The sequence below is a fragment of the Podarcis pityusensis genome, assembly GCF_964106645.2.
Source record: "Podarcis pityusensis genome assembly, chromosome: 9".
Classification (NCBI taxonomy): domain Eukaryota; kingdom Metazoa; phylum Chordata; class Lepidosauria; order Squamata; family Lacertidae; genus Podarcis; species Podarcis pityusensis.
In genome coordinates this window covers 23,802,654-23,873,949 of record NC_138034.1, presented here as the reverse complement: position 1 = coordinate 23,873,949, position 71,296 = coordinate 23,802,654, and the positions used below count along the sequence as shown (strand labels likewise).

Sequence of the window (71,296 nt, the reverse complement as noted above, 5' to 3'; positions counted from 1 at the left end):
AGCAGCAGCAGCGCGGCATTTCTGGGGGCGATCGGCTTCTCTCGTGGGCGCGCAGCCGCCACCAGGCGAGCGCGGATCAGCGGCGCTGGTTTCCAGCAGCTGGGACAGGCGCGATCTCAATCCCCCCGCTTTCCTTCCTCCTCCTCCTCCTCTTCCTCCTCCTCCGCCTCCTTCCCCCGCAGCGGGTGCTGTTGCGTCTCTTCCCTTCTCTCCATTGCAACGCAGCGCCCGGCGGTCAACTTTGACAGCGGCCGGGGAAGGGGAGGTCAGGGCCGGGTGAGTGGCGTCGCCACCAGCCAACCGTCCCGGGAAGGGGGCGCGCCCAGCAGCCAATGCCAGAGAGGCGGGAGGCGGGTTCCGCCAGCTACGGGTCAAAGGGGCACCAAGGCGTTGGGTTTTTCTCGCATCCCCACATTCAAAGAGTCAGGGATCTCGCCTCTTTTTTTCTCTTTTTTCCACGTTTCAGGACGCCAGGGCAAGATTGGGCCGGTGCCGGCTTCAGATCCTGCAGGAGCTGCACTCAGAAGGGCGACACTGGAAAACACGCGTGCATCAAGTGTTAGGGAACACTTGATGCACGCGCGCGTGGGGAAACGTCGCCGTTTCGAGGGCTGGGAGAGGAGATTTCCTCTCCGCTGGAAGCTGCGCAACCCTCGCGCCGCCTCGGATGCAACTGCTTTCCAGGCGAATCAGTTCTCACATCCTTGGTGCAGCCAGTCAACTGTGCAGTGATCAAGTGCAGAGAGCGACCCAGTGAGGCATGTATGCATGTCTTGTAAAGCAGACGTTTGCTTCTGGAGAAAGAAACATCATCTCCCTAGCTGACAAGGACAAGGGGGAAATGTTACTGATCCTGCTCTTCCACCACCAGTATCAAGAGACATATATAATCAAGGCCACGCAGGAGGAGAGGTGCCCAGTGTGTTTTTAAAAATGCAAGAGATCTGTGGCCTGCTGGTTCTGGGGCAGCATTCTGCTCCCAGAACCCACAAGCAAGACATGAGTGAAATAGCACCCTCCTTCTTAAAGAATGGTATATAAAATGTCATGTTTGCAGCCTGAGAGTTGAATCTTACCTAGTGCTCTTTGGGGGGGGGGGGGAGGGTGTTACTGAAGGGTTCACAGGACCAGCCCCTTTCCTCCCTCCAAATGTTAAAAAGTACAGTGGTACCTCGGGTTAAGTACTTAATTCGTTCCGGAGGTCCATACTTAACCTGAAACTGTTCTTAACCTGAAGCACCACTTTAGCTAATGGGGCCTCCCACTGCCGCCGTGCCACTGGAGCATGATTTCTGTTCTCATCCTGAAGCAAAGTTCTTAACCTGAGGTAATATTTCAGTGGTACTTCGGGTTACATTCGCTTCAGGTTACAGACGCTGCTAACCCAGAAATATTACTTCGGGTTAAGAACTTTGCTTCAGGATGAAAACAGAAATCGTGCTCCGGCGGCAGCGAGAGGCCCCAAGAGCTAAAGTTAAGGTTAAGAACCATTTCAGGTTAAGAACGGACCTCCGGAACGAATTAAGTACTTAACCCGAGGTACCACTGTATAACACTTACTGTAAGACAGGCATCCCCAAACTCAGCCCTCCAGATGTTTTTGGCCTACAACTCCCACGATCCCTAGCTAGCAGGACCAGTGGTCAGGGATGCTGAGAATTGTAGTCTCAAAACATCTGAAGGGCCGAGGTTGAGGAAGCCTGTTGTAGAGCATCACCGTGGTGTGAGTTTCTGACTATGTTCTGCTTCTCTCTCACCAAACTCCCTACTCCACCCATTCTGCTCCCCTAGCCAGCATAAGGATCCACCACTCATTGCAAACTAGCATCGGTAATCTGCTGTACATCCAGCATATTTTGTTTGTGTTCCAGCATAGGGCAGTTTTACTAGTGATCCATTCCTGCCCAACAGGCATAACTGGAGGCTAGTTTAAAATATTAGTTCACGTTAATAAAATTAGAATTGATTTTATTTCGTCGTGCAGTGGTATATACTTGCCCTTCAACAAAATAACATTATTTTTTTAAAGATTCAGAAACTAGTAGAAGAGCATTTCAGTCTCTCAGAACACTCTGTTGCTGACCTTCAAGGGGTAATTCTCAAACAAAGGAAATTCAAAAGGATATATCAGCATGAAACCACTAAATCAAAACTTATCAAGATAAAAATCCAATCCGATCACTTGGGGGGTTAATAAAGACAACAGGTTTCTTTTATTCCAATACAGTGGTACCTTGGGTTACATACGCTTCAGGTTACATATGCTTCAGTTTACAGACTCTGCTAACCCAAAAATATTACCTCAGGTTAAGAACTTTGCTTCAGGATGAGAACAGAAATCGTGCTCCGGCAGCGCGGCGGCAGCAGGAGGCCCCATTAGCTAAAGTGGTGCTTCAGGTTAAGAACAGTTTCAGGTTGCTCAATGCTCAATGGTGGCATGTCTTCTTTCATGTTTTCTTGAGGAACTAACTGTAAACTCTGGTTTAACTACCACTGATGCTAAGCTGTTTTGTTTTTTAAAAGCGGAGGCTTGGGGGGGGGGGCTCAACTCACACCACAGTAAGTTTGTTGGTCTTTTAAGATGCTGTGAGATTGTGTCAAATACAGCTGCCCCTCTGAAAACTAGTAGCAAATAAGCGCAATGTTGGCAGGGTGCATATCACAAAGACATATTTTCTTTTTTAATGGTTGACAAATGCTGGGAAAGCAAGAAATTTTATTCTTCAAAATAGTATCGGGAGGATAAGAACACTGAGCAATTGTTCTCATTGTATCCCTTCATAACAAACAAAACAGCCTTGTGTTTCCTTTCTCTGGTAAGACAAAACGAACTATTTATAACACAACTGTTCTTATATAATTTTTATTGAAAGGTCAAAAGAACACTCACCCTTGCATTTCCTTTTCACAGCCTGCTGCTCATTTGCCTCCAAATACTCCCAACCAAAATGTTATCAGAAAATATCCATTTTGCTGTGGGTGGTTGTAGTAAGAGCCTCAAGGCCACACAACTACCTGGACTAGCTAACGTTGCTTGGCCTTATCTACATTTCAAGCTCATGCATAGAATTGGAGCTCAAAATTCATGGGCCACAGACTTCCTCATCCCTCCAAAAGCACACAGAATGAACCCAAGAGTGAAGAGCCTGAGCAACAGACAGTATGAGCACACTGACCCCATCAGCTCACCCTGTTCCCTGGCAGGTCTACTAGCCTGGCTAATGTTGGGCTGTAACAGAACTGGTGGGAAGAGTGATGGGGTGTGTGCCTTGCTGCCAATTGTTAAGACATCCATGGAATCATAGAATTGTAGAGTTGGAAGAGACCACAAGGGTCATCTAGCAATGCAGGAATCTTTTGCCCAGTGTAGTGCTCAGACCATGACTCTTGAGATTAAGCGTCTCATGCAGGTCATCTGAAACAAGAACAACCAGATGCTGATGGTAGGGCATAACAAGTTTATCACTGCCTTTGCTTGTTGTTTCATGCTGCTGCTATTTGTGGGGGATGGATGGTGGTTCTCAGTGAGACTGTGGAGTCCCAAGGGGAGTAGGTGTAACATTTATTCCAATCTCTCGGTGAGAGCTTGAGTCTGGGGGACAGCAGCCTGAGTGGAAACAAGCCTGCTGGCCATGAATGCACATGTACTTGACTGAGGTCAGAAAACTGGGTGCTTGTTGCAGTCTGGTTCTGTAGCAGCTGCTTCTATTGAATCAGGACCCTTTTGTATGCTAAGTAAAGTGCATGATTATTGAGCTGGAGTGGTGGCAGCGGCAATGTATGCAACAATGTTTAGCATCTGTCTTATTATTGTTGTTGTTATATATTATAAATTATTTATAATTGTTTTTATATTATGCATTTGCTAATGATATTACATAACTTGTGTTCTAACGATGATATTCTATTATGTCCCTGCTTTTGTTGCTTATTGTGTGTAAGCCACTTTGGCATTCATCTGAATGGAAAGTGACAAAGAAGTACAATCAGCCAAGAAAACCAACTTAATTGGGAGTCTTTGTTGTTGTTGTGGCTTTTGTGAAACCATTGGGAATCAAAAACCCTTGTTGATTTACTGACAGCTATATGTAGTAGTATACCATTATACTTTCTGCCCACACCTATAAAATAGTTTTGTTTGTCACATGAATGAAATATGGGCTGATGGACAATGACACTGGCAAGCCTTAACTCTATCACACTCTTTTCCTTTTCTTTTAGAAATTAAGTATTGCCCTCATGAATTTGGACAGCATCATGAGTACATGTCCTTTTCCTTTTTTAAGCTCGTCACTTTGATGGTACTGCATTCCTGTCCATGCCCACTCAAGTTCACCTCTGACCATTCATAAAGGTCCACAGTGGTCCTCTTAGTCATAAACAAAGAGGGTAGAAACCAGTGGTTTTTTCTATAGTGAGAAGGGAACGGCAGAAGGATTTGTTTTCTGTTTAAGAATTAGACAGTAGGCAGCCTCACACCGACCTAACAAATTCATAAACCAGAACAAGACATCACCAAATGCATAAAGCAGGTTAACACTTTGTGCTAATAGCAAGTTAGGGGCTTTAATTCCTATCAACCTTTATTTAAGACAGCTTTTTGCAGTTGGTCCGATTCTCCATAAATACCCCTGGAATATGATTATTTTATACTATAGCCATTCCTTCCCCTACCTTGCAACTTAATTACATTTCATAAAGTTGTATTCCCCGTGCAAATTAGTGCCTTTCTAGAGAGAGTCCCAATGAGACTAACCTTCTTTGTGTACATAATATTTGTCTTTATTGCAGCTGCTGGTTGGTTCAAAAAATTTCCTGCCTTCTGTGGTGTAAAAGCTTGAATAAGGTTGCAGCTGTGACCTAATAATAATTTGGTAACCCGTTCAGTGAAGAAGTCATAAATTATACTAGCACTGGAGTCATTTAAAATAGGGAAATGCTACAGAAAATATTAATCCTTCCCAGGAACATATGATTCCCCCACCTTTCCTGGAAAATTGATAAAACATAAATTAACCATAGGAGAGACATATTGCTGTTCTGTTTTTGTTTTTTCAAGTACACTAGAAAAAGGGGCATGGACAAATTCAGGGCAATTAAACCGATAGCAAATTAAATTGATAGCAAATTAAAATCTCACATGTTCAGAAGTGATATTCCACTCAATATCATTTTTAGTTGCATGTTTCTCTTTCATGGGGGTTGGGGAACAAAAAAAAAATTCTCCTAGAGGGATTTGAACTAATGATTCTAAGGACATGCTTATACATTTGCGTTTGCCTTAGCAGATAATACAACAGAGGTCTCTTGAATATTCCTATGACACTTTGCCTGGTTGTCTGTGCTTTCCCACCTCACTGTGCTGGGGGTGTAGAGCCAGGAAAAGGTCCCAGGACCATCTGTACCATTCCTGATTGGTAGGTTTTAGTAATATTTCCAGGGACTGTGACGGGGGTGCAGTCTGCCCTATGCACAGTGTTCTGGGATGTTTCTAGCCATGTGTTTCCCTCCTTGGGATTAGCATTGGATACAATGGCAGTTCCTTTGGCACAGTGATGTATCTACCCCTGGGTATAGGATTGCTCTTCTGCACCCCTCATTTGGGGAAGAGGAGGAGTGTAATAACATTTTGAAAGTGGCCTTTAAGAAACAAAAATAGCACATTATCATTGAAGGGTTGACAAGAAGTGCAAAACGGTTCTTCTGCCTTTGTAAAATACATACTGCTTCTATGTGCTCTTTTCCCATCCAGTATTTGTGTATGGCAATCTAGAAATGTTAATTGCAGGGCATATGCATAGTGGAAGTCAAATAGTGGGGTGCACTGACAGTATGTGGGCTGAAGACATACTACGAGCTATTTTCAGTATCGTATAAGAAGACCAACATGTATAGGGTAAGCATAAATCCATGCAATAGCAGCAGCCAGGGACTCCAAATTGAAATTGCAGCTTGACTAGCTTTTATTTATGGCTTGTATTCTTCATAAAAGTTCATGTGGTAATTTTGAACGAAGGATAGAAGTGTGTTCATGTTTATTATTGCAATGCTCTCTGGGCCTTGCCAGGCCTTGTGCACAAATATCTAGAATGATTTTTAAAGTTGCTTTAAAAAAAAAACAAAAAAACTGGCATGTTTGCTGCGTTGCCGGTGGAGACAGAGCCTGGCCCAGTTGCAAGATGGCACTTGTGCTTCCAGAACCTTCCCTTCACATTCATGGAAGTGATTCACGGCAAGTGCAAACGTCTCGCTGTTGGTGTCCTGCTTACTCTGGCCACAACTAGACAGCAGGGCTTTGCATCTGGCACTTGTTCTCCCTTAGATTCCCACGCCTCTCAAATAGGACGGTTGTGCCCTTGAAAACGTAGCTGGCAAAGTCTGTGGCCCACATTACCGATCCAGACTCAACAACAAATGTCAGTGGCAAGACCAACAATTCACATTTTTATAAAAAATAGTAATTAATTTACTATAAATAGCGTGGTGCTGATAATGCCAAGGTCACAGGTTCAATTCCCATATAGGATATCTGCATATTCCTGCATTGGAATAGATGGTCCTCAGGGTCTGAAATATACTCGGAGTTGAGTGTGGATTTCATGCTCTTTATTCAGCTCATAGTAGTGAGGAATGCAATTTCCCCCCTAAATGTCTGCTTTATATACATTATTTACACAATGGGCCCCACGTGATTGGCTAATTCTGGGATTCTCCTGTAGGCCAATCAGGTTGTGGATTCACTTCCACCCAGAGTTGGATTGGGTGGCTCTTGCGGACCAAACAGACTGCTGCATTTTGGATCCTATTCAACTCAGTACATAACAGGGTCCCTTCCAACTCTCTGTGATCTAGAAAGGGAGAACTGGATTAAGAAGGAAATACTGTACTAGCAAGGCTGCTTGATCCAGCCTTTGCTGAAACCAGATACACAACAGAGAGAAATAGGCGGAAGCCCAACTCTCCCGCAGCTCTAAACTGCAACTAGAAATGGCGGCGCTTGTAACAAAGTAACACCTTGTACTGTTACGCTGCAGTTCCACTTATTTCGTGGGCCAAACCTGCGCATCAAATAGCACAATGCAAAGCGATGGCGAACTGCAACCCCCACCTCCCCAATGCCACGAGGGGGAAACCAGTCGCGGGCTACACGGCAGGGCGACTGCAAGCCACCGTCTCTTAATATTTATCCTCCTGCAATGCGCAGAGAATGGACAGCATCTCCCTTCCCTCTTCAAGCAAGAAGCGCCTGCTCCCTTTTCCATTTCCACAGAGGTTGGATGGCCACCTGTCCTGTTTGACCGAGTTCCCTGCATTAAAAGGGGGTTGGACTGGATGACCCTCAGGGACCCCTTCCAACCTCTCCCATTCTACATAGCTGTCAACTCTTCCCTTTTTTTAAGGGAAATTCCCTTATTCCGAATAGGATTCCTCGCAAGAAAGGGGTAAAGTTGACAGCTATGCATTCTAGCATTCTATGCCTATTGCTCTTAGCCCACCTCCCTCGCCAATCCCGCCTTCTCTTTCAGATAAGTCACGTGCCTTCTCCTCTCCACCAATCAGCGACGCAGCCAGAAGAGGCGCTTGCCTGGAGTGGACGAATTCTCTCTCTTCCCACCCCACCCCCCACCGCTCGCGCCGTTCTCATCCATTGCGCGCGCCCTGGGCCCTAAGTCTCGCGCGATCGGCTTTGCCCGCTCGCTATATAAACCCGCTGAAGGCGCACTTGCCCCCTTTGCGCCCTTTCCGCTGCTGGGCTGGTTGATCGGGGTGGTTTGGCGCTGCTGGGCCTACCGAGGTTGGAGGTAAGCATGGCCGCGTGCGAGGTGGAGCTGGCCTTGAAACTGGACTTTTCCCCGCGGAGCCCCTTAAACATTGCGCACCACAAGCGTCCCGTGCTTGAGGTGGTCAACACAGGGGGGCAGAGGATCCCTCTCACTGAAACCCGGGGCAGGGCTGCCGCCCTCTGCTTCCGGATCCTGTCGTGAGAGACACGTGCTGGAGCTCCTGCTTGGCCCGGGAAGGGCCATTTCGGTGTGCAACTGTCTGTGGCGCTGGATTGACGCCCGTGGTTTGGAGGGGTGGGTGGGTGGGTGGGTGGCAGGCTTCGCATGAGGAGCTCATCTACCCAAAAATAGATGCCCCGAACCCCCTTAAGTTTCCCAGCTTCATTCAAGAAAGAGCACTTAATAATAAAAAAAGCGTGTCGTTGAACCCATGCATTCAGTCACCGGCCTAAATTGTAGAGTTGGAAGGGATCCCCAAAGCTCATCTAGTCCAGCCCCCCCCAATGCAGGATTTCATAGCCTGTGAAATACAGGCGAAAGAGGATGAAACATATTAAGGGCTAACTAGTATCCACGTTTGAATGGCTTGTCTTTCACTGCTCAGCAAGAGTTAATTTTGCTGTGCAAATAAGTTAAGAGTTGGGCATGAAAGCCTGGCAATGTCCCCTTGTATTTTATGCTTGGGCTGCATATGTACTGTACTTTAAAAGCACACTCAAGGGGTTTTGAGCGTTGTGGTTTACCCCTTACAGAATTGTAATTCCCAGCAGCCCTTAAAAAGCTGCAGTACCCAAAATTATTTGAGGGAGGAAATGTGCTTTAGATGCACAGTGCACACACAGCCTTATACCCTGCTTTGCCCCAAAAAACGTTCAGAGTGAAATAAGATTGGGAAGGTATATAAAAAGGCAGTATTAAATTTAGGAAATGCATAACTAAAATTTAATTATGGATGATTGGCAGATAAGCTGAAGGAAGTCCATAATATAAAATTTGTGATAAACTTTTGGTATGGTATCATATGTATAATGTAGAAAACTAATAAAAACTTTTATTTAAAAAAAAAAAAACGTTCAGAGTGGCCTTTATATACGGCCAGGCCTGCTTACAGCTGCTGGAACTACATCAGGTACCTTCAGACAGTTTTTCTGGGCATTGAAAAAGAAACGCTTATTTTTTTTTAAAAAAAAATGGCAAATTTTGTTGCCATAAAAATATTTTGAGTTCTTTCCCCCTCACATAGAATCATGTCTTCTCTCTCTTACGTTTTGTTAACCCTATAAACATCCATCACACTGGACCAATAGAAATAATAAATATTCTTCATTCATTCCCAACCCTTCACCCTAATGTTCCAGGGCAGGTTACAGCATTAAAACACAGTTTCCAATCATAAAAAACAGGATGCGTCCTAAAAATATGTTGTGAGAGGATATTGGGGAACAAGGAACCATCTGCGGCATCTTCCCACAATGTTCACTCGGCAGTATGAGTATTAAGAGTAGAACTTGAGGGTCAGGATAGTGCTCTGGAACTACAAAAACTGACAGAAAATGCTGCTTGAATGCTACAGGAATTCAAGTTTAAAACACACACCTGCCCAGAACCTTTTGGTTGCTAGCATCGGGAAGAAAGCAATAAATCTCGATTGAATTAGTAGTATTCCCATTGTGCATTCCCCCTAATTTGGTCTGCAAGCAGTGACATGATGAAAAACCAGTGTTGCAATTCTTCAGATTAGTGGGCTTTTGATACATGTTATGACAAAATTTGGTACAGTTGCCTTGACTTTACAAGGTTGAAACATTTGCTGCTAGCTTTGTATTCTTCAAAAGCCATAGTAACAAAAGTAGCCAGTTAACTAATTCTTCTGTTGCAGGTATGTTCCAGTAAAAGCAAAAGCCTTGTCATCTTACCCACAAGGCCTTCCACAAAGTGTTCGGTAACTGAACAAGCTGGAAGCAATATTCCTTTAGGTAGAAGGTAAGAATTAATGACAATCCTTTCTTTAGATCATTTGAATCTGTCTCTTGGCCCCAGAGCTTGCAGTGAGCCCCTTACACTAACTTTTCATTCTATTTTGCATCCATCCCAAGTGCCTTACTTAAAACTCAGTGGCCTTGCCCCAGTCTACTTTTTGCCCTCATTTTCCATTACAACACTGCCTGTGATTCTTTCCCCTCCAGTGCTGTCTTACAAAGCTCTCTTCTAAACAATTCTACCTATGTTTCCTTGCTATCCCTGATGTCTGTAACTTATCCAAGGATGCCTGCATGATGTTACTTCAAATCCTTCCTCTGTACCACCCATTTTTCCAATAAGTCATTGGCCCCTAACCCCTTGCTGCGTATTGCATATACATGTACGCATCTCTGGCCTCTCAAAATACTGCCTACCAGCAACCTGTTTTTTGCAGTTCTCTTAAGGCTGTCATGTAATTTGATGGTGCTAGATAATCATTGCTTGAGACTACTTGCTTATGGCCAGTAACTTGTACCAGTGTTGCACAAAATGCTAAGTGAGATAAAGTGCAGCAAGGTAAAGGTAAAGGGACCCTTGACCATTAGGTCCAGTTGTGACCAACTGGGGTTGTGGCGCTCATCTCGCTTTATTGGCCAAGGGAGCCAGCGTACAGCTTCCGGGTCATGTGGCCAGCATGACTAAGCCGCTTCTGGCAAACCAGAGCAGTGCACAGAAATGCGGTACCTATTTGTCTACTTGCACTTTGACATGCTTTCGAACTGCTAGGTTGGCAGGAGCAGGGACCGAGCAAGTGGAGCTCGCCACCTCATGGGGATTAGAACCACCAACCTTCTGACTGGCAAGTTCTAGGCTCTGTGGTTTAACCCACAGCACCATCCGCATCCCTCCAGATTTGTGAGTAGGAAGGATTTAAAGGAAAAGGGCCTAATACAGCAACTGATGAATCTGAAAAGCATTGTGCTTAAATGGTTCGGTCTGTTTCTTGATTTGGCATGAATGTTTGCAGATCAGTGGATTTAGTAGTTGCCAAGTGATAAACATCCATGTGTGAACTAAGTATTTGGAGTCAAAGTCTTTGGAGTTGCAGGCACTAGATTTTCCCCTTTTTAGCTTTGCCCTCTTAAGGCTGGTGGTGCTTTAAGTGGCCAACACAAAGGGGTAGAGTAATTCTCTCTTAAACCCAGAGGCAAGAACGCAACTTTCCTCTGGATCCTGTCGGGAGGAACAAACATAAGAAAATACTTGTTAAATGTCTACTGCGATACAATTATCTATCTTGCTCTAGAATTGCTGTGACTGGTGTCAGTGGCATTTTAAACATCGGCCCATGGATTTTGTACTTTCTTGATAGTTAGGTACATGTAAAACTTTTTAGGATGTAAAAGTTAAGATGGATATATTCTTTTAGCAGATGCCTGGGCGGTTATCCAGAGCTTTGAGCATCCCTGACAACTAGGAAGACCAAGCATCTGGGTGAGTACTATGAACAGCTGCAGATGAATGGATTATAGATGGTTCTGTAGAAACTGCAGGTGTGGCAAGGGAAGATTCATTCCTCTGGCTGACATTTCATTACCAAGTAAAGAAGAGGCACAATGCAGTAGCCTGTAAGAACAATGATTTCTGTTTGTGCAGTGGAACTTTCCCCTCCCTGTTCATGCCCCACACTAGAGAAATTTTGAAACCATGTGAGAAAACAAAAAATATTGGGTTGGTTTTGGGGTTTGTTTGTTTTTGGTTGTTTTTTTTTTTTTCTTTTTGAAAAATACATAGTCCTTCTGCCCACCCCATCACCCTTTACAAATCAAAAGTTACTTTGTTACTTGAGACACAAAAGTTTTATTTTACAGTGGTAGCTCGGGTTACGAACTTAATTCATTCCAGAGGTCTGCTCTTAACCTGAGGTACCACTTTAGCTAATGGGGCCTCCTGCTGCTGCCACGCCACCAGCAAATGATTTCTGTTCCCATCCTGGGACAAAGTTCTTAAGCCAAGGTACTACTTCCAAGTTAGCGGCGTCTGTAACCCAAACAGCCAAGGGACCATTATATAAATTTGTTTGCCATAGCATTACCATGTTTGGTATTTTAAAAGTAGTTTATTCAGATGATAATTACAAATTGAATTTACTTGTTATTTTGTTACATGTAGAACCACAACACAAGCCTTTGATCAATTTCAGATTCTTTTTGTTCCTCTGTACTTTCTCCTACGAGAGGACAGAAAGCGACCCACCAACCTTGCTAACAAAGGGAAGCCCACAAAGAAGGCACTGAATCTTCCTTTTGTGTTAATGGCAGTGCCTCCTAGTGGCCAAAATGCATCTGGCTCTTGTCTTCAGTGTACAAGAAACGCAATAATCAGGGGTTCTCAACCTGTGGCTCGCGACCCCTTTGGGGGTTGAACAACCTGTTCACAGGGGTCGGCAAGCTTTTTGGGGGGTGAGCTCCTCCTCTAACAGCCTCTGCCACTCGCAAGGGCAAGCACAGGAGCCGCGTTTAGCAGAGCGGCGGTGGCACAGGCGGCAGCAGCAAACCTCGGCCACACGCAGCCGCCACTCGCCCATTGGCCAAAATGGATAACAATACAAAAAATAAAGCTGTAAAATCAAGGCAGGTGTCAACACTGATGACATTCACTTATGCCCATATGTATAGCCAACTGATGTCTGTTTTAGCCTAACATTTCCTCCTGTGCTACTTTTTTCTGCTTCCAGAGTTTCTTGCACCCGGGTCCCACGCTTAAATTCAAACAGCAATATGGAAAGATTCTTTAGTTTGGCAAGTACTAGTAAAAAGCAAGACCTTGTTGAGGATGACAAAGAAGAAGTTGATGAAGAAAGGAGCCGCAAATACAGAAAACAAGATGAAAGTTATTTTTATTTTGGTTTCATTAGTGTGAACAATGAAGAGCACCCACAGTGTGTTTTGTGTTTGAAAATACTCCCTATTGAATGCATGTTGCCTTGCAAAATGAAACACCACTTAGAAAGTGTTTATAAGAATGATGTGGGTAAACCAATGGAATATTTCTCTAGAAAACTAAGTCAGGTGAAAGAATCAGTATTTAATAAACAGGTTACCGTCCTTGAGTAAAGCTCGTTTAGCATGCTATAAAGTAATCTAGGTAAAGGGACCCCTAACCATTAGGTCCAGTCGTGACCGACTCTGGGGTTGCGGCGCTCATCTCGCTTTATTGGCCGAGAGAGCCGGCGTACAGCTTCTGGGTCATATGGCCAGCATGACTAAGCCACTTCTGGCGAACCAGAGCAGCGCCCAGAAACGCCGTTTACCTTCCCGCCGGAGCGGTACCTATTTATCTACTTGCACTTTGATGTGCTTTCGAACTGCTAGGTTGGCAGGAGCAGGGACTGAGCAATGGGAGCTCACCCCATCATGGGGATTTGAACCGCCAACCTTCTGATTGGCAAGTCCTAGACTCTGTGGTTTAACCCACAGCACCACCCGCATCCCATAAAGTAATCTACCGGGTTGCAAAATGTAAGAAACCAATACAGTAGCAGAAGAACACTATTGTGTCGACTATGGTTGGAGTGTCCTCTGACAATGCAATCGGCCACCAAATTCAAGATTTAGGAGAGGGTCTTAATGAGCAGCTTTTAGAAAAAATGAGGAGGAAGGACTTTGGTTTGCAGTTTGATGTGTCCATTGATAGCAATAGAGATGCTCATCTAACCTGTTATGTGTGGTTTGATGATCAACTAAATGAAATGGTGGAAGATATTTCTTTGTAAGGACATAAATGTAGGAGTAGCAGGCAAAGATTTGTTTGGAATTGTGGAGAACTTCATGGCTGTAAATAAAATAATCTGGGCTCATTGTGTCGGTGTGCGCACTGATGGTGCTCATTCCATGGCAGGCAGTTACAATGGCTTAAAAGCACTCATTCTCAGCAGAGCCCCTGATGCAGTTTATACACATCATACTACCCATAAGGAAGAACTTGCTTCTCAGCATTTGAGTGCTGATTTGAACAAAGTCCTGCAAACAGTGCTAGATGTGGTTAACGTCATCCAAACTCAACCTCAGAAAGGTAGATTTGTCTATAAAATGTGTTGAGATGGGCACTGACCATACGGCTCTTCTATTTTACAGTCGTACTTGATGGCTTTCCTGAGGAAATGTATTAACTGTTGTTCTTGAACTTACTCAAGAACTCTATTCTTACCTTGACCAAGAAAACCATGCCAGTGCTAAGTGTTTTCTGGAGGCGGACTTATTGCTAAAAGTTGCCTATCTCTCTGATATTTTCAAAAAGCTGAACTTGTTCAATAAGTCTTCATAAGGGAGCGAAACTCATTTGCTTAGACTCACTTGTAAAGTTTCGGCCTTTGAAAATAAACTACTTCTTTGGAAGAGAAAAGCTGAAGGAGGAGGAATGGACTGCTTCCCAGTTCTACAGCAAGAGAGATACTATTTCACTAATTAGTGAACATTTAGCTCATCTCAGTGCCCATTTTGATAAGTACTTTTTTGAAAATGGTGACAGGTTTCAGTGGATTCAAGATCCCTTTGGTACTGTTCCTCCTACATATTTAATACTGTAGAAGAGGAGGAACTGATACAACTTTCATCAGATGCTTCACTAAAAGCAAAGCTTATAGACACGCTAGTGCCAAAATTTTGGACTTCAGTAAAACAGGAGTTCCCAACATTGAGTAGCAAAGCACTGAAGATAATGATTAATTTTGCAACATCCCATCTATGCAAGTCTGGGTTTCCAGCCATGGCTGTCATAAAAAGCAAATACAGCTCAGGATTGGATGTGGAGAAAGAAATAAGGGTAGCAGTAAATATTGGTGCCAATATTTGAAAAGCTGTGCAACAATAAGCAAACTCAAGTTTCTTGCTAATAAAAAAGACTGACATTTCATGTGCCTTATGTTTTTACTGAACCTTTTTTGAAAAATGAAGAATAAATGATTTATTGTATTATATCTGCTTCAAAATGCAACTTTGTATCTTTTCCCCATTGGTATATTCAGATTTTCTTAAATTATTTTCTATTTAAATTTGTTTTCAGTTTTCCCCAGCTTACAAAAAAAATAATTAGCAGGGCAATGAATGACTCATGATTTTTAAAAAAGCTTTTTCAAAGTTCTACTGCCTAAATGTTAAGCCTTAAAAATGATAGTTAAAACTGCTAAATGATGAAACAACACAAGTTTTAACCAGGTACAGGGGAATCTCCACATGCACACAATCTACATGTGCATTCCCGTGTGCACACATTCTGAAAAGGGGTGGGGGGGTAGAATGGAGCTGAGACACAGTGGGGGAATATTTTTATAGTTTCAGGCGAAAGGTTCAGTGACTATTTTTAATGATGCCAAAAGTAATGTAAGGGAGAGCTGCATGAGATATTGGGAGTATTTATTATGCTTTGCTCATTGGCGAGTTCGTTCCAAGACATTCTTTTTTCCTCTGCTATACCATATTGATCTTTTCAAGGTAAACTAGTAACCAATAGCCAGCCCTAAGTGTTTGCCATTTTGATAACGATTACATCCAAGCACAGCCAGTTTAGCTCTAAACAAGAGTGGTGTAGATCTTGAAGATACAAAGTTGCAGTGCTTGAACTTTAATTGAAAGCCAATTTATTAGTTTAATGTCACACATTTCCTCCCGCTTGGCGCTGTCCAACAATATAAACTCCACATAAAGCCAACTTGAAATACAGCCAAAAATCCCTGGTTAAGAATGATGTTGCTTCCTAAAGGCTAAAAGATAATGTGAATTACTGAATAAAGAACACCCCACAGTCTTTTTGGGGGGGAGAGCATCACAGAAAAGTCACTGCACCATATACATGCTGCCTTTGCTTAAGGGGGAAAGCCCCCCTCCCTTGCTTTATCTAAGAAGCTGAGGAACTACAAATGCAATCAGGCATTGATATACAGCAGGGGTGGCCAACTCCCAAGAGACACTTATCTACTCAAAGAGTTAAAAACTGGCAGTGATCTACCCACTTTTGGGGGGTTCAGGCCAAAGTAGTTGAGCTTTTTAAAGGGAGGAGGAAAGCCCCATTTTTGGGGGTGCAGGGCAAAAATGTTGAGCTTTTTTAGAGGAGCCAAAGTTGTTGAGCTGCTTTAGGGGGAGCCAGTGATCTATCACAGACGTGTCAGGAGCTCAGCCTACATTCAATAGGACCCTGGCAGAGACACATGCCCGACTGGCATGTTCTCTCCCTCCTGGTCATTTGGGAGCTTCAAAAGCTTTCTTCTGCCTGAACATCACAGCGACTGATGCCAACCGACACCGGCACACTTAGGGATCTGCAGAGTTTGCGCAGTTGCATAACAGACCTCAGCAACTCAGCATTTTGGCTAATCTACTTTATTTACATATAAACACACACAGAGCACTGCAGCTTGGCTCCCTGTCTAGCATCAGACAGCAAAGAGAAAAAGAACAAAGGACAATAATCCCATTTCACGAAACACAGTAACACAAACATCCTGTCTCCGTCACTTCCCACTTTGTGGAGTCAAAACATACCACGTCATGTGAAAGACAACAATCCCATGACTGCAATCATGGAGCAGGAATTCTAACATTAGAGCCGTTTCATACACACAATGCCAAACTGGTTTGGTGTTGCATCTGAGCCCACCTCATCCTCTATAAAAGGCTCGAGATCAAAGTCATTATCTTCATTTTTTTCCATTTGTGGTTGGGATGAAAGCAGTAGAAAAAGGTATGGCAGAAAGCTTTTGTTGAAGTATCAACAGTCCTGAAACTGGTTGTCTACAGATGCAAAATTAACCCTTATTTGACAGTACACAAAGAACTTGTCATATTCTCATTTGTGGAACCTTGATGAGAAGTAGCCAAAACTTTACAAAACACAGACTATCTCACCATTGAATTTTGGTACCAAATGCGTGGCACATAGAAAAGTTAACACATCAGCTCAGGACTTCCCAACAAATTGCTTTTATATACCTTAGTCGTCCTTACTCAATTTGTTACAACCTTCTCAAACCTCAAATAAGTGCACTTCATTCTACATTTGGCATTTCTGTTGAACTACGTTTTACTTTAATTGCCTTGATTGGAGGTTGTCATTGTGACTAGTCTTTTGGTACCCATTTCCTTTTGAATAAGTTTTTAATGTGGAAAAATAAGGAGTGGGGCAGTGGAATCCACTTGAATTTACTCCTTAGTGTGTCATTCAGCACTCCCTGGAGAAAAAGCAGTAAGTAATAAATAGATTTTCTTGGCGAGGAAAGTGTCCTTACTTCACAAATGGTTGCTTTGTTGGAGGCTGCTTCCCTTGCTTTGTTTTCCTTACATAATCTTTTGGACTCTCTGTCAAGATAGCAGTCTAAGTCAACTATGGAAAGATGCCCTGTATATAAAGAACAGAGGTTATTATTGATCGTTTGTCTCTGTACAGTCAAGGCAGCACACAAAAACAAGTGCCTTCGGCTTTAGAATTTATTTACATAATTTACATAGGATGCACAGACAGCCAAGTCAAGGTTGTTTATATATCTGTTTGGTGTAAGACATGACCTTAACTTGCATCAATACAGCATTTTCTGAAAAGTGCACATAACTTTCTAAAGCTTGTTGAGAGCAGACGTCATCAAGCACAGTGGAATAAAACCTGCTTTTGCTGAAAAACAAGCAGAGGGAAATTCCATATAAATTCCAGATAAAGTGAGACTTGAAGACTTTAGTATGTTTACCTACATCAGATCAGTTGACTCCCCCCCCCCCCCAATTATTCCTCTTTCATCAAACTTTGCAAACGCCAAACATGGAAAAGTTATGAACTGCTCCATTATGCTGGCATGCAGTAAAAAGGTAAAGGGACCCTGACTGTTAGGTCCAGTTGCAGATGACTCTGGGGTTGCGGCACTCATCTTGCTTTATTGGCCGAGGGAGCCGGCGTACAGCTTCCGGGTCATGTGGCCAGCATGACTAAGCTGCTTCTGGCGAACTAGAGCAGCACACGGAAATGGCGTTCACCTTTCCGCCGGAGCGGTACCTATTTATCTACTTGCACTTCGTGCTTTTGAACTGCTAGGTTGGCAGGAGCTGGGACCGAGCAATTGGAGCTCACTCCGTCATGGGGATTTGAACCGCCAACCTTCTGATCGGCAAGCCCTAGGCTCTGTGGTTTAACCCACAGTGCCATCCGTGTCCCACACAGTACATGCAGTACCCATGTATTATTCCTATTTGTCAGAATCATGGTGGAAAAGGGCTCAGTGTTTGAGCCTGACCTGCTAAAAACTATCAGCACCTTCCCATAAACCTTTCAGAGAACAATTATTATGCAGTCCAACAACAGTGAGATGCAAATGGAAAGACAATGGTTTGAAAGAAGCAAAAAGCCGCCAATAAGTAAGATATACCAAACATTCCACTTTGTCTGCATTTGACATGGAGAAAATGGCTCCATCACTTTCAAGCTACCAACTCAAGTTCCAGCTTTCAAATGGAGACAAGGAAATAAAATAAGCTACTCAGCGCCCCTACAAATCTGAGCTTCAGACGTTGGATTTGTATGCTCACTGTGTTCCATTCATGCTTCCAAGGCTCTGTATAATCATGCTGAATATTATCAACATCCTTGAGCCCTTGTCATTGGTTATTTACAGCGTCTCTGCATTTTTCATTGAGTTCATCTTTAGCGCATTATCCCCTCCCCAACGCTATTCATAGACTTTTTGCTATTAATGAAAATAATACGTTTATGAAGATGAATTCTTATGCATGTCTTAAGGTTTTCAAATTCAAAACAGTATCACAACATTCAAGGTTATTTTAACTTTTGTATGTTTTTAAGCATCGGTATAATTTTTTCTTGTTTATATTGTTTTGTCTTTTGTATTAAATGTTATGAAACAAATAATACATACCTTTTAAAAAAACTCAACCTAAATGTTTGTTAGTTTAACTCTTCATTCCTTGATGCAATCAATTCATTTCCAAACCATTTTAAGTTGCTCGCTATGACAAGTACTATGGCAAAAAAAGGGGGGGGGGGGCTTACATAATATGGAATGATTGTCATACCTTGCTTATTGATGGTTCTCTTTAATTCAACTGATTTTCTTCATAGTTCATGAAATATACTCAGAGTCGCAAAGTGATTTCATGCTCTTTATTCAGCTCATAGTGGTGAGGAGGAATGAATGAATGTCCCCTCACAGTATCTGCTTTATATACATTATTTACACAATGGGCTGCACATGATTGGCTAATTCTGGAATTCTACTGTAAGCCAATCAGGTTGTGGATTCACTTCTATCTGGAGCAGGATTGGGTGGTTCCTGCCAACCAATCATACTGCTGCATTGTTCTAGGACCAATCAGACTGCTGCATTCTGAATCCTATTGTTCTAGGACCAATCAGACTGCTGCCTTTTGGATCCTATTGTTCTAGGACCAATCAGACTGCTACAGTTTGGATCCTATTCAACTCAGTACATAACACCCCTCCCCTCTAAGTTCCAGTCCTGCCCGGGAGGTCGCATTCATAGTCCTCAAGGTATGCCGGCGGCCTACGTGTGCGTTGTGGCCTGGGGTGTTCCCTGGTCCGGGCTCCGGGTTCTGGCTCGTGTTCCAAGGATGCTGGCTGTGATGCGGCTGTTTGGTCTGGTGCAACCGGCTCGCTCAGTCGTGGTTCTGGTTCCGGTGTCCTTTCGGCCTCACGGGTCCTCTCTGTATTTACTGATTCTGCCTCTCCTGCTGGCCCCTCCTGCTCTATGGGCCTCACTGCCCCGCTGTTCCCTTGGGACTCCTCTGACCTGTCCTCCTCCTGGTTTTCTCCCGGGAATCGTCGCCGTATCTGGTCGCAGTGGCGGCGCCAGCATTGCCCCCCATCCGTTAGCACCTCGTACGACACGGGGCCAGTGACCCTGGTGATTGTGGCGGGTACCCATGCTGGGCCTGCCCCAAAATTCTTTGCGTACACTGGGTCCTGGGCCTCGAAGGTCCGGGGGTTCCTGCCTTCCCCCACCACTACCTCATCCTGAGCTCTATCGGGGTGAAGGCGGTCCAATCTGATTGCAAGGCGCCGACCCATTAGTAGTTCAGCGGGGCTCCGGCCAGTCGTTGAGCTGGGGGTGCTGTGCTGTGCTAGAAGGAATGTGGCAAGGCGGTACTCCCAGTCCCCTTGCGTCATGCGGCGAAGGGTGTCCTTGGTGGTCCGCACCATGCGTTCTGCTTGGCCATTGGTGGCAGGGTGGAACGGCGCCGAACGGATGTGGCGGATGGCGTTCTGCGCTGTGAAGGTTTGGAATTCTCCTGACGTAAATGCAGTCCCGTTGTCTGAGACGAGAGTGTCAGGGAGCCCGTGGGTTGCAAACAGCCTGCGTAGTACCCGGATGGCTGCGGACGTGGAAGTGGACGGTACCAGTGCGACTTCCAGCCATTTGGTGTAGGAGTCCACCACTATGAAGAATGTTTTCCCCTGAAAGGGGCCAGCGAAATCCACATGCAGGCGTGACCATGGTGCTCGGGCGGACTCCCAGGACTGGACTGGGGCCCTTGGGGGATCTGGGCGGGATTCTTGGCAGGCCTGGCAGTGTTTGACCCAGGCCTCTATCTCTCCATCGATCCCCGGCCACCACACATAACTCCTGGCAAGGGCCTTCATTCTTACTACCCCTGGATGTGTCTCGTGTAGGGCTGTGAGGACCCTTTTGCAGAGGGGCTGGGGAACAACGACTCTGCTTCCCCATAACAGGCACCCCTTGTGGGCCGACAGTTCATGTTTGCGGGTTGTGTAGCCGGCGAATTCTGGCCCGGGGCTGCTGCTGGGCCATCCCCGCCACACCCAGTCCAGGACCCGGGAGATGACCCTATCTTTCTTGGAATGGTGTGCAACTTCTTGTGCCTGAATGGGGCGGTCGGGAAGCAGCTCCAGGCTCATAACCTCTTGTGCAGGTGCTGGGTCAGGGCCTGTTTCCGGTAGTGGTAGCCTGCTGAGGGCGTCCGCATGGCCCATCGCCTTCCCAGGTCGGTGAATCAGTGCATACTGGTAGCTGGCAAGGAAAATTGACCACCTGAGGACGCGAGGAGACAGCACTTGGGGGGTCTGCTTTTCGGGGGCAAACAAGCCAAGCAACGGCTTGTGGTCAGTCACCACGGTGAAGGGCCGCCCGTACAAGAAATCATGGAATTTTTTTACTCCCTTTACGATTGCCAGACCCTCCTTGTCGATTTGCGAGTAGTTCCGCTCGGTTGTGTTGAGTGTCTGGGAAAAGTACGCCACCGGTACCTCTCTTCCATCCGGGAGTTGGTGCCCCAGGACAGCTCCAATGCCATAGGGTGAGGCGTCGCATGCTAGCACCACCGGCAGCCTCTCGTCGAAGTGTGCCAAGACCGAGTTTGAGACAAGCAAGTCCTTGACTGCCTGGAATGCGGCCTCCTGGCGCTGGCCCCACACCCAAGGGGCCCGCTTGTCCAGGAGTCTGTGTAGGGGCTCCGCTACCGCCGCCTTGTGGGGAAGGAAGGAATGGTAAAAGTTCAATAGTCCCAAGAAGGCCTGAAGTTCAGTCTTGCTCTTGGGCGCTGGGGCATCACAAATGGCCCGTACCTTGTCCCCAGTCGGGTGGACCCCTTCTGCGTCCACCATAAATCCTAGAAAGTCCACCTGAGGCACTCCTAGTAGACATTTTTCCCGCTTCACCTTGAGACCCGCCGTCTGGAAACGGTGCAGAACGGTGCGGAGGCGGTCCTCAAACTCCTCTGGTGTGGGGCCGGCAATCAACACATCATCGAAGAAGGGGGTGACGCCAGGAATCCCTTTAAGGAGAGAGTCCATTATATTCTGGAATATGCCTGGTGCCACGCTGACACCGAATTGCAGCCGCTTTACCCTGAACGCTCCTCTGTGCGTCACAATCGTCTGTGCCTCTGCTGTGGCCTCATCTACTGGCAGCTGTTGATATGCTTGGGCCAAGTCCAGCTTGCCAAAAATTTTCGACCCAGCCAGGGTGGCAAGGACATGGCTGACCACTGGCACTGGGTATGCGTGGGCCGTGAGGGCCTTGTTTATGGTACATTTGTAGTCTGCGCAGATGCGGACCGAACCATTAGGCTTGACGGGTGTGACGATTGGGGTTTCCCAGGGAGCATTAGGCACCGGCTCCAGCACTCCTTGCTCTACGAGTCGGTCCAATTCCTCGTCTATACGGGGTTTCAAGGCGAACGGGACCCGGCGGGCCTTGAGCCTGACCGGTCGTACTGCGGGGTCAAGCTGTAGCGCAATGGGGGGGCCCGTATACTGTCCCAATTTCCCATCGAAAACCCCTGGAAATTCCTTGCATATGGCGTCCACGTCCACTTGTAAGCTAGTGTGGTTCACCCCGGTGACAGCTAGCCCCAGTGGTCCAAACCATGCCAATCCCAGTAAGCTAATGTAGGGGCCCTTGACCACAAGCAAGTCCAGTTGCCGCGTCCGCCCTCGGTATTGCACCCTGAAGGTCCCCACCCCCATTGTGGGGACCTTACGTTTCTGGAAGTCCCGGAGGGTGAATGGGGCCGGCCTGAGTTTGGGACCCCCAGTGGGACACAGTTTCCTTAAGGTCCTTGCCGAGATTATGGATAGAGTTGAACCCGTGTCAAGCTCCATGCGGCATGGGGCCCCCTCTATCTGTACCTCTACATAAATTTTCTCTACGTTGGGGTGGGGCAACTGGTATACCTGGAAGTCCGTGAGCTCCGTCGAGTTGCCTTGGTGCGTTGGGCCCCGGGACCTGGGGCTCTTGGATTGGTCATCTGATGCCTGGTGTCGGGTGGGCCGAGCCCGACACACCCGGGCGATGTGTCCCGATTTTCTGCACTGCCTGCACTCTGCGTTGCGGAAACGGCAGGTCCTCCTCTCGTGACTCTCCCCGCAGCTTGCGCAGTTCCCTCCTTCTCGTCGAGGCAGCTGTGGTCTGTGCGCTGCTTGAGTGCGCTGCTGTACTCGGTGCACCTCCTCCCTGTCGGATCCTGAGTCGTCGGTGAGGTCTTCATGGTGGACCCTCGGTTGGGATGGCAGGCTCGGCCGTGCCTCTTGGGTCGACCTCTCGGCAGCTTCTGTTGCCAGGGCCTCCTCCAGAGCGACCTGGAACGTTAGGTCCTTCTTAGCGTAGAGGCGCCGTTGCAGCTTCTCATCCTTCAGGCCACCGACGAGGCGGTCACGAAGCATGTTCTCCAGCTCTGAGAAGTTGCAGAACCGGGCGGCTTGGCGGAGAGAGGTCACAAACCCAGTTATGGTTTCCCCAGGGGCTTGCCGCTTTGCGTAGAAGGCATTTCGACGAGCCACCACTGAGGGCTGCGGCGAAAAGTGCCCCTTCAGCTGTTCCATTATTGTTTTGTATGGAACAGTAGCGACGTCTTCAGGCGCAAGGAGAGCCCGGGCGATTTCAAACGTCTCCTCTCCGCAGACGCTGAAGAATATCGCCCTCTTCTTGGCGTCTTCTTCGTCGGTGACCCCTTTGGCTTCTAGGAGGAAGGTGAAACGGGAGGCGTACGCTTCCCAGTCTCCAGATGCTGGGTTGAATGGCGAGAAGCTGCTGTTGGCTGCCATTCTGAGTTCCTTGTGCCCCGGAGCTGAAGCCTGGATACACGGTGCGAGGCAGCGGTGCGGCAGTTGGCGGTGCTGCGGTGCTGTGTGTGGCAGTCAGCTCAGCGGGATCCCACCTTCGTCGCCAGTGAAATATACTCAGAGTCGCAAAGTGATTTCATGCTCTTTATTCAGCTCATAGTGGTGAGGAGGAATGAATGAATGTCCCCTCACAGTATCTGCTTTATATACATTATTTACACAATGGGCTGCACATGATTGGCTAATTCTGGAATTCTACTGTAAGCCAATCAGGTTGTGGATTCACTTCTATCTGGAGCAGGATTGGGTGGTTCCTGCCAACCAATCATACTGCTGCATTGTTCTAGGACCAATCAGACTGCTGCATTCTGAATCCTATTGTTCTAGGACCAATCAGACTGCTGCCTTTTGGATCCTATTGTTCTAGGACCAATCAGACTGCTACAGTTTGGATCCTATTCAACTCAGTACATAACAGTTCAGGTTTCAATACTTAGATGACTCAGTCCTGCAGTAATTTGAGTAGAGAAGGGGGCTGGGAGAGAAGGGGAATTGCCGCTTGTAATCTGAACATTTTTAAGCAGTTACAGCCACAATGGTAGAGCTGAATTCATTTCTCTCTCTGTCAGACCCTGAAATTAGTTATCCATGCTTTTATTACCTCAAGATTAGATTTACCACTTGGATTGCTTGAAAAAGTTTTGCATATAATTGAGTATCAAGGAACGTGCTTGCTGCATTCTTGAGGGGAGTGGGGAATAAGCTTCACAATGCCTTGCCTTATTGCTCAGAGAGGTGAAATAGCTACATTTCTTGTCAGACAAGCATGATATTTAATTAAGAAGTGCTTTCTAAGTCTTGTGAAGCCCATACCTTAGCATCATGCTTGCTTGCTTGTTAAGCTGGCAAATATCCACTGTGGCAAATACCTTTGGGACAGGTTCGATAAACTCTCAATTCTCAAGCCTTTTGAAAATATATAAATTTGAAATGGGATTTTGAATAGTGTTCTGCAGTGCTTTCTCAGCCTAAGGAATTCTGAAGGAAGTGAGGCCAGTGTTGGGCTGCTAGCTACAACTCCACTTGTTCCAGAATGGTACAGTTAGCTTGGCCATATTAAAAATATATTTAAAAAATCCCTCCATGATGGCCAAAATCCCAAGAAACAAGCCACATGGAGGGGAATCACAGAATCAATCGCTAATAATTTGATCCATGGCAGAGAAAACCTTTCATTGTCTCAATATGGCAACCAGCACACAGTAATTCCTCAACTATGATGCAAGGAAACTGGGATTTGTGAGATATCTCACTCCTACAGTAGCCAGCACAGTTTAGTACAGTCGTACGTTGGATCCAGAATGCCTTGCGAGTCTAACGTTTTGGCTCCTGAACGCCGCAAACCCAGAAGTGAGTGTTCTGGTTTGCAAACGTTCTTTGGAACCCAAACATTTGGTGCGACTTTCGATTGGCTCCAGGAGTTTCCTGCAGCCAATCGGAAGCTGTGCCTTGGTTTCTGTTTGACTTCCGAGGTACCACTGTAAAGGAATATTTACAAACTGTAAACAGATAAGAACATTGGCAGGATTATTGCAATAACCTGCAGTTTCATAAGAGTATATATTTAAAGTAGATTAAAAAAAGAATAAATTGAGAATATGCAGGAAATGTAAAAATAAAAAATTAAGGAACCGCAGAAAGAGGAGTAGGAAGTCGAGTTTTGAAATGTTAGAATGATTGTAAAACTATTAAAATATATATAACTGAAAATCATAAATATTTTTTTAAAGGACGTTTTAGTAAAGAGGGCAATAGGACTTGACCCATAAGGTAAAGCTTAGCAATATTGCCCACCCTCAACTGGCAAGTGACATTTTCTGTAGCCATTGCTGCTTTCTTAGAAGCCTGTGTGTTATGTACTGAGTTGAATAGGATCCAAACTGCAGCAGTCTGATTGGTCCTAGAACAATAGGATCCAAAATGCAGCATTCTGATTGGTCCTAGAACAATAGGATTCAGAATGCAGCAGTCTGATTGGTCCTAGAACAATGCAGCAGTATGATTGGTTGGCAGGAACCACCCAATCATGCTCCAGATAGAAGTGAATCCACAACCTGATCGGCTTACAGTAGAATTCCAGAATTAGCCAATCATGTGCAGCCCATTGTGTAAATAATGTATATAAAGCAGATACTTTGAGGGGACATTCATTCATTCCTCCTCACCACTATGAGCTGAATAAAGAGCATGAAATCACTTTGCGACTCTGAGTATATTTCACTGTGCTATTTTTCTAAGAAAAGAGGTGCCAGAACTCAGCATGAACACCTCCCTTGTTCTTGTAGAATGGCAATGGCTTCTACCTGAGAGGTGCCAGAACTCAGTTCCGGCGAGTTGCAGCTGAAAAAAAGCCCTGCTTAGAGCTCTGGAGAATATTTATATATCTACCGGTATTTAACATGGCACACTGCTTCTTCATGCCACAAAGCAGTTGTTCAAAGTGAATTACAGATGTAAGAGCAAACAAAAAAACAATCAGAATCCCAATCAATAAAACAGAAGTGATCAAATCAAAAGAAACGGCACATGGAAAACCCAGGCACCATTTCCCTGTTGTTGTTTTAATCTATCTCCTTGAATGCCACTCTTTTGCTTGGCAATGGGAAGTGGGGTGTACAAGCCTCAGCTCTCCTCTGGCCAGCAGGACAGTGGAACCTGAACCCATAATTAGAACTGAGTGAGGAGCCAAGTCAACAATTGGTAGCCAGTCTGGGTGTAGGAACCAGAGTCGCCACACAACAACAACTCTAAAGAAGAAGCAGTGGAGAAATGTGAAGAGGAAAGAGGGTACAGTGGAACCTCAGTTCTCAAACATAATCTGTTCTGGAAGACCATTCGACTTCCGTTAGAAAACTGAGGCACAAAGGGCTGTTGGTAAATTCAATTGAGAAAATTGAAAAACACACAGTGGAAGCCGTTCAACTTCTGAGGCATGTTAAAAAAATGGAAGCAATTACTTCTGGGTTTTCGGCATTTGGGTTCCGAAATGTTCATCAGTGGAGACGTTCAAGAACTGAGATTCCACTGTACTTTGCCTTTCTATTTGCTACTTTCCCTGATTCTGTCCCCACAGCTTCTTTCTCCCTCAGTGGGGTGAGGACCAAGCACTCTATTGCCTGCCCTTTGGGGGTGTGGTGACCATGTTTCTCAGATCTGAATAGTTTGGAAAATGCCAGGCATCAGCTAACAAAGCTCGTTTTCTTTGTCCTTCAGTGAATTTCATTTCAGTCACGTCACAAGCCGAAATGGTAATTGTGTGAATAAGTTTTAAACATCTTGAACGGATGGACTCCAAGACTCCCCTTCCTTTAATGTGTTTCGTCTGGTGGACTCTTGATGCTTTAAAAGCAAATTAAGTTTTCTATCCCTGCGAGACATTTGGCATTTCATTTAAACTATGGTGCAACAGCAAAGCATGTCACTTATTTCAAGAACTTTGCAGCCATGGGGTCTTATCGGTGGATTTAAAAAGCGAGCAGTGGGGCACATGCCAAGCCCTTGGATATAAATTCCAGATGTGAATTCAGCTATAACCCCATTCTTAGAGGACGGCCTAATTTAAATGACAGCATACAAAACAGTACATTGTGTGCTGCTCTCCAAAAAGCTACCAAGCACTCCTCCTCAGTGTTTATGTATTCCAAGATATTAGAGAAGTATCAGAGGAGTCAAGATTTAATGTGCTGTGTAAAGTTTCTCACTCAAAAAGAGGACAACTTGACAGATTGTCGGGGGGGGGGGGAGGGGAGGAAATGGCAGTTAACCAATGTTTGTCCTTCAAAACAACAGACTAGAGACTAAAAGGAATTGGAGGAGGGAGGGTACATTGTTTTGAAGTAATATGCCAGAAGGAATATTGGCAAATGAATTACTAGGATGGCTTCAGCTGTGCATTTTACTATTATGAAACCCATCTTTTATGGCATCTATTTATGGCAATATTTGTTATCTCACCCCTTGACTTCACAACAATGCTCCCAAGGTGAACAACAATCTCAATTTAAAAAATAATAATAATCTCAATCCCTGATCCACAAAACTGTGGATAAAAAATAAAACCAGAATACAAGAGCCTGTCAGAAACACCAGCCACAAATACTTTATTGCAGTGAGGAACTGCAATACCTAACAGATATAAATAGTGAACATGTTACTGAAGAATGTGTCAGATTTCTCACAGCCTGGCTGCCGCTACTAAGAAAGCTTCAGCCCTTTCCTGTATTTCAGTGCATGTGGCTAGCCCCACCTGCCAGATGCCAAGCTGGCCAGTCAGGTCTCCTACTCCCTTGGCAGGAGCATTGCAAGTCAGGCAAATTCATGCAGCTTTGGGGCATACCAGCAGATTGTACAATCCTCCAAGGCAGTATTTAAGTGGCAGAACTGAAACAATTGTTGCAGGTTGCATCTGTGGGTGGACACATTAAACCTCAACATAGTTGCCACGGAAGTAACCATGGGACAAGGGTGAAATTGGTAGCATTTATCAAGGAGAGAGGGACCAAATCCATCGTCATCTTTTACCTTCTGTATGGTCTTCCTTTGCACTCTGGGAAAGAAGAAACCCAGAATTTATTGCCTTGTCTATACATCCTAACGATATATACAATTTGTGACCTTCTCCATTTGACACCTCTTTTAAATAAAAAGAAAGCATTGCATATAATGGAAACTAACCACAGTACCCCCCCCCCCCCCGCACACAATTAGTGCTGGAATGTGAAAAGCAAATACCGAAGTGTTTGCCTGGATTGTTTAAATAGAGAACACAGAGGAGCCCAGTGTGGAATCTGCAGAACCATTCTGCACCGGCTGAAGGTCTTCATGAAAGCAAGTCAGTCTTCCTTGGAATAGAATTTAAAGCGCTGTGATTCATAAACCAATTAAGCCCATGCTTCTTGGATTACATAATTGTATAGCTTTGGTCAGCCTAAGTCAGGCATAGGCAAACTCGGCCCTCCAGATGTTTTTGGCCTACGACTCCCATGATCCCTAGCTAGCAGGACCAGTGGTCAGGGATGATGGGAATTGTAGTCTCAAAACATTTGGAGGGCCGAGTTTGCCTATGCCTGGCCTAAGTCAAGAGCTGGCCTAAGGCTATGCTTACCAACTGACCTGGGGCTGAAAGGCTTGGCCCACTTTTGTGCTTCTAACAGCATTTTGGTGTGCAGAAATGAGCAGGGGAAGTATTGCATAGAAAAGAGGTAAACATTACCCTTCTCCAGACCCTCCCTTCACCACGTGTCCATTGGGCAAGGGGAAGGAGGGTACTCCCTGATGTTCTGGCTAGTCAGGCCTCCAGCAGCTGCACATTCAGCAGCCATGAGAAAGAGGACCTGCATGTACACATCTGTCCATGCAGCAAGCTGTTGTGTGTGAATTGGGAACCTGGCCAATTACGGTAAGTTGGAGCCTTATGTGTGTTCATATATGCACACAGGCAGCAGCTGGGGCCACGTTTGGCTTGCATGTCACGGTTGACTATTCTCAGCCCATAAAGCTGCTCTTCAACATCAGGGTAGGTTGAAAAGCGGGAAGCCTTCCCAGGTCGAAGTTAGCTGGTTTGGAGCTTGAGGTTGTAGATATTGTTGCAATAAGTGGACTTTTGACCTGCTAAGGTCAGGTTTGTAAATACTGGGGCATAATGCATTCAATCATTACACTCTTCTGCAGGAACAAGTATGGAACTTGTGGCTATTTCTAGATCCTTTGCTGTTGCTTAAGGCTCAGGTAGCCTCAGAGACAGGGAGCACCTTCCATCAGCTTGGGCTGGTGATCCAGCTGCACCCCCATCTTCTGTTGCCTATGCTCTGGTAACTTCTAGATTACTGCAACACGTTATAAGTAGGGCTGCCTCCAAAGACTGTTCAGAAACTACAACTGGTGCAGAATTCGCTGGCCAGGTTGCTCAATGGGGCAGGGCAGTTTGAGTATATTGGCCTGACTGCACTGGCTGCCAATTAGTTTCTGGGCACAATTAAAAGTGCTGGTTTTGACCTAAAAAGCCTTAAAGGCTCATGACTGCAATACTTCAAGAACCACCTCTCCCTGTATGAATCAACCTGGACCCTGTGAGCTTCATCTAAGACTCTTCTTCATGTGCCGCCTCCACAAGAGGTCCAGAGGGTGGCAACACAACTACGGGCCTTTTCTGTAGTGGATCCCCATTTGTGAAATGCTCTCCCCAGGGAGGCTTGCCTGGCACCTTCATTATACATCTTCAGGTGTACAATGACAAAAACGTTCCTCTTCAACCTGGCCTTTGGCTGATTAACAAGTCTACACCCTTTTAAATGTGTTTGTGGGAGGGTTATCGGTTTGTTCTTGTTCTTGCTTTTCTTATGTACTTTATGATTTTGTTCTGTTTTTATGCTGTGAACGTCCCTGAGACATTTGAATGAAGGGCGGGATGCAAATATAATTAAAAATAATAATTATGTAGAAGAGGGGAAATTGGGCAGTCAGAACTTCTGCTGAGGTCCTCCCTTCTCTGTAGTGTACCTGTCCTCTCATGGCCAGTATTTTTCAGTGCTTGCAACTCTAATTTAAGAGCATATTTTTCATATAAGCACCAGGAGATGCTTGTTTTTCGTGCTCTGACACCTGGCCTCAGGCTCTCCTTAGGTGCCGACAATCCCAGATTGTTCTAGTGCAGAATCCCCGCTGCTTCCAATTATGCTTCTGATGAACATTCACGCAGCCAGATCTGCTTACACAGAGAGATGTTAATTTTGATTTCTTCTTCTTCCGGCTTCAGAAACAAAAGCCTAAAGAATTGAAAGGGAGGGTGTGATACCTGTCCCTGGGAGGCAAGCGGGTTGGTGTACACACAAATAATGAATGAATTAAATAAATAAATAAATAAATAAATAAAAGCACACAATCCTGCACACTAAGAATGCTGCAAATGCTGCAGACGGTACAAATTGTGTAAAAGGCAGATTTGCGGCTTCACACATGTCACTGTATATTTTCACGGCTCTCAAAACAGCCGGTGAGAAATGGGGAATTTATTTGCGAAGTAGCAAAGGAAGGGCTGAATCCTAAATGCGTTTATGGCCTGCTTCTGAAAGCATTGGAAACCTTTCCCCATACAGTGGTACCTTGGGTTACAGACGCTTCAGGCTACAGGCTCCACTAACCCAGAAATAGTACCTCAGGTTAAGAACTTTGCTTCAGGATGAGAACAGAAATCGTGCTCCGGCGGCGCAGCGGCAGCGGGAGGCCCCATTAGCTAAAGTGGTGCTTCAGGTTAAAAACAGTTTCAGGTTAAGAACAGACCTCCAGAACAAATTAAGCATGTAACCAGAGGTATCACTGTATACTGTTTTGAAAGTGGGAAATGGGGACATTTCTAGTGTCAGACACTGTGGAGGAAGCAGGCTGGCCAGTTGCAAAGAGGGACTGCATTCCTGCACCTTTCGTGGTCCTGCGGAAGAGTGACTCTCAGCCGGCCTAGCTTGTCACAAGATGTCATGAACTGACAGGACAATGGGGAGGAGGAAGAGGATCCCAGTGAGGGCACACCAGGGCAAGCAGGAGATGGAGAAGAAAGTACTTGCAGGGTGATGATGAGGGAATGGAGGTCAGTGCACAGGAACCAGAGCAGCAGGACCCATCACCAGAGATGGAAGGGCCCTGTCTGCCCAAACACGGCATGCTCTGAGGCATAGGGAGCAGTGGGAGGGACACTTTAGGAGGCTGAGGCAGGCAAGGGGCCACAGCCCAGCTCCCTAGCTAGCCAGGGGTGCTTGCTAGCTCTGGGAGGAGGGGTGTGATTCCTCAGCTGGAGTAGATCCAAAACAGGTGAGGGTCACATGCCTCAGCATGCAAGTATACAACGCAGCAGAGCTGAGGTGCTGTGTCTGCTCAACTGCCCATGTTGATTGAACCTCAGTTTGGATGCTTCAGGATCTCTGCAGGACTGTGCCTCAGTTTGGACTTTCGACATGTGGATTGACCCTGGACATACTGACTTGCCGCCAGGTAGTTCAAAGCTTCAGGATACACAAGCTACATCTGCTGAAATTCCCATTTTTGCTCAGGTGTTAAAGGGACCGGCTTCTGTGGTTCCAGAAGTGCTCTTAGGGACCCCTCAGGCAACCGTGAAAACATATTAACCCATCAGTGGTTATTATTCCGATGTGTTTGAGTTCCTTTCCTCGCCTCTCCTCTACAACATTCACAAGCTGGTGTCTCATATCCCAGTGGGTAGCAGATACTGGTATACTGTACTGGACCAGTGCATAGGTGAGAGGTGTTTAGACCAGGGGTGGGGAACATATTTCAGCCTGTGGGCCACATTTCCCCCAGGCAACCTTCTGGGAGCCATGTGATAGCAGTGGGTGGAGCCATAGGCAAAAGCAGGTGGAGCAATGGGTGTGGCTCCCTGTCATCGTCTCGTTGCTGAGCAACAATGTACAGGACTTGATGGAGTGGGAGGCCAGACAAACAGAAGAGTCTCTGAGGTGTACTTGACTCAGCATCCAAAGTCAGGTCCAGTCCTAGGGTCAGGCGAACAGCAGTCTGCATGGTCAGGCAGTTCCAGGGTCAGGGAATCCAGTGATCATGGGGTTTTCCAGTTAGCTTATTCTACAACTTTTAATGTCAGAATGGTAAGACATTATCAAGACTGGAGTATCATGTAAGTTTCTTGAAAGGTTTTTGGGATTCCTCCTCCCCTGTAGTTCACATTACAGCATTGTCATTCATACATAGTGCCTTTGCATCAAATCATCGTGACATTAAAATGATGGATGTTCTGGGCTTTTTAGAAACACAAGTAAGCCATTACTGATGGGGATTTTCAAAACAACAACTTAGGAAATGACCACGTTTGCTATAGTCAGGGCAGATGACTCACCGATGTGATATTTCAAGATTATTTTCATCTTGATGCATTAAGAAAAGAATATAGAGGGCAAAAATAAGCAGAGCATTACCAGATGTGTTTTTGTGAAGATCTCTTCCTTCCAAAACACACGCACACTTATTTTCGGTGGGCTGTTGTTGTTCACACTCCTTTACAAAAGAGCATGAAATTGTTCATGAGTAGGCAGGTGTCAGAGTACAAAAGAGGGCATGGACAAAGCCACAAATATACCCCACAAAGAGGACAAGGGATCCATGATTCCAGATCTGAATCACACACACACTGTCAGGGAACTGCCACAGGCTCAGAGGCGAGAAATAGAAGGGCAGTTGTGTTACAGGGAGCCTCCGAAAATCTTGCAAAGCAGTTCCTCTTCTGGAGAGGAGGAAAGCCCCACCTCCAGTGGAGAAGAGGTGCAAGGACCAGAGGATGCTAGTGAGATCCTTAACGCCGCTCCTGAGCAAGCTGGAGAGGGGGGAAGCACGCCCTTGCCATCGCCCATCCTGCACAGTAGTCTGGGGCGCAGGGAAGGGTGGAAATGGTTAGGGGTAACAAAACTTTTATGTTGGGGGAGGTACAAAAAAAGACCACTGCCAGATTCTGCTAGCGATTGAGCCAGACATGAGCCCGGGGCTCTTCACTGTAAATAGTCTGCACCAAAATAAAGCCTGTAAAACACAGGTCAGAGTCCTGCCTGCTTACTCTCGAGCAACCGCAACAGCACCACACACACACACACACACACACCCCACACCAAATATCCACTACAGCAAATACCAAGTCTCTTTATAAAAAACAATTTGTATTAAAACTTTTTCATAATACAATAAAAGAAACTAAATAAAAACAAAAACAGAGAGGGAGGAAGGAAGGAAGGAAGGAAGAAAGGAAGGAAGGAAGGAAGGAAGGAAGGAAGGAAGGAAGGAAGGAAGGAAGGGTTCTCTCTCAAAGGTTACACGCAGAAAGGGGTGGACCCTCCCAGCTCTCACCTGGTAGCTGCCAAACTTTCACCCAAGATGCTGGCATTGTAGAATGAGATAAATATGCTGCTGCTAGGTGCAAATCCCATAGAACATTGCTGAAGCTGCAACTGAATAAAATAATGTGCTAACAGAAAAGGTTACAGGAGGATAGGTGGCCAAATGAAAAGTGGAACTTCAGAAGTCAGGCTGAGTTAAGCTGGTGTGTTGGATGGAGTCAATTTGGAACTGACTCCATCCAAATTGGTTCATACCCATCTGGGCCTACCATATTTTTCCGGGTATAAGACACCCCCATGTATAAGACACCCCCTATTTTGGGGGACTCCAAATTAAGAAAACACCCCTCAGCACTACCCATGTACAAGACGAGCTCCAATTTTAAACCTAATTTTTTGGTTAAAAAACCTAGTCTTATACACGGAAAAATATGGTATATTGACTAAACGTCATCAAGCAATCCCACCTCCCATATGCGAGGAAACCAAGATAAGGGCTTCTGAGTAAATCTCAGGGGTTTCATATTTGTTTTACTTTACACTGCTAAATTCTGTTTCATGCACAGATTGTTCAACAATGGTTGGTTTGTAAAAAAAAATTAAATTGGCAAGACAAGGAAGCACAATGTGACTTTCAAAAATTGTTACTGTTCATATCGACAAGTGCAGTTATTTTATACAGAGTTGCTTAGAACGCAGTGGTTTCTGCGTTTGCGGGTAGCTGCGATACAAAGAAAGCCGTCGTATCAGAGAAGAATGCAGCTCCTATACATTCACCTCTGCACCTGCACAAGTCTTCTTTATATAAACTCTCAGTTTCTTTCTCCTTCTGCACCTGAAGAATGTGTGCATGTCAGCATGAAATCTGCTACACAGCACAATGATTCCACTGTATCACTAGATAGATGCTACATCGTATTTATAAAATGGAACAGCTGAGCCGCTTGCAGTGCCCAAAGACATTTTGTTGCCTAAAATGGAGCCCAAATGGTGGCTCTTCCTGGCTAAGACTACTAATGTAGAAACCTTGCTGCACCACTCAGACACCAATTCTTGCTCTCATCTATCTTCCCTGCCCACCTCCACTGGCAGATACCATGGGGTTTTGCCCTACCATTAGGTAGAGTGAGTCAGTTGCATCAGGCAGCAGATTTGGGGTGTCCTGAAAGGACAGCAAATTGTTACTTATTTGATTTATTACTATATTTAGTAATAAGGCTTTTAGGGTACTTTCCATGTCACATGCCAGAATTATTTGGCCAGTCACGAGTCCTGTGAATCTTGACTTGAGGGAAGGGTTTCATTGCCTCTTTGGCCTAAGACAGAAAAAATATCAGACTTACCATATTTTTTGCTCTATAAGACTCACTTTTTCCCTCCTAAAAAGTAAGGGGAAATGTGTGTGCGTCTTATGGAGTGAGTGCAGGCTGCGCAGCTATCCCAGAAGCCAGAACAGCAAGAGGGATTGCTGCTTTCACTTTTCTTGTTTTCCTCCTCCAAAAACTAGGTGCGTCTTGTGGTCTGGTGTGTCTTATAGAATGAAAAATACGCTAGTTCTTCTTGGGATGGTAAGTCTGTGTCTGGGCTGTAGTACTCCGGATTCACTGAGGTGCAGCTTTGAGGGTCTTCTGGTGATTCCCTCACTGTGAAAAGTGAAGCTACAGGGAACCAGGCAAAGGGCCTTCTCGGCTTTGGAATGCCCTCCTGTCTGATGACAAGGTGATAAATAACTACACAACTTTTAGAAGACATCTGAAGGCAGCCCTGTATTGGGAAGTTTTTGATGTTTGATGTTTGATGATGTTTCTGTGTGTGTTGGAAGCCACCCAGAGTGTCTGGGGTAAAAAAAGGTAAAGGATTAAGTCCAGTCAAAGGCGAGTATGACGTTGCAGCACTCATCTCACTTTCAGGCCAAGGGAGCCGGTGTTTGTCCACAGACAGCTTTCTGGGTCATGTGGCCAGCATGACTAAACTGTTTCTGGCACAACGGGACACCATGATGGAAACCAGAGCTCACAGAAACACCATTTACCTCAGCAGTGGTATCTGTTTATCTACTTGCACTGTTGTGCTTTCAAACTGCTAGGTTGGCAGGAGCTGGAACCATAGCTGTCAACTTACAGATTTGAAAATAAGGGACCAGCAGCCTTGAAAATAAGGGACCAGCAGCCAAAATAAGGGACCTGCAGCCTCACCTCTTCCAGGCACTCCAGTCTTCCTGTCCTCCTGCAATCTGGTCAAACTCATGGTAGCTTCGAGAACACTGTCCAACCAACTTTGTAACCAGAGGTTCAACTGAATAGAATCTGAATCACATGCACCACAAGGCCTATGCAGCCTCAACTTAAGATGGCTCCCCGGCCTGGCTTTGCACTGCAAAGTTTACAGCAGCACATGCAACAAAATGGCGTCCAGCATTCAAAAACCCCTCAGCTTGCATTAACTAGCCACACACAAGGCATGCAAGCTCCACCCCCCAGTTGTTCTTAGACTTCTTATTGGGTGAGCAACACAGCCAAGCAACACAGTTGGAGCCTCCCTCCTCCCTGGCTGGCAGGGAGGGAGGGAGAGGAGCTGCTTCCTTTGAAATTTAAGGGACATCATTTAAGGGACATCCATCAATAAGGGACAGCAGCGGGACATGGCGCTGGAATAAGGGACTGTCCCTTCAAATAAGGGACACTTGACAGCTATGGCTGGAACAGAGTAACGAGAGCACACTTTGTCATGGGGATTTGAACTATCGACCTTCTGATCGGCAAGCCCAAGAGGCTCAGTAGTTTAGACCACAACCCAGCCAGATGGGTGGAGTATAAATTATAAAATGATTATTTTTATCTTTATTAAGTGCTTGAACACCCAACCAAAAATAAAACGGACCCCTTCACACTGAACTAGATATGAAAAAGAAGAATCCCACGTTTCTCATGAAACACTAGTTTTCAATGTATTTTCAGTCTGAGCACTATGTGTTAGGAAAGTGCATCCATTTGTACTAACGTTGGTTGGTTCATGGCAGCATTTTAAACCAATGGAATTGCTGAGTCTATGTGGGGCAGCCCCACATAGAGCTTGTTGCAGTAATCCAGTCTGAAAGTTACAGGAGCATGGAGTACAGTGGCTCAGTATTTTCTGTCCAAAAGAGGCTATAGTTGGTAACCCACTCCTAGCCACCGAGGTCACCTGATCCTCTAGTGACAATGTTGAATTCAGGAGCACCCCAAGCTGCAGACCTGCTCCTTCCAGAGAGATGCAACCCTGTCCAGAACAGACCACCTCCCAGATACGAGAACTCAGGGCACAAAGCCCACCTGTCTTTTCAAGATTCAGCTTATTGGCCCACAACCAGCCCATCATTGCATCCAAGCACCAATTTAACATGTCCCCTGGAGCCTCAAAAGGTGGACATGGCCTGGGCCTCTCTCTGTCTCTGGGGGGACCTGTGTGTAGTTTGGACCTCAAGCTAATAAAGACCATAATGTGAGGAACAGTGGCGTAGCGTGGGTTGTCTGTGCCCGGGGCCACACGGGGGGTGGGGGGTGGGGGGTGGGAGGGAGGGAAACAGGCACATTCAACTGCCTAACAGCGTCTGTGTCACCAGGAGATCGCAGCCACAGAGATAAGAAAAGAAGAGTCGTTCCATTGTTTGGAGAGGTCACTCCCTGGTTCAGAAGGAGAAGCCATCTTCAGTGGAACCCAGTGGCGGAAGCGCGCAGCTCTACTGAGGCAGCACCGGGTGTTGAAATTTTGAGTCCCCTAACAATTTTGCCCCGGGGCAACCACCCCTGTGCCCTCCCTCCCACTATGCCACTGGTGGGGAAACAGGTTTCTACATGCAGGTAAAGCTGATGCACGAAGGAGAAAATCCAGTATCCCGCAATAAAAATGCACACAGAGTGCACCATACTCTGTGCACTACCTGACCCAGAGTTCACCATGAGGCCCTGCACTCAGTTTAAGGACACTTATTTTCATACTCCCCTAATTCGTGACTGCTGCTGTCCATCAATAGTGCCTGCTATAGCAATGGAAACAGCTCTTTAAGCACAGATTCGGTTGACCTCGTGATAGTTTACAAGCTGATCTTTTTAATGCTTGGCATTGCATTCCCAGAACCATTCTTCAGAGTTTGCTGCTGCTGCTATTGTTAGCCTGTCATTAATGACTGTTATATAAATCATCTGTTCTTCTGAATGACAGCACAATATGACTCAACCTTTAGATGCTGTTGTGAATTTTCTCTTGACGGCAGCTGCCCAAGAAAAAGCTAAATAAAGATTGGTGGCTTATCTGTGCTCTTGAAGAAATCCATGCATTATTATTTTTTTAACCACAGTTCTGATTAGTTGTTGTTGTTGTTTGAAAAGAGGTTTTTGCATTTAGTCAAGATATCCCTTATCAAACCACTGTTTCAATGTATTTGTTTGCTTTGGGATAAGCTCAGGCATGAGGAGCCCCCCTTTGCTACTAATCTTTATAGTATCCTATCTTCAGCAGTTAACTGCAGTGGCGAGAAAATGTATTGTGACAAGAGATGAAGTTGCATGGGCTATTGCCATGAGTCATACTCTTCTGTAAAAGAAGCAGAAAACTGCTTTTCCACTGTGTTTGGATATGGCCTGGCTATTGATTAAGGACAACAGGCACTGATAGGCAACTGACTTTTTGTGTGCAATAAAATCATTATTTTCCAAAATAATAAAACTTTTAATGACAATAACTGGGTACAAGTCTAGTTATATAATACATTCTCCACAGAAAACTTTACACTGAGTTTGTAGTGTCATTTCAAGCATATTCTTAAGACATTGATATACAGAAATTTGAGTAGTTGGTGGGAGAGACATCTTATCTTCTTCCCCGGAGACCAGGTTTCAGCAAATGTATGAAGGCTTCAAAGCACCTTCTAAGCAATAAGGTAGTCACATTCCAAATATTGTTGAACCATACCTCAAGAGTAGTTCAGACAGGCAACTGACTTTGACAAGAAACATTTTGTGTGTGCACAAACACACATTTGGCTGAACATTCCTAATAGCTGCATGGAGGCAAGTGGATATTTACCCATCACAGCTGGAAAAATGTGCACCTGTTATAATTCTTCCTAACATGCAGATGATAAAGGCATAGGCTGTGTTCATGTTGAAGAAAAGGTTGGTTACCCAAATATAGTTCACTCAGAAGCAAGTCCGATAGAACTAAGTGTGCGATGCTGAAACAACAAAGACCACAGCTTTACACACAGTGGCAGCAGACTCTCTGGTAAAGTGCCTCCAGAGTTTTGTAAGAATCATTCTGCGTTTAGTCATGTGTTGTTCCACACCAGAGAGGTGGCAAAGGCATCAAGGTGTGGTGCTTTCTAGAGAACTATTTCCTGAATGATACAACTCAAGGCTTTCCCTTCCAGGCATTTTAAAAAAAGAAAAAACCTCATGTCCAAAAATGGATTTATGGCATTCTTGTTGTGAAACGGTCAATAGTTCACAGCCACTGCAGCCTTAGAACATGTAATGCTGAGCTGGAGCAATGAGATGATCTTCCTAGACTCTCCATCCCATTTCACATCACAGGTGCCATCTTGGTTCAAAGGCTTAGGTTCAAAGCAATACAAGCACCGGAAAATTGTTGCACAGCTAGATTCCCCAAAGGACACCAAGTTCTAATGAACAGACATCTGGTTCTTCTCAAACTGTTCTTCCAAATACAGTGGTACCTCGGGTTACAGACGCTTCAGGTTACAGATGCTTCAGGTTACAGACTCCGCTAACCCAGAAATAGTACCCCAGGTTAAGAACTTTGCTTCAGGATGAGAACAGAAATCGTGTGGCAGCGGGAGGCCCCATTAGCTAAAGTGGTGCCTCAGGTTAAGAACAGTTTCAGGTTAAGGACGGACCTCCAGAACGAATTAAGTTCTTAACCCGAGGTACCACTGTACCCAGAGACCTGGACAGTAAGGTAAAGCCGCCAAGTCAAGGGATTTTCTTAACTGACGACAGGATGGTTTAAACTAGGCCTGTATTAAGAGGACAGTTCTGTGCACATTTACATAAAGGCTTGCAGCTTAGAAAATAATGTGAGGAAAGGGGGCATGACCAATAGGCAGCCCTGCTTAGGGAAGTTTTTATGTTTCATGTTTTATCACTTTATGATGATGATGGGAGCTGCCCAGAGTAGCTGGGGAAACCCAGCCAGATGGGTGGGGTATACATTACAAATTATTATTACACTGGTACCTCGGTTTAAGAACAGTCCTGTTTAAGAACAATTTGGTTTATGAACTCCGCAAAACCAGAAGTAGTGTCCCGGTTTGCGAACTTTACCTTGATCGAAGAATGGAATCCGAAAAATGGAAGGACACCGGTGGTGGGAGGCCTCATTAAGGAAAGTGTGCCTCAGTTTAAGAACGGTTTTGGTTTAAGAACGGACATCCGGAAGAGATTAAGTTCGTAAACCAAGGTACCAGTGTATTATAAACATTTTATGCATTGCATGGGGACTGTGCTGTTTCATAATACTAGAAGAAATGAAGCAAAAGAAAGAACTTCTACACACAGTTAGACCATGAAATCTGCCGCCACAAGAGGTAGTGGTGGCCGCCATCTTGGACAGCTTTGAAAGGTGATTAGACAAATTCATGGCAAACAAGGCTACTAGTCATATTGATTATATTACTCTCCAGTATCACAGGCAGCATGCTATGCCTCTGAATACCAGTTCCTGGGGAACATCCGCTTGGCCACTGTGAGAACTGGATGTTGGACACAATGGGCCACTGAGGGAGATTCAAAAAATAAACAAAAATCTGATTGACCACTGTGGAAACAGAATACAGGACTGGACAGGTCTTCTAGCTGCTCTAAATGGGCTCTTCTTGTTTTCTCCTGATGTTTGATAGTGTTCGGAGGTATGAGATTGCCACTGTGGCAGGCAGTTCTTGCCTTGCAGATTTCCATTTGAGACCAGTGCTGAATGCATAGCAGTCTCATAAGATAGTGCTAGCCAAAGTTTTAAGCCAGGCATAGACAAACTCGGCCCTCCAGATGTTTTGGGACCACAAGTCCCATCATCCCTAGCTAACAGGACCAGTGGTCAGGGGTGATGGGAATTGTAGTCCCAAAACATCTGGAGGACTGAGTTTGCCTATGCCTGATTTAAGGGATATGCATCTACTGTGGTACCTCTGGTTACGAACTTAATTCGTTCCGGAGGTCCGTTCTTAACCTGAAGCACCACTTTAGCTAATGGGGCCTCCCGCTGCTGCCGCGCTGCCACCACGTGATTTCTGTTCTCATCCTGAAGCAAAGTTCTTAACCCAAGGTACTATTTCTGGGTTAGCGGAGTCTGTAACCTGAAGCGTATGTAACCCGAGGTACCACTGTACTTCCCTGTGCCATGAAGTTAAATAAACTTTAACAAAAAACCAACAAAACCCAAATATTCCATTAACTTTTACTTATCAATTTTAACATATTAATGAGACAGTTTTAAGCTATAATAGTCCCCCCCATCCCACCCTGAGTCTATTAAAATATTTACATTGTAATAACTCAGGGGCTTGTCCCTCCTAACTGGAATGCCCATAAGTGGGTGAAAGTATTTTAGGGTAGGGTGAGACCGAAGTGATGTGACATGTAATTGATGCAAGGACCCTACAAGGTGAAGCCCAGGCCACCATAAATTCCAGGAATGCGGCGGATGTGACTCTCTCAGCATGCATAGAGAGCTGACAGAGTCTGACAGCTCCCATCTGTGAACAATAATGTGTAGAATGCAGAGCCCGGCGATGAGAACTGGAATATACCTATCGGACATGAGGGGCTCTAACAATTTATGGTTTCTTATCAGCGACCACGGTCATGATTAGCTGCCACAGGACTTGGAATGAAACTTGGGAATTCTAAAGAGAAAAAAAATCCACAAAGCCTCTCTTGTTAGAACAGAGTAATGACTTCTGTGCACAAGAGAGAGAAACAGGCAGGAGATGATTTTCTTTTTTTCTCTGGCAGTTTACCAGTCAGTGCTCACACAAAGCCATCAAAATGGTATTCGGGTAAACCTACAGATACCTGGAACCAACGTCCATGGACATAAACGTGGGTGGGACAGGGGTGGCGCTGTGGGTTAAACCACAGAGCCTAGGACTTGCCGATCAGAAGGTCGGCGGTTCGAATCCCTGTGACGGGGTGAGCTCCCGTTGCTTGGTCCCAGCTCCTGCCAACCTAGCAGTTCTAAAGCACGTCAAAGTGCAAGTAGATAAATAGGTACCGCTCTGGCGGGAAGGTAAACGCCGTTTCCGTGCGCTGCTCTGGTTCTCCAGAAGCAGCTTAGTCATGCTGGCCACATGACCCGGAAGCTGTATGCCGGCTCCCTTGGCCAGTAAAGCGAGATGAACGCCATAACCCCAGAGTCGGTCACGACTGGACCTAATAGTCAGGGGTCCCTTTACCTTTACTTTACAGATACCTGGAACCAACGTCCATGGACATAAACGTGCCTCTTCACTAGGAATGGAAGAGAAGGTTATTTTCTAAAGTAAGCTCACACCCACTGGACATGACAGCTTTGCTGTCAAAATCTTTCCCCCAAATGTTCCAAAGTTCCCTTCAAGCAATGCTTTCCTAGAGATGACAAAAAGAGAGATGAAAAATGGAGGCTTATTTTTATGCTCTTATGCTCAGCACCATAAGAGATGCCTTGCAAAGAACGTGGATATCTTGCAGCTAGCTTTGTTATAGCACTTGTTTTATTATAAACACAACTAAGAAACATTCTCAGATGGAGGGATCAGCATACATCCCTCTTTGGCATCAGTATGGCCATGAAGATTTACGCTGATGGTAAAATCCTGGCAGAATAGCTCCTGCAAACAAAAAACAAAAAAAAAACTAGCTAAGAACAACTTAACATTCACACCCACCCACCCCTGGCTTCACCCTGTCACACACCCCTGTTTCCAACCCACTCAACATATTCTCTTTACACATGCTGAAGGTCACACCTAACTAATTACTGATTTTATTCTTGGAACCTGAATTTCACTGCCACAATTTGGCTAAGAATATCTGTTGCATTTCCTGAATTTACAAGTACTGTAGTGATTTGCTAAAGTTAATGCTGGCATGACTCAGAATGTTATCTTCTCTAGCTTGGAATGAGAAGTTCTGCTAGTAAGGCTTGTCTGCAATACAAACTGAGCACCATGTTCCCACCTCCCAATTTATTTTCAAGCATAGGAGCCAACTCCTAGGGTCCACAGGGGCCCCCACAATAAAATATTTGAGGGAGATGGGTCCTCCCCCCAAGTTGATGGGCATTACCATTCAAATGTGTGTGCACCGCATCATGTGATCGATTGTGTGGGGTGGGGCTTATCTGCCCCCCCATCTTTTATTCATGTTGGCACCCCTGTCCTCAAGCTTGGACAATAGCATAATTTTTGGGACAAATCAGCAGGAAGCCCTGGGACATGTAATTTTCCAGGGGACCTCAGTATCTGTTCCATTTCAGGGTCATGATAGTGTTTCCAAATATCAGAATCAGGCTTGGTAAAACATTTCCAGTACTGTGATATGTTTTTGCACAGAATTTACAGAGTACATCTGTGAATTTCCCATGTGGGTGAATGAGATTGTGGGAATCTGCCTTACAGACATATCCTATGAACTGTAGTTACTGCGGCCAGTTCTCAACGGGGCTTCCTGTCCCCTAGAAACACATTGCAGAACAGTCATTAAAGGTAAAGGGACCCCTGACCATTAGGTCCAGTCGTGGCCGACTCTGGGGTTGCAGTGCTCATCTTGCTTTATTGGCCGAGGGAGCCGGTGTACAGCTTCTGGGTCATGTAGCCAGCATGACTAAGCCACTTCTGGCAAACCAGAGCAGCGCACGGAAACGCCGTTTACCTTCCCGCCAGAGCAGTACCTATTTATCTACTTGCACTTTGACGTGCCTTTGAACTGCTAGGTTGGCAGGAACAGGGACTGAGCAACGGGAGCTCACCCCGTCGCAGGGATTTGAACCACCGACCTTCTGATCAGTAAGTCCTAGGCTCTGTGGTTTAACCCACAGTGCCACCCGCGTCCCTTTAAAAGGAAGGTGGGGAATTATCCCAAATGTTACTGAGTGATTGGGGTCAAATTTGAAGTAAGTAACTAGCTTGAGGTGAAAAGTCCTGGCTGTCATAAAGTTTGTCTCCCCATCCTCTGATCCTTATGGTGTATTTGATTCCCTAAAAGCTGTCAAGCATAAAGATTCAGATTACCAATAACCCAGCAACATGCATTAATGAGGGATTAGATAGGGTTTAGTATCCCTTCTTGTTTGCTGATGTTCCTTGACAGGCTTTCTCTTCTGCTAATGCTCTTAAAATGTTCTCTAGATGCACAAAGGATCTTATTAAAATGACTGCTGATAATACCATTGTAAGGTGGGGTTTTTTTTTAGGTTTCAGTTTTCATGGCAACCTCAGATGAACTTTTTTTTTTAAACCAGCAATGAGAAAATTCAAAATGAATTTCAACAGGGACAAATGTAAGGTTCTGAACTTAGGCAGGAAGAACCAGATGCACAACTATAGGATGGGGGACACCTGGCTTACTAGCAATATACACGAAAAGGATCTAGGAATCTTGGTGGACCACAAGCTTAACATGAGTCAACAGTGTGATGCAGTTTAACACTATTCTAGACTAGAAGTATAGTGTCCAGATCAAGGGAAGTACCACTCTATTCTGCCTTGGTTAGAACACACCTGGAATACTGTGTCCAATTCTGGGCACCACAATTTAAGAAGGGATGTTGACAAGCTGGATCGTGTGCAGAGGAGGGCAACCAAGATGATCAAGGGTCTGGAAATTAAGCCTTACAAAAACCGCTTGAAGGAGCTGGGTATGTTTAGCTTGGAAAAGAGGAAAAGTCAGCCATATCTTAGGAAATATGAAGAGTATTGATTCCTTTATTTTATTTTATTTTGAATATTTTATTTTAATTTAATTTTTTAAAAACAGAATTTTGATACCTTAACAACATTTTGATATTTTACACTTCTGGAATAACTTGAATCCCTTGGACGGATTCCCCCCCCCCCCCGATTTCCAAATTTTCCCTTATTTCTTTGCATGTAATTACATTTTTCTAATTTATTTTATCACCCCCCTCCTTTTAACTAATATTACATTATATGTGTTACAATAACCCTGCTAATATTTTTAAGTATACACAATGGTCCTTAAGCTATTCTATGAACTTTCCCCACAAATTTCTTGTTGCCTTGGTCATCTTTGCCATTTCGGCATAGTCCATCATCTTGGCTATCCACTCTTCTTTGGTCTGGATTTTTTCTTCCTTCCACTTCTGGGCAAGTAACATCCTTGCGGCTCTTGTCACATACATAAAAAATCTTTTTAATTCTTTTGGTATTTCATCTCCTATCAATCCTAGTAAAAAGGCTCCTGGTGTATGGAAGTAAGAGCTGGACCATAAAGAAGGCTGATCACCGAAGAATTGATGCTTTTGAATTATGGTGCTGGAGGAGACTCTTGACAGTCCCATGGACTGCAAGAAGATCAAACCTATCCATTCTTAAGGAAATCAGCCCTGAGTGCTCACTGGAAGGACAGATCCTGAAGCTGAGGCTCCAATACTTTGGCCACTTCATGAGAAGAGAAGACTTCCTGGAAAAGACCCTGATGTTGGGAAAGATGAAGAGCACAAGGAGAAGGGGACAACAAAGGATGAGATGGTTGGACAGTGTTCTCGAAGCTACCAGCATGAGTTTGACCAAACTGCGGGAGGCAGTGGAAGACAGGAGTGCCTGGCGTGCTCTGGTCCATGGGGTCACGAAGAGTCGGACACAACTAAACAACAACAAAAAGGCTTCTGGTATTTTGATAAAGGTTATCTTAAACATTTGTTTTTAATTCATTGTATATCATTTCCCAGAAGTCTTTTACTATTTTACATGTCCATCACATGTGGTAAGGAGTATCATCTTTATCTTTACACCTCCAGCATAAGTTGGAGGTGTTTTTATACATTTTGGCTAATTTTACCGGAGTCAAATACCAACGGTACATCATTTTCATGTTGTTCTCTTTATTGTAAATTGAGCCCTACACTGTCTGCTCAGGAGGAAGTCTTTACAACAACCCTGTGAGGTAGGTGAGGCAGAGAGATTGGCTCAAGGTGACCAATGTTGATCTGTATATGACATTTATGTCTGCGGGAAATCAAAAGTGGGAGAAGCTTCCTGATGTAGACTAAGATGTCCCTATTTTCACTGGAGAAATGTTGGAGGGTATGCTTGTGGCGTTTGCCCATTCGTTTGAAAAATGTCTGTACAGGTGGAGAGAAAGGGTTAATATGTAAACCAATAGGAAAGCCGGAGGCGGAGCCTACCTGTATATAAAAGGGCTTAGCCTGAGGTTTGAGTTAATTGTTGGTAGTTGGTTGGTTTTAGTGGGTTGGTTGGTTGGGAAAGGCAGCTGGAAAAGCAGTTGGCAGGCAGTTGGAAATAGAGAGGCAGTTAGTGCAGTGGGTTCTCGTGTGAGGGGAGGTAGAAGAGATAGAGACAGGATAAAACAAGACTAAGAAGGTAAAGAGTAACAACGTTTGGAATGCAGTTAAAGTTTGTTTGTGTCTGAAATAAACTACACTCTTCTTTGTTAATTTGAGAACCTGACTGAGACTAAGTGATTTACCGGGGAGGACCTGGTTGGTGGCAGCGGATTAGTGGTGTACAGGTCAATAGTCTGTGAGACGACCGGGGCCTCCGTACAAATGCTTTCTGATGTAGACTAAGATGTCCCTATTTTCACTGGAGAAATGTTGGAGGGTATGCTATACATGATTTTGGCTTGAGGTGTGACCCACCCGGATCATAACCCCTGCGTTAGTTGAGGGCTTATTGTAATTTGGAGGACAGCAGTCTAGGATAGGCTGCAGTAAAATTTGCCATGTATCTACAAGAGCAATTAGAACAATCCAATTGCTGTTCTGTTTTGGTATCCTCCTCTTACTCAAACTTGTTCCAAATTTCTCATTGTACCCTGTCAAACTCATTGTGGCTTGCCAGAAAACAATATGTATTCTGGAAAACACCAGAACATGCAATTACAACACACCACCCCCTTTCCCATCCCCTGTTCTTTTCGCCTGCCAAAACGTTCTGAAATGTTTTATTTTCGGACTACCTTTATTTTCCCCTCTGCATTGTCCGAAATATTTCTCTGCTCTCAAATACATCCATTAGTTCTGCCCCTCGAAAGGATTCCAGTTATGTCTGCTCTCTTTCTCCCCCCCCCCCCCCAAGGCTGCAGAGCAGCACAAACTTGGCAAGCAAACAAAGACCATTTGGAAACTATAAGAAAGGCGTCGCTGGAATGTTAACTCTGATTCAGAATCTGCTTCTTAAAATATTCCAGCAGCTCTCCTATTGGGAAAAAAAATCTAATGCTGCTGACTCTTCAGATGTGTAACGTCCGATTACAGTAACAGACTCGTGTTTCTAGAAATCATTCCCCCTTGAGCAATTTCTAAAGAAAGTTAGGGAAACCTTCAGAAACAAGCCAACTAATGGCTGATGATGTGGATTGACCGAGCCAAACTGTAGTCCACTGCCACTTTTTGTGTCTTTCCATGTCTTTGATGCCCCCTCCCTTTTGTTGTTGTTGTTTTGTTAACCAGTAAAAAGAAAGGAGGGGAAATGAGCTACTAACAAGCTACAGTACACAGTTCATGAGCTGAAGCTGGTGTGGTCATCCGCATGTTGCTCAGACTTGCCCCATGGCAACCCGGCTTAAGGGGACTACCATATTTTTTGCACCATAACACTCACTTTTTTCCTCCTAGAAAGTAAGGGGAAATGTCTGTGCGTGTTATGGAGCGAATGCCTGTGGGTGGCGGAGGGGATCTGCTGCAGTCGTGAGCAGAGGATCCATGGTTCCCCTTCCTTCCCTCCTCCGTGGTTACAAAGCATGGATCCACATGGATCCTCAGGATTTTTGCATTGGGCTACTCCAAACTCACTGTCAGATCACATGTCTGCGGCCACAGCATGAACCACAAAAATCATATATCCACTATTTCGTTTAGAATATTTTTTTTCTTGTTTTCCTCCTCTAAAAACTACGTGCGTGTTATGGTCTGGTGCGTGTTATAGAGCGAAAAATACGGTATTTCAGTGAGGTCTTCAGTGTACAGTGGTACATCGGGTTACAGACTTCAGGTTACAGACTCCACTAACCCAGAAATAGTGCTTCAGGTTAAGAACTTTGCTTCAGGATGAGAACAGAAATTGTGCTCTGGTGGCGCGGTGGCAGCGGGAGGCCCCATTAGCTAAAGTGGTGCTTCAGGTTAAGAACAGTTTCAGGTTAAGAACGGACCTCGAGAACGAATTAGGTTCTTAACCCGAGGTACCACTGTATTTCAGTGAAGGGACAAACAACATGCTCAGCAAAGTTCAAGCACTCACTCTTGGACCTCTTCAAGATCAATTTGTCAAAAAATAGGTGTTGTTGGTTTTTTTGCAAACATTTGTTGTGATGAAGTATAAATAACTTATAAAAACTAGAGCAGTTTCAGATGAGGTTACTATTTTAATTTTTTTTTTAAAGTCAAGGAATGTGTGTCTTCAGCATACAGATCTAGTACTTATGAGTATAAATTTCTTTGTAAAAACCAGCCAGTGTTTAGAAGAAATGAATGATCAAGATACAGAGGTCGCCTCAGGGCCGGCCCACCCATGAGGCAAGGTTTGGCAAGCGCCTCAGGCAGCAAGATCCACAGGGGCAGCAAATCAAGTCTCCAATGAATGCACCACCCACTGCTGCTAAGGTGGCAGTGACAATGGCAGTCTGCTCCTTGGCCTCTTGGAGAACAGAAGGCGCTGATGGTCTTGTTTCCGATGCAGATCTTTATTCCCCCTTGCTTGTTCCTGATGTAGCTTTTCACTCACCCCTTCTCCCCTCGTGTGTATGTGCTCATTTTGTGGTTTGTCTCAGGTGCCAAAGTGTCTTGGGCTGGCCCTGAATGGCCCTGAAGAATAATCCCATGTAGGTCTCCCTAAATAGTGCCTTTGTTACACATTTGCTAAAAATCACCTATCGTTTTCTGGGCTGACCTTTCCTGATGCAATTCAATGCCAACACCAAAAATAATAATTGTATAATGTTTTGAAGTGGGCGGGTCCCCTTTGTTGTGTGCGTGACTTGTCTGTTAAGAGAGATGCCTGGTCTGTACTAGAAACACCCCTCCCCTCTCTGGGTGTGGCTCCCTCCATAGTTTGGTCAGACCTAGTTGGAACCATAGTCTTAACTTGTGTAACAAGCTTTAGCTGCTGTATTGTTTCCCAATAAATACAACTATTCCATTTTCTCTGACTCCTACTGCTTCCTATTATTAGGGCAGATCCATTGCAAAGTTTCCTCACACAGTGAATACCCCTCCCCCCATCCAACTTTTGTCTCTGGGAAAATGAGGCATGATAAATATATTTTTAAAGAACAGTCTGTTCTAAAGTGAGGAAAGTTCACGAGGCAAGTTCACAAGGCTGACTTTGCCAGGGGATGTAAAAATAAAACATTATTGCTCAACATAACTCAAGACAGCACTTATTCCTTTAGCATCGGGATACGGTATCGGGCAACATACTGTACATATTTTACCTATGTATGAAAAGCCCATAAGGCTTTCCTGGGAGTTCATTAGCTCAGTAAAGTAGTATTATAATTGTTCTAGCCAACTAGCAACATATAACAGCATTATATTGATGGCCTATTCATAAAACAGTGGTTTTCTCTTCGTGTCTTTAAAGTTTAGGACTGAAGTCTCCCATGTTTATTCGGAACAATATGTACTATACTTATTCTCATAACACAATGAGGAACAACCTGTAGCTTAGAGAGTGTACAGATCATAATGTGCCTGGACGCTTCCCCCCCAACATTTCAAAGGGTACATCTGCCGAAAGAGCTGAAAAAGCAGCTACCTTTCACTAAGATGAAAGCAGCAAAGTACTCCCGACCGTGTTTTCATGTTTAATGCATGACTTACGGTAATATTTGAGCAAACATTTCTGCACTAAGTCATTTCAAAATCCAATTATCAGTTTTATGATGTCTCTGGCATTTGAGATGCCTTTCAGCGAGAAGGTGGTTAGCTATATAAGCCGTGAGTCAGCTATAGCGAAGATTCACTAGTAAAGGACTATATCGTAAGCCACACTTTTGTCCATTGATCATCTTGCTATCTTCCATGCATTAGCTACTCCCCACAAACCATTCAGGAAAGAAAATGATGATGAATGAGCATCGTACAAGAATGAAAGAAGAGCCCTGCTCGACCAAGCCAAAGTCCAACATCCTGTTCTCACAAGCAGCCAACCAGATTCCGATGAGAAGCCAGCACGCAGGACTTGGGTACAACTGGGCTTCCTCCACTTGTGATTGCCAGCAACTTGTGTTCAGAGGTATCTTGCTTTTGACAGTAGAAGCAGAACATAGCAATCATGGCTAGGAACCATAGATAGGCTTACCCTTCATGAATTTGTCTCATCCTCTTCTAAAGCCATCCAAAGTGATGGCCATTTGTGGAAGTGAAGTCCATAATTTAGCTATGTGCTGTGTGCATAATTATTTTCTTTTGAAGTAGTTCCAACATTCCACTCTGGAATGGGTCTCTGCTATATTTTGTGTGCGCCAAAAGAATAGACAAAGTAGTACATATTTGCAGGCACATTTGTGAGCATCACAATTCAAAAAAAGGTAAAAGGTAAAGGACCCCTGGACGGTTAAGTCCAGTCAAAGGCAACTATGGGATTGCGGCGCTCATCTCACTTTCAGGCCGGTGGAGCTGGTGCTTGTCCACAGACAGCTTTCTGGGTCATGTGGACACCATGACAGAAACCAGAGCACACAGAAACTCCATTTACCTTCCCACTGCAGTGATATCTGTTTATCTACTTGCACTGGTGTGCTTTCGAACTGCTAGGTTGGCAGGAGCTGGGACAGAGCAACGGGAGCTCACCCCGCCACGGTGATTCAAACCATCAACCTTCTGATCAGCAAGCCCAAGAGGCTCAGTGGTTTAGACCACAGCGCCACCCGCATCCCATTAATTAGAACTGGCCTGATAGTATTCAAATTCCAGCATATTATCTTATAAGATTTTTAACGTGTTCTGAACCACAAGTTAAAATAAAATAAAATAGACACTGAAATTATCAATAAACATTAGCATCAAAAGCAAGTTAACCTACACAAAATTCAAAACATCACACACGAACATTAGAATACACGTCTACCTTGCATTTCTGGGTAGATTTGCTTAAACGAAAAAGGTTTTGTCTGCTGTCAAAAGCAGTGCGGTGAAGTCACCCACTTGGTGTCATTGGGCAGGGAGTTCCAGAGGTGCTCCTACACTAAAAGTTGGTTTCCTTGTAAGTGCAGAATGAACATTATGGGACACTTGTAAAAGTTCTAGCTTGGCAGATCATCTTTAGTTTAGGACCACTATAATAAAATGATCAAAACTAATTTCCTGTTGAGGAAGGAGCACCCCAACTCAGACAGATTGATCCCCCCTCCCTTGCAAGAGTTTGCAGAACTGATAATCTGTGTAGCAGCACACAGGGCAAGACCTCGACATGTGCTTTATTGGGTCCTCTTTTCTGATCACCCTCCAGACTTCAACAAGAAGAAAGCTGTCATCAGATACTTTCTTCTACTCACAGTCCTCGAAAAGTTATGACAAATGACTTCAGCTGACTAATTGGACTTTACCGTACACAAAACGGCACCCTAGTTAATTAAACACCACCATTCATTTTGCAGTGTTTTGATTTGTTACAAAAAAAAAAAAAGCAAAGTTGCCACAGGCATTTGCAAAATGAGAACTGGGCATTTACACCATTTGGATCGCAAAACCATATGATGAAAAGTGCCTACTCGACTGCTTTATTTATAATTGCATTCAAATGTAAACTAAAGCAGTTTCTTTTATTTGAAATCCCTGCATATTAATGCTTAGAGTTTGTTCTGTTTCTGCCAACACAGCACAAATCCCTAAGCCCTTAGGTAGAAACGGATGATTATAATGAGTACGGTGAAAATGGTAAAACTAGAATAGAACTTTTTGAATCACTTAAGTTTTCCTTGTGATTGGAGAGATTTACACTCCAGATGCAACAGGCTGCCTTTCACACTATATTCTCTGCAGAGATGACCTAACATTCCAACCTTTGTGTTTTTGGTGCTTGGAATTTGCAGTTCCTCCAGAAGCAGAATTCTTTTAAGTGTTACTTCTATTTTTGGACATGCTCCATCCTTTATATAGAAAATTAGTCTCCTTCTTCTTCTTCTTCCTCTTCTCAGGCTGTAGGAGACGATATGACTCATGTCTTTATACAAACTGAGTTACCTCTCTTGACAATAGACTATTGCAGTATGATAACGGAAGGATTTGTGGCACAGAAACATTTTTACATGATGAAGTGCCACACTTCCCCATCTCTAAATTTTGGTGCATGCTTAATCACCTGAAGAGTTGGCCTGTAGCAGTGCTGGTTCATAGCTGCTGCTGAAAAATTAACTCAAAAATTAAGGTATAGTGAAGGACAAACAAATAAGACTCACTTCAAAATGAATGTGCACAAATGTTAGTGCAATAGGCAATGGTGTTTTGAAGCATTGAGAAACAGAAGGCTTATATGCACTTATATGGAAGAAATCAGAAACATGATTGACAATTTGCTTTCACAGCTGTAAATCTCTCAATACGATGAAGGTTCATCATTCATTAATTGAATCGACGTAGTGGCACTTTGGGAGAAAAATCTGTGATGCTAGGAAGAGCTGTAGTGTGTAGCATGGAAGGGCCTGCTTCTTTGAATCATCCAGATTGCATTTGCTGAAGTTCCTGCTTGTCCTATGCACAACAAATTACTTGCCTCCTGTTCTCCTTTTGTGGGCAGCCAGGAATGGAGGGTGAAATCCCAGCCAGAGCTCCACTTCCTTGCCTCAACACACCCTTCCTTGTGGTTAAATAGCTGTTGGAGTGAAACGGGTTGATCCAGTGTTCTAACGTAACCCCCCAAAAACCTTATTTTATTACCACTGACAATACAATCAATGCATTATTTCCACCACACAACACCTATGCAGGGTAGACCCCAACATTAAGCTGAGTCTGGTGGTAGATGCTGGGTGGGGTGGGGCACATTTGCCACCTCTCTGGCTGAAACTGTCAACCATTCCCCCAGTTTCCTGGGAAGAGGGATTGCTAAGCCACTCTGAGAAGCAAAGCTCTGTGTAGTGAACAGGGGTCTCTTAGCTACTCTCTGCGCTCATAACAAACTACAGTACCCAGCATGCCTTGTGGGAAGCCATGACTTTAAAAGCGGTATAATAGTGTTTTAAATGAATCATGCAGATATGACCCAAGATTCAGCTACCACCAGTCCTTCAGTTTCTATATATGGATGGAATCTGTCTGCCTTGTCATTTTGCTTGCTTCCTTGCAGAGGCAGATCTAGCTGTGCACTCAGGGGTGGTGCCAGGGGGCAGGGTGAGCATCCCAGTGGAGCGCTGCCCATGGCGAGCACCCCAGGGGACAAGACGCCCATGGGGTGGAGTGAGCTGCCCGTGGCAGGTTGCTTCTTGGGCGGCAGGGGGTGGGGAATAGGAGCTGCACCGCTTTGCCAGCAGCCTTCCTTCCTTCCCTCTTCCTTTGGACAGCTCGGGGGAGGCTCCCCCCCAGGAAGCAGGTCCAGTCGTGACCGACTCTGGGGTTGCGGCACTTATCTCGCTTTATTGGCCAAGGGAGCCGGCGTACAGCTTCCAGGTCATGTGGCCAGCATGACTAAGCCGCTTCTGGTGAACCAGAACAGCACATGGAAACGCCGTTTACCTTCCCGCTGGAGCGGTACCTATTTATCTACTTGCACTCTGACGTGCTTTCGAACTGCTAGGTTGGCAGGAGCAGGGACCGAACAACGGGAGCTCACCTCGTTGCGGGGATTCAAACCGCCGACCTTCCGATCAGCAAGTCCTAGGCTCTGTGGTTTAACCCACAGCGCCACCCGTGTCCTGTGAGCATATTTACAAGCAGGTTTATTCAGCATAGATCAGGACAAAAGGAAAACATGTCTGTTCTCCTTCGTGTCCAAAGCAAAACAGAAAGCTATACACAAACGGAAGTTCCCAGCATACTGTGCTGGAATGTAAACAGACATGTGACATGCAACAATTCCACATGTCTGTCCCTTAAGGTGGAACGGAATTATCAACAAGGACAGGTGAAGAGGCAACAATAAAGAGGAGGAAGAGCAGGCCCAGGAAACTCAAGGGATTAGCAATCCACACACACACCCCTGTCACTACAGAAGCATGGACCAACTGGTGCCCAGGGATGCAGACTCCTGACACCAGTCCTGGAAAAAGACAACACATCCCTAACATGGAAATCTGCAATGTGGCTTGCGGAAAGCTTGCAGGTACTTATGCATTCTGGCTTTATAGCTAAGGCGGGTGCTTTCATTCCAGCACATCATTGCCAGCATTATTTTGGGCTGCAAACTTTAACCAGTCCTTGTGTCTCAGTCTGACTGCTCTTTCAGGGAGGATAAAATTGAGGTGCTGGGTTCTAACAAGTCCTGAACTCCTTGGAGGAAGGGTGGGATAATTTTTTTAAAAGACATTTTTTAATGGGAGTTTATAATAGGACTTCCGCCCATCCTGGTGCTTTTAAAATAAGCCAAGCTTTGAAACATGTGCAACTTGTCCCAAATCCTCTTGGTGAGATAAGGCAGGATTGAAGTTTAAAATAAATACGAGTGGCACATGGGCTGCCTTGAGCAGCAAGGGAAAAAGCAGCTGCCTTGGCCCAGCATGCGTGTGTTATGTAAGAAGGAAAAATTGGAAAAGGGAAAAAACGCCCCGCAAAAGCTTCAAAAAGTGATAAAAATCTTAATGTAGCTGCGGAACATTAGTTGGCCTTTTTTGTGGAAAGAGAAAATATGCCTGCTATTAAGACGACTCTAGAAGCCAACTGGCTTTTTTATGTGTGTGTTTTGCCTGGCCCCCAGCTCGGCGTAATGAAGATCCTATCTCACACAATAAGCCCGACCAGCTGATCTTCCCCAGTACAAAGCAAAGTTGCCCTGCTTTTGTATTTAATTTCTTTTCAGCCCTGGCTCGGTTTCTTCTTTTGTTCTGGGCTTGTTTGAACGAGACGGCTTTCTGCTAAAGCAGCAAATATGGCAATCTCGACAAGGTGCTTCCCGCCATGGTTTGCTGATCCACATCAGCTTAGATGAAGCAAGCAGGCAACACACGTGCACTCGATGCTGCACCAGCGGCTTCTGATGCCTGGGTTTATTTGTGCAAACTGTGCAGGTTGTTGGACGAATCCAAAAACAGCAACGACACAGGAGGGACCGGCACGTGTCCATTCACATGGCTTGTTTGCGTAGGCTCAGAGGTTCAACAGCACAGCGCTAGAGACAGAGGAAATGTTTGAATAGCCACGTTGTTTCTTTGAGTTCCTGCTAAACCTCAGAATGGACAACCAGCCCTGCACAAACCACTGTTCATCTGAACACACAGGTCTTAGGAAAAATCTCCACGCAGAACAAGCTGTTTCAAAGAGAGTGCAATAATTATAAGAATTTTAAGATGTTGATGTGATGCAAGCACATCACATGCCACATGAGGAGCCCTGCTGATTCAGATCAGGTATTCACCAAGACATTTCCAGCACTGGCCAGCTAGGTACCTCCTGGAAGTCCAGAAGCAATGCTCCATTCAGTGATGCTAAATGCAAGCACTATGACCATTAATTATATTCATTAGGAACATTTTTGCACTCAAGTGCCTCAAAGCAACTTACACAAAAAAGAATTCATGGCCAATGCATTAGGGCCGGGCGATATATCAATATATTGTCCAAAATGGTTTTGAAGTTCACATTGTGATAATTGTTTCATAACATTTGAGCTGGCGATATATCATGAATCACAATGTGTGCAAGGGCTAAGCGATATCTGGGTTTCAACACCACGATAACTACCCAGTTAAACATTGCAATAACTCACTAGATAAATATCGCAACAACTCAGCTAAACGCTGCAATGTTATCAGCAGCTAAACCTCACAATATCACCAACTAAATGTTGCAATCTACCACAATGTCTGAAATAAGGATGGAACTATACAGAGGTGAACAGGACAATATCCTGGCAACTGCTACTACTTAGGGGTCTAAAACGAATAAATGGCAACATTATCAATCATCACATGCTCAGTTTCATCAGCAGGCATCAATATATTGCGATGTTTAGCTGGTAATATATTGTAATATTGAAAACCAGTTATCGCCCAGCCCTACAATGCATCCATGCTGCAGGGCATTGATGGACAATAGTCATTTGGGCAGGTGAACTGAGGGACTTGGTTACATTGATAAAGAAAAAACACTTTGTCTGTGTTATAATAACACTGTAACACCAGATGGCGCTGTGGAGCCCTACTTTTCGCCAATGGGATTTCCCTTTATGAAGTTTACAATGTGTTTAACTGAATCACTTTTTCTGATGTGTCCAGATCCAGCCCTGGTTTAAAACAGATTTCAGTTTTAAGAAATGCATGTGCATTTCTTAAGGCAGACTTTTGAAATGATACAAGAAAAGCATGCAAGACCAGAGGTGAATGTGGGATACCCGCACAAAGCAGAGACCACTCTTTCAAACTGCTTCCATATCTCGTGTGTGTGTGTGTGTGTGTGTGTGTGTGGAGTTTGTCTGTCTAAACCAGGATGTGGAACATTTTTCAGTCAGAGAGTTGGATATATAACTGATCAACCCACTGGGGACCATTTCTGACAGGTGGGTGGGTCCACCTATCTGTCAGTCACGTGACCACTGCATGCTGTCAGGTGATCCAAATTCCAAGCGCCGAAGCAGGCAGAAGGTTAAAAGACAGCAGGTAGCTAAGCCTCTGCATGATGCTTTCTAAAGAGCAAGCAGAGGTACATCGCCAGTCTTGCCGCTGTGTTCCCACCGTGCTGACCCCTCAAAACCCAGCAAACGTGAGGAATTTAAATGTATTGGGGCTGGTTCTCAACATCTCCTACAGCACATGTGGAGAGCTTAATCTGAAATGAAGAGATTTTTATAAATTTGCACTATTTTAGTGTTGTTAGCCGCCCTGAGCCCGGCTTCAGCTGGGGAGGGCGGGATATAAATAAAATTATTATTATTATTATTATTATTATTATTATTATTATTTGTATCTCGAAAATGAGGCTGATAAGGAATTCAGACGGTAAGCTTGGGTGTGAATATCACTTAATGAGATTTGCATAGGATCGGACTGGTCCATCCATCTCTCTCTAGAGGGATGTGTGCGACTGTGTGTAAAAACTAGCTTGGTGGATAAATTGTGCACCTGTTGCTCTTCTCACTCGTGCCTCAGCATCCCTGCCTACCAGAGACATGTGGCTCTGATACTCCTTGTCTGTGTGTCCACTGAGCCCCTGCATGGGGGACTTTATGGGCCTTCCTCTCTCCCTGCCCAACTTGGACAGGTGGGGAGGGCTACCCACACATCAATCACCTGGCACAATCTGATGACATGTCAAAGTTGTGTGTGTGTGTGTGTGTGTGTGTGTGTGGAGAATCTGCTTTGCCAGCGTGTTCCCAGCACCCACCAGGATTGAATCCCTCTATCCATCATCAGCTGATGGCATCAGCTGACCAACACAGGTAGTCACAGTAATGTGAAAATGCCTTTGTGGGTCAAATTACACCCTCTGACCGGCCACAATTGAGCCATGGGCCTGATCTAGTTTCTGTTACTCTCCCCCCACCCCCACCTTCAATTTTATTAACATTTTCACAATACAATAAAATAAGACAAATAGAATAAAAAAATACAGCCCCACACAGGTCCCTCTCATCTGTCCATCACCTCTCTGTATGTATCTTCATTTGTCCCAAACATAAATCATAAGAAATCAAAATACAGTGGTACCTCGGGTTAAGTACTTAATTCGTTCTGGAGGTCCATTCTTAACCTGAAACTGTTCTTAACCTGAAGCACCACTTTAGCTAATGGGGCCTCCTGCTGCCGGAGCACGATTTCTGTTCTCATCCTGAAGCAAAGTTCTTAACCTGAAGCACTATTTCTGGGTTAGCAGAGTCTCTAACCTGAAGTGTCTGTAACCTGAAGCATATGTAACCCGAGGTACCATTGTATATGGCATGGCGTGCTCTGGTCCATGGGGTCACGAAGAGTCGGACACGACTAAACGACTAAACAACAACAACAAAGTTAATAGAGCGCTGTCAAAATTTAACAACCATGTGCTCTATATAACAGCGACTGAGGGAACTTCACGGTCTTCTGGATTTTTTGGGGGGGGACGACGTCGTGGGCAAGCACCTAGAGCCCACCTGCTGGAAAAAACCAACCAACTCTATGTAATAACCCTAGTATTTCGGTTTACAGTGGTACCTTGGGTTAAGTACTTAATTCGTTCCGGAGGTCCGTACTTAACCTGAAACTGTTCTTAACCTGAAGCACCACTTTAGCTAATGGGGCCTCCTGCCACCGCCGTGCGATTTCTGTTCTCATTCTGAAGCAAAGTTCTTAAACCGAGGTACTATTTCTGGGTTAGCGGAGTCTGTAACCTGAAGCGTCTGTAACCTGAAGCGTCTGCAACCCGAGGTACCACTGTACTTGGGTGTTGCAGCTGGAGCAATGTCAGCGCTTGTGCCAACACGCCCCCCCCCCCCCGCGCAGCCTCACGGACTCTCATCCTTTTGTGTTCTATCAAGTGGGAAATGCAAACGCCAACGTGGCCCGCCCAGCAGCCCTTTGCAACGGACGCAGGCGAGCCGGGCTGTGTGTTTACCTAGTGCCGAGCCTGGCGAGCCGCGCACGCTCCGGGCCTTGTGGAGCGCAGCGCAGCAGGGAGCCACTTTCTCTGAGTCACCGAATGCCAGCAGCTCCCACGGCCGCCTTTGATGTCCACCGCGAGAGTTCGACGGCGAATTTTCTGCAGACCATTCCGGGTTCCTGGAGCGGGAGCTCGGAAATAAGAGGCGGGGGCTGCCCTGCGGCGCTCCCCCCAGTCACCCACCCTCGGTTTGCCTTAGGTCATCTTGCTGCCCCCTGACCAACCACATTTGGGAGGGGGAATCCCATTTGGCTCGCCAGAATTTTGTCGCACGCCAACTCCAACCTGGAGAACGTAGAGCATGAGACTCTTAATTTCAGGGTTGGGGTTTCGAGCCCCAAGTTGGGCAAACGGTTCCTGCATCGCAGGGGGCTGGACTAGAGGACCCTCGTGTCCCCATCCAACTCTCTACGATTCTGTGGTCAGAGAAGAGGGAGCTTGCTACGGGATAAGGATAACTGTGACTTTAAAGATGAATGGGAACCCTTTCCAAAGTAGTTGAAGACGCAACAAAGCGAACTGGACTCCTTGGCAGGTTTTGAATAAACATTCACAAACTTTTTATTGATAATAATCAGCTAAATCGTTTGAGCATCTATACAACTTTGTAACATGCAGAAAACAGCAGTCTCAGAGAAACCAAAGACTGGAACTGAGGGAAGTCGGTGGTGGGGGTGGGGGTGGGTGGGTTTTGTGTGGAAGGGTGGGGGGAGGGAGGAAAAATGGGGGGGAAACAAGGATGATATGTTTTTGGATAATATGTCTTGTTTTAATTTTGAATTTAAAAAAAGAGAGAGAAGAGGGAGCTTGCAACCCGCTGCAGCTTGCACGCCCCGTTCCATAGGAGCTAACTCCGAGGGGCCGTCAGCCCCCACAATATTTTATCCAAGTTGGCACCCCTGCCCCCTTCCATCCCGGGAAGCAGAGCAATCGCCTTCCTAAGGAGCCAAGGCTCTCAGGATCGCGCAGCGGGAAGGCGGGTTTGCTAGGAGAAGGAGGTGGGGAGAGAGGTGGTGCCTAGCTCCCTATTGGCTGCTCAAAGCGAGGAGGAGGCGGGGCGGAGCTTTGCCCGGGAACCGGGAGGCGGGGCTTGCGGAAACCCAGAGAAAAGGGGCTCCGGAGCGCGGAGGCGGCGCAGAGCAGACGCGCTTCTTCTCCCTCTGTTCGGGTTGCCGTCGCGCCTTCTCTCTCCCAGTCCGTCCCCATCGCGGCTGGGCGTCGTTCGGCTTGCAGCGACGCTCGCCTCCCCGAGGGCAGCTGCGATGCGCCTGATCCAGAACATGGGGACCATCGCCGAGTACCCCCAGGCAGGGAGCACCCTCAGCGGAGATAGCTGCGGATCGGGCCGCCCCCGACTCATCAAGATCGCCGTGGTGGGAGCCAGCGGGGTGGGCAAGACCGGTAAGAGAACGGGACGCGCGGGGCTGATCCTGGCGACATGGAAAGGCGTGCGCGGGGGGCGGGGGTGGACATAGGCATACTGCAAGGACGCAATGAATATACCAATATTCGGGGGGGGGGAATCCTTCCCCAGTTGTAGCAAAAGGGCGGGGCGGGAAATAGAAACGCCCTGGAGGGTCCAGAGGGAGCAAACCTACTGCCATTGTGACAATCTGTTTGCCCGGTCCAAAGTATGGTTTGAATATGAGGATAGCATCCCTGCCAGCGATCCAAAGCGCTCACCTCTAATTTGGGGAGAAAGAGACGATGGCTAGCTAGGTAGCAGCATCCTTCTTCTCTTAGGTAAGCACCTGCTGCCAGATCAGGAATGGATGAAGATCAGTGACCAAACAAAAGCTCTGACACCCCCTGCTGCCCAAGCCTGACATGTGGACGCCTCATTAAAAGGATAACACCCATTCCCACGCCCTTGAAGATGCTTCTGTAGTTGCAACTTTCATCATAGCAGTGATGAGCAGTGTGAGGGGTGAATGATATTAGAAGGTGCCTAAATGCCTGTTCCTTCAGACTGAAAGGTGTATCGTGGATGACTGCTCACAGTTCCACTCTTAAAAGTAGTTACTCAGGAGTCAGCTGCAGTGGATTCTGTAGTAGGATGTCTTTCCCAACAGAATATGCTTAGGATTGCAGCCTTTAATTTGCTTGACTGCTACATCCCAAGTTTTGATGGCTGCTGCTACTGCTAGCCAAAGGTAACTCTAGAAAAAGATGCACTCCCCCAATAGCCTATTGAAACGCTTTCCCTGCTCGGGTGTCCTGTATGTGGAGTTTTTGGGTATGCAGACAGAAACTGGGGGAGGTTATTGCCCTTAAACACCAAGTGCAGATGACATTGTGTCTTCTGCTTCCCCCCCTTTCTAACCTGCACCTTTTTTATTATGAATTGCAGCCCTGGTGGTGAGATTTCTCACAAAACGGTTCATTGGAGACTACGAACGCAATGCAGGTAAGAAATGAGCCTTGCTGTATTCACAGGTGTGCACTGCAGTGTATTTTGATCCAGCGACAAACTCAGTGAAGCCTTTGGTGTCTCACTTCCAGAAAGCTAGACTGTACAATGGGGATTTCACTAGGCAAAGTCACTATGCAACGCTGAAACCCAGGTGTCTGGCCAAGTGTTATCAAGAGGACAAAAGGAATTTATACACTGACCTACTTTAGCTAGCACAAGGCGAGAACTGCCCCGTTTTTATTCTCACTGCAGCCACATTGGGGTGTCAAGCCCCTCCTCTATAGTTTGACTTCTGAAGTTTAGTTCTCATTCACCAATCTGCTACACACACACACACACACACACACACATTAGAATGAAACAAGTTCTAAGCTAAAGGAGGTGGCTTCAGTCCTATAACCTTTTCCCACTCCTATATTTATGTAATCAACTTATTTATGCAAATAAGCTTGAATTCAAAGCCAAGTAGTTTGTTATTCATGAAGAACAGCAGACACACAAAATGAGGGCTTTCCAAGAAATTTCTGGACCACATGTGACCACAAAGAGGGTGGGAATAATCTTCTATAATGCAGATAAACCAAACTAAACTTAAGTTTTCAGTATATTGGGGGGGGGGGTGTTTAGGTGGCTCTCCAGGTGATGATGAGAGTTTGGGGTCCAAGCAAGATCTGGATGGCCACAGGTGCCCCATAACAAGGTGTACACCCATCAAAGCAATATTCCAATGTCCTGTTTTTGCTGTAATGAAGATGCAGTTTTATATTGAATGCATTTATTTCTTAGCATTCATTTCATTCTCCCTTACACAGGCTGCCTGTGTACTTTAAATCTACTTGCACATATTGTAGATAAGCATTTGTAGCCACTTGGAAAGGTATGCATTTGCCTCAGCTTGAGCCAATAGTGTCAAGACCAAATATAGTTGATCTAGAATCAATTGTGACAAAGCCTTTAAAGTCTCTTGTATAAAATGAAAATGATCCCCCCTTCCCATTAATCAGACACTGTAGCTAAAATAGGAGTGTGTGTGTGTGGAGGGCAGGACACATCAGTGGCGTAGCGTGGGTTGTCAGCACCCGGGGCAAGGCAAGTAATTTGCGCCCCCTAACCCATGGATTTTAGCAGGGGGCAGAGAGCTGCGAGTGCGCCCCCCCAGATGTTGTGCCCGGTGCTGCCGGCCCCCCCTGCACCCCCCACGCTACGCCACTGGGACACATTGATTTGAGGGTGGTTGTTTTTTAACAGCAGGCTGATTTGAGTGAAAAAGTTCTGTGACCACGCAAGATCCCACATTGTCAAGGAAGGACAGCATGCTCCAGTGTGGAACGTTGAAATCCTGCTAGTTCCAGTGTAACTGATTTTAAGCACATCCTTAACTTTCTCCTTGGACTCAGTGAAACTTAAATGAGCTTAAGTTTGGCTAGGAATGTGCTTCCCGTAAAAAGGGGCTAGACAACTAACTTTTTCCAAAGGTTAACTCTGCCAAGAGGTTTTTATTTAGGTTTGCTTCAGCATTTTAGCTTTGTAAGTGAAGCCAATTACTAAGAATTCTGTTGTGTGGTTTTTTGCCCATATACGCCATGCTTTGCTGTGTTTAGGCTGTAAACACTTACCTGGGAGTACATCCCACTGAACTCAGTGGGATGAATTTCTGAGTAGACATGGGCAGGATTGTACAGTCAGTCTTTCTTATGATGAAAACACCATCTGCCTAATGTAGCAAAAATGCCACTTTTTTTCAACAAGTCACAGATCCATCTCCACTGAGTTTTTTTCCTTTTCATTGTGCAGAGGTTAATGAATGTCAGTTTATAGTGCATGTACAACCCCCTCTCTGAACTTGTCTGATGAAGTGCATTTTTATTGCTAGGTAATTTGTACAGCAGACAGATCGAAATCGATGGAGAGTTGTTTGCAATTCAAGTCCAAGATACACCTGGAGTACAGGTGAGTTATGTTCCTGCGCCTTGTACCACTTTAAAGGGGAGCTTCAATTTTGGCACATTTCAAGAAGTTCATTGTTACATATATTGATTCATAAGAATCCCAGTAGGGCTTTACTTCCAAGTAGATGTGCAAGGATCATAGCTGTTTGAATTGGGAGCCTAGCTGCATTGAAAAACTGTTTTGTTGCTATTAACTAGAGTTGTAAACAGTCAGAGCTTGATAAATGGTCTGTATATCGTCCCCTGACAGTAAAAGAAAACAATCCACAATTTCAGCTAAACTTTTGTCTACTTGAAGACACAACCATCGTGTTTAGGAAACCTGCCTTTCTTAAAAGAAAGGGGGGGAAACCTGAATGTGTTAAAAACAGTTCCTTGGCAAACTAAGAAACACTTCATTTTTATTATTCTACTAAAGTGCACTGGAAATCTGGAAAGAAATTTCATTGCTATAGCCTAATCAACTTTAGTTTCATAAACACATATGCAAAAGAAACTAAAAGTCACAGCCCTGGCAGCTGCACTCATTAAAATTTGTTAGGAGTTGAGTTTATATTATGGAAAGTTTGAACGTATAGGCATGAGTAAGGGCAAATTTTGCCTTTTTGAACTGGGCCGTTCTCCAACTTTAAATGTTTCCAGCTCATACCTTTGTTCTTTTCTCCCCACTCCCGACTCACTGTCTAGCCAGTTAATTTCCCATTCTACGGCACCACAAAGTCTTTTTCTCGAGGCAGGGTATAGCTTGAATATGGCAGACTTTGCAATAATTGAGTGTAGCATTTTTTATTTTATTTTTTTGCAACTGGACTAACATGTGGAAATGTGGATTAAAATTTTAGAGACAACATGCAATAATAAACATGTAATGGACATTGTAAGCTTTCCTTTGCAGCCAAATATTTCCCCTAGTTAATCTTTTTTTCTCCCCCAGGTCCATGGACACAGCCTTGACTGTAATGAGCAACTGAACAAATGTATTCGCTGGGCAGATGCAATTGTGATAGTCTTTTCAATCACAGACTATAAGAGTTATGAACTACTCGGTCGCTTCCACCAGCACATACGGCAGCTGCACCCAGGAAACAGAGTGCCTGTGGTGGTTGTAGCAAACAAAGCAGATCTCCTCCACGTTAAAGAGGTAGAACCACAAAATGGACTTCAGTTGGCTGGCATGTTGGGTTGCACTTTCTATGAGGTGTCTGTCAGTGAGAATTACAAGGAGGTCTTCAATGCCTTCCACAACCTCTGTAAAGATGTCTGTAAGCAACAAACCACCAGCAGCACGCCAGAGAAGAGGAGAAGCTCTCTCATTCCAAGACCAAAGTCACCCAACATGCAGGATCTAAAGAGAAGGTTTAAGCAAGCCTTATCTGCCAAAGTGAGGACTGTCACATCTGTCTGAAAGATCAAACTAAATGGGATGGGGTTTCCCTCCCCTTTCCCAGTGCATATTTCTATAGTTCCAGCTTTGGAACGTTAATTGCTGGTACTTCAGCATCCGAAAATCGTGCGAGAGAAAGAGTTCAGATGCACATAAAGCATTTTGTAATGAAGGAGTAACACTGAAGCTTGAATAAGCCCCCAAGGAAGTGGTGGAGCGTAGAATTTCTTGTTGCAAGCGCATTTGATTGACTAAATGGACAATATTTTCATGTTCTGCTGTGGAAGTTAGGTCATGTTGGTATTTGTATCATACTTACATAATGAAGGACAGGGAAGAAATATTCTGAATGCAGTCTTACTGATGGGGAACAAATTGTGTGTTACATCCATTAGCTATATTTTGGTATTTGGTGGAAGGCTGGCTTCTTTAGTAGTCTTCAATGGAGCCGCCTGCTTTTTAAAAACCCATGGTTTTGAACAGGGGTCAGCAACCTTTTTCAGCCGTGGGCCAGTCCACCGACCCTCAAACCATGTGGTGGGCAGGAATATATATATATATATATATATATATATATATATATATATATGGGGGAATGAACGAATTCCTATGCCCCACAAATAACCCAGAGATGCATTTTAAATAAAAGCACACATTCTACTCATGTAAAAACACGCTGATTCCTGGACCGTCCGCAGGCTGGATTTAGAAGGTGATTGGGCTGCTTCCGGCCCCTGGGCCTTAGGTTGCCTACCCCTGGTTTAGAAGCACAAGTATGTCATTGAATCAGTAAAAGAAATGTCAGTATAAAATGTGGGGGGCATTATTAACTGTATTTCTGATGGTGTGATGAGACATTTTGGTACCACAACTGCTGTTTAGTATCATTTTTAGATAGCTAAGTTTTTTTTCACTGTCTCTAAGACACTATCATCTTGATGATTCTTCAGAGACTGGTCATCTGATGCAATGCTGCAGCTTTCCAGATAAGACCTTTTTCTGTATTCCACTCATCATGAGGATTGTAAAGTTCCCACTTAATTGCTCTGAACAGGAATACAACTTCCTATTGTTTCAATCCAATCCAATTATTTGTCTTAGTCCATGAAACTGTTCCATTTTAGCTGAGACTTATCTCCAGCTAAGGCATGAGGGCTATTCCACTATTGCATAAGTGCTCTTTGTAGTAACATTTGAAAACACTGAATTATCAGTCGTGTTATCCAGGATTTGAGGACTATGCGCCCGACACCAATGCACTTTAAAAACAAACAAACACCGTGCTTGTTCCTTAAGCTGTAACTTATTTATTTTTATGTTGACAGCAACTCTTTAAATGGGACATCTTCATTTTGTTCCCGTGATTAAACCAAACCTTGTTTTCTCATCTGATTGTTGTGTTTTATATTCAGATGCTAGAAATGAGTGGCAAGACGCGTGAGAGACAGGGAAGTCACCTAAAGGCATTCAAGGGCTTAAGAGGACCTTCAATCATTGGCTTGGCCAGTGACGGTTTGCAGGGATTAGTGTCTCTCTGATTTCAGTAACACAACACAAATACAGATGATCAGGACTTGCCTTTGCAGCAGTCTTCTGCTGTCCCCAACTGCAGACTTCTGTAATACAGACTTGTACTGCAGCAACTAAAGCAGTTACTGTATTATGCAAAATCACCTGCCTCTTAAACCCTTTTTGACCTGATTATTGGCATCGTTCTGTCATTCCTAAGATGCTGAAGACTGTGTAGTAGAAAATCTGCACAGTCCTCCTTTACCTCATCCTAAAAAACAAAAAGAAAAAAAGGCTATTGTATATCAAGACTTTTTCAGAGTACTTGGAGTATCCCTTGTCAAGACAGGGACTCTCATTGTTCCGATGGGTCTCTTCCCACTGCCTAAATCTGTATTTCCCACATTTTGAGAGCTATTCATGCCCGTTCACTTGTGACAATGGCATCAGAAATTCTGTACAAGCATTGTGTGGTCTTTTCCATTACACACAATACACAGTGGTCCTGCAAAGCAAGCCCCAACTTTTATGTCTTGAGTCTAAACCCATGCTACAGTTAAGCCTTGGTCCTCTGCATGCGAGAACCATCATGAACAGAGAGGAGCAGCCATTGAATGAATGAAGGTCTGGCTTCCCAACAGCCTTTGGGGCAGCCACCAACGGGCAGAAAACTGGTCTGGGTTTCCAATCCCATCAAGGAGACAAAGAAAAGATGCATCATTTCTGCCATATGCCCGTTTTCCTGCTTAATCTCCAAAATACTGACGTCTATTAACGCAGTGTAGCAGAACTGCAATGGTAACCATGGAGACTGCCAGCTTTTTCTTTTCTCTTCTCCAAGTGCTTCAAAACAAATAGCTATACAGATATGATTTGTCACCTGTCTATCAAATGCAGCCTGCGAGGTGCATCCAATGTCTATTGCCATAAGTAAAGGCTACAAAATGTGTCCTTTTCATTTAAGAAAACTTTGTCCATTGTTCCCCTTTTGTTAGCTGGGTTAGAGCCCAATTTAGATTACCTTCATGAAGGGCCATGAAATGAAATGGCTTTAAAAATGGGATGATCAGCATCTACTAGACTGGGGAAGGCCTAAACTGGTGGTCCACATAAATATTTGCTGGGTTACACTGGAAAAAGGCAGTGCCTCGCTGTATTCTAACACTGTAAACTGCAGCAAAGAATCACTAGCTGCCTGGAGGAAAATCTCATATGCAATTCAGAAAAGAAAATTTTGTTTCTCTGCTTGATTTGCTAGGCATTCTTTCCTAATCTTAAACTATTCTACCATTGTTTTTTCCAGAAAACTAGCTGTAAGAGAAAGATTAGCTGTAGCCTTATAATGTTAAACCTGCTACAAATTTTTATCTGGTTCTTTTATAACAGAAGACACCAAGCAACCATTTCATCCAATATACCCTGGTCTGGACTAACAAGCTCTTTGCATGTGGCTTCTTCTATAAATGTTCTACATTCAGTAGCCAAAAGTGGAAAAGACTGACTTCAGCATGCAGTGGTGGCAGGTTTCATGTTTGAATGAATTTGGTGGCAATGTCTAAGGGAGAATAGTTAGCATATTGTGACCACCCTCAACATTTGGGATGGAGCAGGCTAGAAGTCCAATAATGCATGCAATTGTGGGGGATACTCCATATAGAAAACTAGCCATGACTGGGAGATGTCTATGCTGAACCCTTCTCTCTCACATGCTAGTTTGTTAAAGGAAGGGAAGGTTTTTCATTGGAGGAAGCAACTGAGTTGAAGTAGGAAGGTCCAGAAGCTTTTATCGTATGTATCTACTGAATGTATAAACTGACCCTGTGTCTAGATGACAACCCAGGCCCCTGAGTTTTTTGCTCAGTATGACAGTGTAAGTTCAGCAGGTGAGCCCTTGAAGCCGGCTTAGACCTCAGAGGCCTGGGGCAAGTGTGCTGAAACAACCCGACCTCATTTGGGTGTTCAGCTTTCCAACACCCTAAATGTCCAATCACACTGGGCTGATTCTGTAGTATATTAATGTATGCTTAGCTATCAAAGGCTTGATATTTACCTTCTGTGTAGCACCACTGAGATGGACACCACTGAAGAGAGTGACTCCATAATGGACCAATAGAAGATTAAAAGGTTTTTTGGGAAAGCACTGATAGGCAATCCCAATCCTCCCTCTTTCCTCAGTGATGTCTGTTGGTTGCCATTATGAAAGCTGCCCAACATTAAGGTAAAGGTACCCCTGCCCGTACGGGCCAGTCATGTCCGACTCTAGGGTTGTGCGCTCATCTCACTTAAGAGGCCCAACATTAGAGCTCACTATATTAGAGATTGTGAAGAAGACATTAAGGCACACTTTGTTGTCACTGACATTTTCTGTTCAAACAGACCCAACATTTTCTCCAGGGGTATCTTAGATCACAAGCCAGCCAACTGCATAAGCAAGATGGAAGGAAAAGCGCAGTATAAAAGAAAACGAAGGAAAAGTTCAGCATAGAAATGGAAGCACCGATAGTCATCTTCAGTGGTTCTGCGATGCTCCAATGAGACTGATATGGACAGTGAGGAACCTTTACCCTGTAGTTGCCAGCAAGAAAGAAAGAATTTCAGTTAAACACAGCATCACTGCAGAGAGAAGAACTTAAAGTTGGCTTGACGTCACAGGACTAATGAACAGATTTTCAAGTGCTATCTTAGCGTAGGTACTTTTCTCTTGTTGGCAGCTATAAAAGCAATTCCCCCAATGTTCAGATCAAGATCAGGAGTAATGTCAGAACCTCTCATTTTCTGCAGGAATGTCTCATGGGATAGAAGGCCAAGGGGTTTTGATATTTTTCTGGTGAGTTGGGCTTGGTGCTCATCTTCTCTGATAAGACTCTTGGCTTATCAAATGCCAATGTCTGGCTGGAGACGGTCCGTGGCAAACAGCAGCTCCAGAAGGCTAAGTGGTGTCAGGAGAGCTGTGGAGAATACAATTACCTGAAAAGAAAGAGAGATGCATAAAGAATAACAGAGACTAAGCCCTGCCACCACTACCAGATACAGAAAAGTGTCAGGCACAGTTTATGACAAGGAGTTGTGTTTCTGCAGCCAAATAAATACAGCTTCACTAAAGCTCAACATCTTATTGTAGATTATTGGAAACAACATAATCAGAAAACTTGTACCCCATTGCATAATTTTTTTCTTTTTCCCCAACTTATGGGCTATAGCAATGTTCCTTATTTTAATTAATTGTCATTCTGGATATACCTGCAATAGGTTTACTGCAATACTGTTAATATTTTTGTCAATGAATGGTTCAATTTAAAGCTGTTGCTTCTTTTTGGCTTATGATGAATTTTAAAAATCAAATGTGTTTTTCCCCCAGCATGTGCTCAGCAGATTACAAAATTTGCCTTCTCCCATTTGTAAGAGATACCGTAATAGTTAACCTATGTCACGCACTGTGCAGTGGCAGATGCTAGGGTCTCAAATTTCAGTGGTATCCTGTATGGCGCCAAAATTCAGAGCCCCTCCATTGATTAAACATTTTCAGTTGATTAATTATTTTTTTTAAACTGATTAATCAACCAATTAAATTTATTTACATCTGCCAAGTACCAAAACCTCAATAAAGATGCCTTTTGAAATTCTTACCCATTAATAATAAAGACAATCTTTACTATTTCCTTCTTTCACAGTAAGAATGAAATAATGCAGTAACTAAAACAGGTGTAAAAATGATAGGAGTAATGGAAATATATCCTTTTTGCATTCTCTGGGTTGTAATCAATTCCAGTTATTACTAATGCCAGTTATTAATCACTGTTTGTTTCTGCAAGGTGGCCTTGTGCTTCTCTGAGACATTCACAGGTATTTTTAAATACAATCCTTAACAAAAGAATGCCACAAATAAGCTATTTTCTCTTTGTGTTTCTCAATGAAAGGCATGGCTTCTCTTATCATCATAACCATCTCTGTATTTGAGGTTGCCCTGTGAACTGAACCACACGTTCTTTAACTTTGCATTTAGTCATCATTTGCTTATATTCCAACCAAACATTGGAAGTGATCAGTATCTGTTGACAGGCTCTTTGCTTGTTGCTGAAAACACTTTAGATTTAACAACCCTAATCCAATTCCTGTTTAAAAGGGACACCAGCATAAACTGTGAACTGCAAGGTGTTGTTTGAATAGAATGGTATGCCAATAGCAATGTTTTCATCTGGGCCTGAGATTTAAAAGCGAGTGACACGAGGCTTCACATAAACAGCTTTGAATAGTGCCAGGATCATTGAAAACATAATCCTGAACAGGTGGTCAGCATTCAGAGACCCAGAGGAGTCCAGGTAAATCCAGATAATTTGGAAACTTTATGTGAGAAAGACTCAGATAACTTTTTTTCAGGGTGGGGAGAGGCATAGGATTCTCCTTCCCTTCCACTCCAAAGCCTTTTAATCTCTAATGTAACAGCTTTATACATAGGGGTATAAAACAATGAGTATGTTCTGAATTCTTTGTCTCAAGGGGTGACCCATCGTTGGTGGGGTCAAGTCACAGCAAAGCAACACCAGATTCCATGTCACTCCTTGTCAAACCTCAATCCCTCTCAGATAGTAAGCCAAAAAGCCTGGCTACATAGTTTAAACTCTTCTCACTCATTAAACCTCTGCTTATCTTTCAAGCCGTAGTAATACATTTGGAGTCAGGATTAACTTGTCCATCAGTGTACTGCAAATTCAAGGTCTGCCCAGGGCAGCGAAGAATTTGATTCCCTGGGTTAAGGGGATAATTGAGAAGCAAAACGCAAGCAGGAGAGTTATCAGATGAAAATGTGTTGCTGGAGAAAGCATTTAAGGCTTGGGAACTATTGAATGAGCTCTTAACTCAAGAATGCCATTAACACGCAAAAGGCATCTTCTCCGGCCCTGCATTGCTTCAACGCCCACCCTGCTTCCACCTCCAACATTTTCACTAATCAAACATGCGGCCACCATGATTTATGATAGGAGGGTTTGCATGCTGTTTGTAGAGCAAAAACATGCTATTTATGTACCATGGGGGTAGAGAAGGATGTCTGCCTGGATTTCTGGTGGAGCCCTGAAGAAAACTGTCATGACAGCTCCTTGTAAGACTGGCCCACCCCAATGATACCCACTCAGAGAGGAAAGGAGTGGGGAATCTTTCTGTGAGTCCACAGTCGCAGCCAATGACTAATGGGGAAGCCATGAGTATGCTGTGAAGGCTTACAGAATTATAGCTGCAGCTTGGCAGACGTTTAAGCTGACCCTTACTGTGTACACACAATAATGTGCTGGACGACCGGCGTACAAAAGCGGGCCAGTGTTGGTAGAGCCTGAAAAGCTTCCTAGGTTCCCGAAGCAGCCTCCCATCCATGTCCCTAGTACTTGGGTAGGCCTCAGATAATTCACAAGGGGTTGGGGAATCCTGACAGGAAGCTGTTTGGTAAACCGCCCTCTCTCTGTGGTGTAGAATTCTGGAGTCCCTCTCTAGCCTCAGGCCTCCACGTTCCTCATCCCAGCTTGAGGTGGTACTGTACCTGCTACTGCCATTTTTCGCTTATGTCTTTCTTATGTCCCGTCTTGCTAAACTCAGTCGCCAGTGTGGTAGGGCTACACCTCACAACAGGCTGTGTTATGGACTACAACTGACACCATTCCTGATCAGAGAATCATAGAGTTGGAAGGGACCATGAGAGTGATGTAGTCCAATCCCCTGCAATGAAGGAATATTTTGCCTGTGTGGCTCAAACCCACAATCCTGGGATGAACCGTCTCATGCTCTACCAATTGAGCTATCTCAGATGGGTGGGGCTGATGGGAGCTTGAGTTCAAAAACATCAGGAAGCT

The 71,296-nt window shown here is 44.8% G+C and overlaps 3 protein-coding genes and 2 long non-coding RNA genes across 8 annotated transcripts in view; 2 read left to right on the top strand and 3 right to left on the bottom strand.

Annotated features, from left to right (window-relative positions):
- The window catches only part of USP46 (ubiquitin specific peptidase 46), a 29,760-nt gene extending 29,464 nt beyond the window's left edge, over positions 1 to 296 (bottom strand). Inside the window, exon 1 of the mRNA XM_081020557.1 lies at positions 1 to 296. This exon is cut by the window's left edge and continues 352 nt beyond it. The gene's annotated coding sequence lies outside the window, so the exon portion shown is untranslated.
- A 7,359-nt stretch (positions 297 to 7,655) lies between these two features.
- LOC308485155 lies at positions 7,656 to 14,658 on the top strand. 3 transcript variants are annotated; one of them, XR_013990415.1, is made up of 5 exons: positions 7,656 to 7,802; positions 9,664 to 9,767; positions 11,176 to 11,240; positions 12,484 to 12,884; positions 13,247 to 14,658. It is a non-coding gene; the product is annotated as an uncharacterized lncRNA (long non-coding RNA). The 3 variants fall into 3 exon arrangements; XR_013990416.1 differs by having other exon boundaries at positions 12,484 to 13,841; positions 13,906 to 14,658; XR_013990417.1 differs by having other exon boundaries at positions 12,484 to 14,658.
- On the bottom strand, positions 12,639 to 18,850 carry LOC308485156. Its single transcript, XR_013990418.1, has 3 exons — positions 18,818 to 18,850; positions 13,919 to 17,408; positions 12,639 to 13,854 (listed from the first exon to the last, which is right to left on the bottom strand). It is a non-coding gene; the product is annotated as an uncharacterized lncRNA (long non-coding RNA).
- Positions 18,851 to 59,021: 40,171 nt separating this feature from the next.
- Positions 59,022 to 65,334, top strand: RASL11B (RAS like family 11 member B). Its single transcript, XM_081020584.1, has 4 exons — positions 59,022 to 59,602; positions 60,552 to 60,608; positions 62,488 to 62,564; positions 63,498 to 65,334. Exons 1-4 carry the CDS (start codon positions 59,464 to 59,466, stop codon positions 63,966 to 63,968), a joined length of 744 nt encoding a protein of 247 aa, XP_080876710.1. The 5' UTR covers positions 59,022 to 59,463; the 3' UTR covers positions 63,969 to 65,334.
- Positions 65,335 to 67,750: 2,416 nt separating this feature from the next.
- SCFD2 (sec1 family domain containing 2) overlaps positions 67,751 to 71,296 on the bottom strand; it is a 149,053-nt gene continuing 145,507 nt past the window's right edge. Inside the window, exon 9 of one of the 2 annotated variants that reach the window (XM_081020511.1) lies at positions 67,751 to 68,021. In XM_081020511.1, coding sequence (XP_080876637.1) covers positions 67,863 to 68,021 — 159 coding nt within the window. In that variant the 3' untranslated portion in view covers positions 67,751 to 67,862. Of the gene's footprint in view, positions 68,424 to 71,296 lie in introns of both variants that reach the window. The other variant, XM_081020512.1, reaches the window with a different exon arrangement.

What these genes read in the sequence shown, in the direction of transcription:
- RASL11B (XM_081020584.1), top strand. Translation starts at nt 59,464, where the DNA reads ATGCGCCTGATCCAGAACATGGGGACCATCGCCGAGTACCCCCAGGCA. An exon ending in CAGCGGGGTGGGCAAGACCG is followed by an intron (nt 59,603 to 60,551) that starts GTAAGAGAACGG and finishes TATGAATTGCAG; the next exon opens with CCCTGGTGGTGAGATTTCTC. An exon ending in AGACTACGAACGCAATGCAG is followed by an intron (nt 60,609 to 62,487) that starts GTAAGAAATGAG and finishes TTTTATTGCTAG; the next exon opens with GTAATTTGTACAGCAGACAG.